Source organism: Manihot esculenta, chromosome 7, assembly GCF_001659605.2.
Source record: "Manihot esculenta cultivar AM560-2 chromosome 7, M.esculenta_v8, whole genome shotgun sequence".
Lineage (NCBI taxonomy): Eukaryota > Viridiplantae > Streptophyta > Magnoliopsida > Malpighiales > Euphorbiaceae > Manihot > Manihot esculenta.
In genome coordinates, this window is record NC_035167.2 from 2,970,391 (window position 1) to 3,042,479 (window position 72,089).

The 72,089-nt window shown below is 31.5% G+C and overlaps 3 protein-coding genes across 3 annotated transcripts; all 3 read left to right on the forward strand.

Annotated features, from left to right (window-relative positions):
• The first annotated feature begins 558 nt into the window (after positions 1 to 558).
• LOC122724051 (beta-glucosidase 12-like) lies at positions 559 to 3,572 on the forward strand. Its single transcript, XM_043958355.1, has 13 exons — positions 559 to 795; positions 866 to 935; positions 999 to 1,057; positions 1,157 to 1,232; positions 1,336 to 1,413; positions 1,538 to 1,625; positions 1,749 to 2,004; positions 2,082 to 2,197; positions 2,290 to 2,507; positions 2,648 to 2,682; positions 2,775 to 2,877; positions 2,968 to 3,076; positions 3,169 to 3,572. The coding sequence occupies exons 1-13, from the start codon at positions 613 to 615 to the stop codon at positions 3,410 to 3,412; spliced, it is 1,635 nt and encodes a 544-aa protein (XP_043814290.1). The 5' UTR covers positions 559 to 612; the 3' UTR covers positions 3,413 to 3,572.
• Positions 3,573 to 24,344: 20,772 nt separating this feature from the next.
• Positions 24,345 to 27,327, forward strand: LOC122724050 (beta-glucosidase 24-like). The gene is made up of 13 exons (XM_043958353.1): positions 24,345 to 24,544; positions 24,625 to 24,694; positions 24,758 to 24,816; positions 24,914 to 24,989; positions 25,093 to 25,170; positions 25,295 to 25,382; positions 25,506 to 25,761; positions 25,839 to 25,954; positions 26,047 to 26,264; positions 26,404 to 26,438; positions 26,531 to 26,633; positions 26,724 to 26,832; positions 26,925 to 27,327. The coding sequence occupies exons 1-13, from the start codon at positions 24,356 to 24,358 to the stop codon at positions 27,166 to 27,168; spliced, it is 1,641 nt and encodes a 546-aa protein (XP_043814288.1). The 5' UTR covers positions 24,345 to 24,355; the 3' UTR covers positions 27,169 to 27,327.
• A 23,127-nt stretch (positions 27,328 to 50,454) lies between these two features.
• Positions 50,455 to 53,499, forward strand: LOC110619850 (beta-glucosidase 12). The gene is made up of 13 exons (XM_043958354.1): positions 50,455 to 50,722; positions 50,793 to 50,862; positions 50,926 to 50,984; positions 51,084 to 51,159; positions 51,262 to 51,339; positions 51,464 to 51,551; positions 51,675 to 51,930; positions 52,008 to 52,123; positions 52,216 to 52,433; positions 52,574 to 52,608; positions 52,701 to 52,803; positions 52,895 to 53,003; positions 53,096 to 53,499. Exons 1-13 carry the CDS (start codon positions 50,540 to 50,542, stop codon positions 53,337 to 53,339), a joined length of 1,635 nt encoding a protein of 544 aa, XP_043814289.1. The 5' UTR covers positions 50,455 to 50,539; the 3' UTR covers positions 53,340 to 53,499.
• Positions 53,500 to 72,089: the final 18,590 nt, after the last annotated feature.

The window sequence follows — 72,089 nt, forward strand, 5'->3', positions numbered from 1 at the left end:
AATTATAAAAAATTTAAAAAGAGTAAATTTAAATTGGTTATTTTTAAAATATATGATAAAATTTAAAAAATTATAAATTACATGATCCTTTCATTTTTGAAGAAAGCATTATCAAAATTAGTAATTAAAGTTGTGAAAAATTAATTTTCAGAGAATTATAAACGGATATGGTAGAATATCTCTCCACAACACGTAAAAATGTTAAATAAAGGCATATATATTTATGTATATACAGAAATATATCTCTCCAAAATAATATATTCAAAAATATAATTTGATAATATATGTATAATTAATGTAAAAGTCATAATTAGTTTTAGAAAATCGTCTACGTTCAAATACATTATATCAAAAAGTGGATAGGATTATTGAAACCTTTATTGTATTATTGAAAAAAGTGGGGCTAAAATGTAAAATAGAAGGGAACTTACTTTTATTTTAATAATATTCTTTTTTATTAAAAAATAATAATATCAAAAAATATCAGCCATATAAACCATGCATGCAATTCACAAGTAGATGATTTAAGTTCTGCATGGACTCTATATAAAGGGGGCATTACCAAGAAGCGAAAACCACACACAAGCACTTGAAATTCTCGTGGCTATCGCTATGGCTACTAAACACTACAACTTTCTTCAGCTATCAGGGATGCTCGTCTTGTTCATAAGCTTGTTGGCTCTCACTAAGCCAGCAATGGGAACTGATGATGATGATGATGATATTCCTGGAGATTTTAACCGTAATTATTTTCCAGATGACTTCATTTTTGGAACGGCTACTTCTGCTTACCAGGTAAGTATACAAACATGTTTAATAAATGATAGTTTCATTTGAAAAATATATAATCATTTATGATATTCAGATCGAAGGTGAAGCAACCGCAAAGGGTAGAGCACCTAGTGTTTGGGACATATTTTCCAAGGAGACTCCAGGTATGTATGTGTATTTGTCCATCTTTATTGACTATATCTAATTATTTATGTCTAATCTTGCAGATAGAATATTAGATGGCAGCAATGGAGACGTTGCAGTTGATTTCTATAACCGCTACATAGTATAGCAGTCAAACTTTTTATTTTATATTTCCTTCCTCAAGCCCTATGTTGATTATCAATAATAAAATTAAATAAGCTTTGTGAAATTGATGTTGCAGCAAGATATAAAAAACGTCAAAAAGATGGGTTTTAATGCATTTAGAATGTCCATTTCATGGTCTAGAGTTATACCATGTAAGTATTTTATTAAATTTTTGCTTTTATATATAAATTAAATTTGTTATGCAAAGTATTTATAAATTTCTCTATCTTTGTTTTTGAAACATTAAATATTTAGCCGGAAGGAGACGTGAAGGAGTGAACGAGGAAGGAATTCAATTCTACAATGATGTTATCAATGAAATTATAAGCAATGGTAATCCTTATATATTTTCTTTAAGGAGATTGAAAATTAAATTAAAATTACAAAAGTATTCTAAACTTATTGAAGTTAATTAAATTACATCAAAATGTTTAATTTATTTTGTTATAAAATTCAGGACTAGAGCCTTTTGTTACTATTTTTCATTGGGATACTCCTCAAGCACTGCAGGACAAATATGGTGGCTTCTTAAGCCGTGATATTGTGTAAGTATATAATTTTATTGTGATTTTAAAATATTAAAAATTTAGAATTTCATATAAATTTTGTTCAAAAATATTCTCATCTAAGTATTAAAATATCTTATTGAATTATTACATGAAATACAGGTACGATTATCTCCAATATGCAGATCTTCTCTTTGAAAGATTCGGTGATCGAGTGAAACGCTGGATGACTTTTAATGAACCATCAGCATATGTTGGATTTGCCCATGATGATGGAGTTTTTGCCCCTGGTCGATGCTCATCTTGGGTGAATCGCCAATGCCTAGCTGGAGACTCAGCCACAGAACCTTATATAGTTGCCCATAATTTGCTTCTTTCTCATGCTGCAGCTGTTCACCAATATAGAAAATATTATCAGGTTTATATTATATATATATTTTTCTCCTAAAAAAATATATGCAATTACATAAAACCTTTGTATATTTGACTATGTAGGGAACTCAAAAGGGCAAGATTGGGATTACCCTCTTTACCTTCTGGTATGAACCTCTCTCCGACAGTAAAGTTGATGTGCAAGCAGCCAAAACAGCCTTAGATTTCATGTTTGGATTGTGAGTCTTTCTTCCAAATTGAGCTGGTAATTAAATGTTTAACATGTATATAAATCTTCAATTAAACTTTGTATTTTTATTCATAATTTCAGGTGGATGGATCCCATGACTTATGGACGATATCCAAGAACTATGGTAGATTTAGCCGGAGATAGATTGATTGGATTTACAGATGAAGAATCTCAATTACTTAGGGGATCATATGATTTTGTTGGATTACAATACTACACTGCATATTATGCAGAACCAATTCCTCCGGTTGATCCAAAATTTCGTAGATACAAAACTGATAGTGGTGTTAATTCGACTCGTAAGTTCACGTATAAAATTATACATCAAAGGTGGAAAAGAATATGTGTTTGTATCTTTTGCATATAGAAATAGGTTGATTAAGTTTATCTGTCTTAAAAAAGTTTAATTGACAATATGATTTTTTTTCCTTTACTGCAGCTTACAATCTTAATGGTAATCTTATTGGTCCACAGGTTAGTACAAAGAAAAATAAATTGATAAAATTCTAGCAAAGAGAAATATTTATGTGAATAATATTGTTGACATACAAATTAAAAATTTGCAGGCTTACTCGTCATGGTTTTACATTTTTCCAAAAGGTATTCGACACTTTTTGAACTATACCAAAGATACATATAATGATCCAGTCATTTACGTTACTGAGAATGGTAAGTTTTTTTTTTAATAAATATTTTGTTCATAGAAAAGTAAATCCAGATTATATTTTTGATCTAATTCTCAAGTTTACACTAATTTAGGGGTTGACAACTACAATAATGAATCTCAACCAATTGAGGAGGCACTTCAAGATGATTTCAGGATTTCGTACTATAAAAAGCATATGTGGAATGCACTAGGATCTCTCAAGTGAGTCCAAACTCTATGACCCATACTAATTATTATAGAGATTTGGGATAACTATTTTTAATTTATTTTCAAATGATTATTAATTTTTACAGGAACTACGGTGTTAAACTCAAAGGTTATTTTGCATGGTCATATTTAGACAATTTCGAATGGAATATTGGTTACACATCAAGATTTGGGTTGTACTATGTAGACTACAAAAATAACCTAACAAGATATCCCAAGAAATCGGCTCATTGGTTCACAAAATTCCTGAATATATCGGTTAATGCAAATAATATCTATGAGCTTACATCAAAGGATTCAAGGAAGGTTGGCAAATTCTATGTGATGTAGATTATGTCTGCATGTTTTGTGTGTATCTCATAATTAAATAATATCGTTGGGCAATTATGAAGCTCCAATGATCTAGCATATGTTGTAATAATATTTTTAAAATATTATATCGTTATCTTATATGTGGAATAAAAATTATTGTCTTTTTAATGTGTTTTAATTAATTTTTCAAATTAATATTGAAAATTTTTTTAGCAACAAAATTTTCAAAAGATAAAATTGTATCATATTAAATAATTAAATTGAATATTTATCTTTTTAATTAAGTATTTAAATAAATTAACAATACTATTATAATAATAGAGTTTTATGGAAAATAATACAGAAGATTAGCTAAAATAATTTTTAGTAATTCTTGCAAGATATAAGCCAAAATTTTTTTCTGAGGGTTTCCATTTATCTATTCATTATAATTTTTCAAATTCAATTGACATAAATAAATAGTAGCCCTTCAATTATGATTTAAAATTTTTAATTTAAAATATTTATTTAAAATAGTTTTAATATGATTATCACACACAAATTCAACAATATTACAAATAATTTTCAAACCTAAAAAAGAATAAAGTATCTCTATTTAATTCTCAAGAACATGTGAGTATTACAATATAATTGTTATCGTCGTTCTTAACTACTCAGAAGATTATTTATTTTTTTAAAAACTAACTTTTTTTTTCTTCTTCATCACCACCCAAGCAATTTATAGCTCACTAAAATTTTCACATAGATTTTTACTTCAATCAAAACTTTGGCTTAAAATTCAATTATTTCTTCTAAAAACATAATTAATTGGATGGTAAAATTTATCTTTTATTTTAAATTATTAAAATTTAATTTTTTTATTATATTAACAACGATTTTTGTGATTTAAAAATTTAAATGAAAATTAATATGCATTTTAAAATATGATCCAACACGTGACACTCTTGTTATTAATTATTATAAAATTAATACAACATTGTAGCTACTTATTTTTTTTAAACCTACTTTATTTGTAGGGATTTTTTTTTTAAAAAAAAAATGAGAGAATGATTTGACCTTAAATTAATAGTTTTAGATATATTTAATTTCGATGTAAAGTTGGACAGTATATTTAAACATCATCATAGTCAAATCCAATATAGGCTAATAGTTCATTAAAAGTTATTCATTATTTTACTCGAACACCGAATTTTTTAAAAAGAAGATCTATATATTGGCGATAATCTTCTCTGTATTTCATGTAATAATTCTATAAGATAAATGTTCTTGATTAATTGGTGGAGATTGATCGGCGGAGGTTGATCGGTTCTTCGAAGTTATGAATGTGGAAGAGGATCGAAAGGTTTCGATTGTGGCCTATAAATTAAATGGTGGTGTAACAGTCTAGTGGAATTCGGTTCAAAATGAATGCTATCGCAGGAGGCTGAAACCTATACAAAACTGGTTGTTGATGAAGCAGATGATTGAATAATGATTCTTGCCTAGTGATCACGCTCAGGTTTTGTATAACCGATATCATGACTATATCCAAGGAAGTCGAAAGGTGGATGAATATACCGAGAAGTTTTTGAAGTTGCAGGTGAGGTGTGAAAACTATGAGAATGAAGCCTAACAGGTCGCTCATTATCGAAGGGGCTTGAATTACGAAATTCGTTGTATGATAAGTGACGCGGAACCCTATGGCACAAGCCTCAAACTCACACGCACAAGTAGATACGGAATCCAAAGATCTGATAAACCCACCTCCTATGGCACCCCAAACTTAGAGAAGCTGAAACACCAATGATCGAAGGATTTAGATGAGAATCCGACAAACGCCACAACAAATAGTTGATAAGTTAGCCAAGATTCCTGGTGCAATTGATGAAAGCAAATCCTCACTCTCACTCAAAGCAATACACGCCAAAGGCATGAAAGAAATTCTGAAAAGTTTGATTAAAAGCTACCTCTTACAATTGTTTCTTATCCTTATATAGTAAGGAGAAAAAGAAATAAAACCCTAAGACACTCTTCTTGGGCCTGACTTAAACACATAAGACCCAAGTCCAATCACACACTAAAATAACATATAAGTATTAAAATATAAGCCCACAACATGGCCCAACACTCTTAAACTTAAAAGATAAAATATGACCAGAATACAAGCCCAAACAAAACTAAAATAAAACAAGTGTTTAAATAATAAAACTTGCAAGCCCATCATAACAAAGTTGAATCTTCACAAAAGCCTTACTTGATCTTCACTTTAGGCTTTCCTTTATGTAGTTTTAGCCCATAGGTTTGATTAGGCTCCCTCAGCCTATGATTGCAAATGTTGCACCAAATCTGTCCCATATGAGTTAAAGCACGCCCTAAATATATATGGATTATATGAATATGATTTTGAACTACTCTTGGATCCATTGGAATGATATAAGTTTGCTCCACACCATTGTTAGAAATTTGTCCTATTGGATCCGTATCATTCCCTCTTTCTTTAGAAAAGATTCGTCCTCGAATCTTGCTGATATTTATGTCAAGAAGGAAATCTTTAGGCACCCATGTATCTTCAAAGACCTCCTTTTGAATAGGTGGAAATAGTATAAAACTTTCATCATGGATGTTTTCATCAACAACCTGCACATCAAGAACAAATGAACTAGACATAAAAATATTAGTCATAGAAAGATCATGTGGATGTGACCCATTCTCCTCTACAACTTCCAAAACAGTCTTATTCACCTCCTCCACCTCATCAATCATGTGCTCCCCATGTCCACCATCATTCACAACCTCTTCTATAAGTTCATTAATGGAATTTTCAATTTCAATCTCTATGGAAGTTGACATTGGAACTTTAGCCTCTTCTTTCTCCTTTTCTTTCTCCATCTTCTCTCCTTGAAGTAGTCTTGATTCTTTTCCAGCCTCGTTACCCTCAAACTCACTCTTTTCTCTCATTTTTTCCACAGAACTCAAGCTCTCACTCTCCTTTGTAGCCAAGGCCGAAGCCTCCCTCTCCCTCTCCAGCATTTTTATGTGATCGGCATATACCTCTTGAGGTGATAAAGGAGCGAGTATAAGCTTCTGTCCTTCATGAGTGAAGGAGTACTTGTTATTGAGCCCATCATGTTGCACCTTTCTATCATATTGCCACGGCCTACCCAACAATATATGGCTTGCCCGCATAGGTACCACATCGCACAAGATCTCATCCTTATACCTACCAATAGAAAATGGTATAACCACCTGGCGTGTAACTCTGACCTCACCACAATCGTTTAACCATTGCAATCTGTATGGCTTAGGGTGTTTAATAGAAGCCAAGCCCAATTTCTCCACCATATACACACTAGCCACATTTGCACAACTACCTCCATCAATAATGACAGTACACACTTTTCCATTAACCAAACACCTAGTGTGAAATATGTTTTCCCGTTGTTCCAGGCTTTCTTCCTTAACCTGCATATTCAGAGCACGCCTAGCAACAAGCATCTCACAATGTGCAGCAAGCAACACATTATTAACAAACACATCCGAATCATCACAGTCATTATTGCAATTATGAGTTCTTTGAGGTATTCTTGTAGAAGTGGACGCTGGTGAGACATTCTGATCTTTACTCATCCTACCTTAAATCAACAAAGAACAAAGAGAACTAGCAAATATTGTGTTAGAAAAGAAAGAACTCAAGTGTTTGCACACTTACCACTCTTTTGCTGATTCTTCAATTGCACTTCAGAAACTAAGGTCAACCAACTAACCACAAGGTGCGTTTAATGAAACAAAAAAAAAAAAAGAAAACCTAAAGAAAGAACGAAGAGCGCAAAAACTAGAAAGAAGACACTGACAATTTGGAAAGTAACACACGAACTAGGTTTTGTGCTACTTGAAAATATCACCTAGAGTATAGACCCAAGCAAACAATACTCCAGCAATGTCAAGGAAGCAAAAGCAAGTTTAAATCAAAAAAGAAACTTTGAATTCAAATAAAAACGAACCTGGACAAAAGTTTGAAATTAATTCACTTCAAAGCAAATTAAATATGGATCTAATTAAATCTACCCAAAAAGGAAAGTATCAAAACACTGCAAATAGAATCAGAAAAAAAAAATGTAAATTTCTGTCAGATCAGAGACATGGACGAAAATTCTGGTGTTAAAAGAAGGGATTGACATCAAATCAATGTAGATGCAATTGCCTTAAATGTGCACTTTAGGCAATAGGCAGAATTTCTTTTATCTCATAATCTGGATTCAACCCAATTCAAAATTCAAAATTCAAAATTAATTCCTATAATTTACTGCAATCAATTGAAATAGGTAAGGCAATATTGACGAAAAAGGAAGTATATCACAATTTCGGCCAGATCAAGGTAAATAAGGCAAAGGCGATTTTTTTTTTTTTTTTTTTTTAGATTAATAATCAAGAAGGTGCAGCCATGGATACACAAGCTTTCACCGGATAGAACAAGGAAGAAAAGGAAAACTCAAAAACCCTAGATCCTAAGATAAATCAGAATTTACCTCACTTTGGCTCTGATACCAACTGACGCGGAACCCTATGGCACAAGCCTCAAACTCACACGCACAAGTAGATACGGAATCCAAAGATCTGATAAACCCACCTCCTATGGCACCCCAAACTTAGAGAAGCTGAAACACCAATGATCGAAGGATTTAGATGAGAATCCGACAAACGCCACAACAAATAGTTGATAAGTTAGCCAAGATTCCTGGTGCAATTGATGAAAGCAAATCCTCACTCTCACTCAAAGCAATACACGCCAAAGGCATGAAAGAAATTCTGAAAAGTTTGATTAAAAGCTACCTCTTACAATTGTTTCTTATCCTTATATAGTAAGGAGAAAAAGAAATAAAACCCTAAGACACTCTTCTTGGGCCTGACTTAAACACATAAGACCCAAGTCCAATCACACACTAAAATAACATATAAGTATTAAAATATAAGCCCACAACATGGCCCAACACTCTTAAACTTAAAAGATAAAATATGGCCAGAATACAAGCCCAAACAAAACTAAAATAAAACAAGTGTTTAAATAATAAAACTTGCAAGCCCATCATAACAAAGTTGAATCTTCACAAAAGCCTTACTTGATCTTCACTTTAGGCTTTCCTTTATGTAGTTTTAGCCCATAGGTTTGATTAGGCTCCCTCAGCCTATGATTGCAAACGTTGCACCAAATCTGTCCCATATGAGTTAAAGCACGCCCTAAATATATATGGATTATATGAATATGATTTTGAACTACTCTTGGATCCATTGGAATGATATAAGTTTGCTCCACACCATTGTTAGAAATTTGTCCTATTGGATCCGTATCATTATAAGAGTAGCGATTTTCACTTTGGCAGATGCCATTGAGATGGCAAAAAGGCAAAAGAACGTGTTGATTGGCAGCCTCGATATCAATATAACTAGAATTTTAATTACAGAAATCTTGGTTTGACAGGAACTCAGTAGTATAGAGGCAATTACAGCGGGCAGCCTTCTAAGGTTGTAAATTCTAGCAATCCTCATAATACTATGGAAGAAAGGAGAGACAGTAAGGAAAAAGCAGCTGCCACTACAGCAGACAAAGGAGGCAAAACTAATCCTTATAAAAAACCAATGGGAGACATATGTTACCGCTGCAAGCAACCTAGTCATCGATCGAATAATTATCTAGAACGCAGAAGAGTTAATAATGATCGCCGACAGGTTGATGTGGTTGAGCAGATGGTTGAATATGAGGAGGAAGTGAATGACGACGATGGATCTATTGCTGGTTCTGAAGATGGAGAGGTCACCTATGTGGTGATGAAAATCTTATGCTCGACGAAACAGGAGGATGAAACGCAAAGGAGGAAAGTTTTCCAGGCAAAGTGTTGAATGGGAGAAGTGATTTGCAGGCTAATTATAAATAGCTGCAGTTGTGAGAATCTGATAGCTAAGTAATTGGTGGAGAAATTGCAGTTGCCTATACAACCTTGCCCTTCGCCATATAAAGTTGGATGGATTAAGGAAGATCCAACAATTGAAGTCAACAGAATCTACAGCGTGCCCATCTCAATCGGTAAATCTTACATTGAACTTGTTAATTGTGATGTTGTGAATATGGATTGCTGTGGAATTTTGTTAGGTCGTTCTTGGCAGTTCAATGTTGATGCTTTGCATAAGGGGAAGGAGAATTCATACATGTTCACATGGAATCAAAATAAGATTATTATTTTGCCTTCCAATTCTATGAAACATTCTAAAGCGGAAGGGAAGAATGTTGTTGCTGTTTCCACGGGAGTGTAAAGGCTATCAGGCACAAGTGAGAAATCTGGAGGCACTGGCTTTATTGGTAAGAGCAACAGGTGCAGCGGAGGATGCACCATCTTTACCATTACCCGTTAAAGAACTGTTGAAGGAGTTTCTTAGGATAGTGGAGAAATCCTCTAAGCTTCCACCTTTACAAGATATTCAACATCAGATTGATCTTATTCCTAGATCAAATTATCGAATCTGTCTCATTACAAGATGAGTCTAAAAGAGAGTGAAATACTCCAAGAACAAGTAGAAGAGTTATTGAAGAAGGAGCATATTCGAGAGAGCATTAGCCCCTGCGGAGTCCCTGCCTTATTAGTCCCAAAGAAAGATGAAACTTGGAGAATGTGCGTGGATAGTAGAGCCATCAACAAAATTATAGTTCAATATCGATTTCCTATTCCGCGGCTGGATAACATATTGGATCAGCTATCAGGGTCCAAATTCTTCTCTAAGATCGACCTTAAAAGTGGCTATCACCAAATTAAGATTAAGGAGGGAGATGAATGGAAGACAGCCTTCAAGACTAAGGAAGGCTTGTACGAGTGGCTCGTTATACCATTCGGTATGATGAATGCACCCAACATGTTCATGCGACTTATAAACCAGGTTTTGCATCCTTTATTACGCAAATTTATGGTTGTTTATTTTGATGACATCTTGACTTTTAGTCATAGCGAAGAAGAACATTTATAGCACATTCGTCAAGTCATGACAGCCTTGTAAAAAAGTGAGCTGGTCATTAATTTAAAAAAATACATCTATATGACAGAGCACATTCTATTTTTAAGATTTGTTGTTAGCGCAGAAGAGATACATGTTGATGAGAAGAAGATAGAAGCAATACAGAATTGGCCCATCCCCAAAACTATTTTAGAAGTTTGCGGCTTCCATGGACTTGCTACTTTCTATCAGCGGTTTATCAGAAATTTCAGCAGCATCGCTGCCCCTATCACAGATTATTTGAAGAAAGAGAGAGTGCAGAAATTTGCTTGGACTGACACTGCCAACAAGAGTTTTGAAGAGATTAAAGATAAACTTACTTATGCCCCTATTCTTGCTCTACCATATTTTGATAAAATGTTTGAGGTTAAATGTAATGCTTGTGGAATTGGGATTGACGGAGTGTTGTCATAGTCTAATAGGTCTATTACCTTATTTAGTATGAAATTGAATGAAACTAGGAAAAAGTGGTTTATTTATGAGTATGAGTTATATGCAGTATTCCGGACTTTTGATGGGGCGATAGTTTATTATCTACACAGATTATCAATCTTTGATTCGCTTTAAAACTCAAAAATATGTGAATAAGATGCATGCTTGATGGGAAGCTTATTTTGGAGTCTTTCATTATGTCATAAAAAAAGGACTGGCCATAGTAATAAGGTAGCAGACATTTTGAGTAGGAGGGCTGCCCTGTTGATTACAGTTAATCAGGAGGTTGTGGGTTTTAAATTTCTAAAGGACTTGTATATTATAGATGATGATTTTACTGATATATGGGCTAAAGTCCAAGCTCACCAGCCTGCTGATGGGTTTTTAATACATGATGGCTTTCTTTTTAAAGAGAATAGGTTATGCATTCCTCAATCTACTCTACGGAAAAAACTTATTCGAGATGTCCATAGAAGAGGTTTGAGTGGTCATTTGAATCGTGATAAGACTATTGCTGGTTTGGAGGAGCGTTTTTACTGGCCACAATTGAAAAATGATAGAGGTTGGATGGTCCAGAAGTGCCAAGTTTGTCAAACTCAGAAGGGTCATTCACATAATACGGGCTTATACACTCCACTGCCTATTCCAGAATAACCTTGGGAGGACTTGTCTATGGATTTTATTCTTGGTCTTTCACGTACTCATATGGATCTGATTCCATTTTTGTTGTTGTTGACAGATTCTCCAAAATTGCACATTTTATTCATTGCAAGAAAACTAATGATGCTTTTTATGTTGCAAAAATGTTTTTCCAGAAGGTTGTTCGCTTACATGGCATTCCAAAGACCATTATTTCTGAAAGAGACGTGAAGATTCTAGCTCACTTTTTGGTGACTTTATGAAAATATTTTGGAACTGAGTTTCGATACAGCAGTGCTGCCTATCCCCAAACTGATGGTGAAACTAAAGTGGTGAACTGCACTCTTGGCAACCTTCTGTGCTGCATCTGCAATGATAAGAAAACTGCTTGAGATCTTACTCTTGCTCAAGTAGAATTTGCTTACAACAATTTTACCCACAGCTCTACAAAGATGTCGCCCTTTGCAGTTGTGTACAGGAAAATTTCAGCGCATATAATTGCTCTTATTGCCCTTTCTACAGGTTCTCCCAATAGTGTTGCACTTGGCAAAATAGCATGTGGACGTTTTCAAATAGGTACGACAATACCTTACAGAAGCCAATTACAAGTATAAAGTTACATCAAATAAATATAGGCGTTTCAAATCCTTCAATGTCGGCAATCAAGTTATAGTGTATTTACGCAAGAAACATGGTAGAGGACAGAAAAAGTTTGACCCAAAGAAGATTGGTCAATTCCGAATCATTCAGAAAATTAATAACAATGCCTATGTTCTTGATATCCCAAATAAGATGAAATTTTTAAGACGTTTAACGTGGCGGATCTATTTTAGTACTACCCTGCGGATGACAACTCGAGGTCGAGTTCTTTATAAATGGAAGGGAATGATACATAGCAATTAGTTTTGGACTTTATGGCAGACTTGGACCAGATCTAACTTTTGCTGCCGACGTCCAATGGAGACTCACGATAGCTTTTTGGAAAGAAAATTTCGAGATGCACGACTTTCAAAAGTGTGACAAGAGTCATAGGTCTGTCACAAAGTTTGAGGCGAAAATTTCACCATTTAGAGATCAATTTTCCATTTTGATTTTTTTTTTCAGATTTTATTTATAATTTTTCATATTAGAGTTTTTCTATTATAAGTAGTCTTTTCTTGACTATTTTAAGATACTTTTCAATTTTTTAAGAATCTCAATAAGAGTTTTCGCTTTCTAATCTCTTATTTTTATTGTTTCGTCTTAATTAAATATTACTGGTTAAGATTACTGACCGAATCTAATAAGTCCTATACGAAAAATAAAACTTAATTTACTTCTCAACCAATATTAAGTATGTTATAGAAGTGAATTAAGACAATTTTATGGAATGAAATTTAGGGAATTATTTTTTTTTATAAGTAAAAAATTATTAAAAAGATAAAGGATCCATGAAAAATACAGCATAGCCATAGAAAAACTGACCCAACCCATATACTCATATACCATGATTATACGGTTTTTTTAAATTAATAATTATTTTAAGATTCGAATATAATTAATAAAAATTTGAAATTACATAATTAAATTAATTATTTTATAATATAAGATAGACTCCTAAAAAATATTAAAAATATATTTTTTAAAAAAATTATTTTATATTATATTGCAATAATATGAAAATAACATGACATTTAATGAGTGAATTAATATTTTTTTAGCAATTAAATAAATTTATAAAAACTTAAAAATTTAAATTTAAATTATTTATTTTTTTACAATTATCTCAAAATAAAAATTGAAGTATTACTTTTTTTTAATGACGGTATCTGATATCGTAATTAATGAAGACTACAATTTTTTTTGTCAATAATTAATGAATTATACCTTTGGAGATTGAGAGACATACATGTTTAATGCTTGGTTTGTGAATGTGGAAATGTTTCCTTTTTATAAGAAAATGTGCAAAATGTTCCAACTTAATTTAGAAAGTTCGGTGAGAGATGGGCTGAAATTGTGTGATGTGAGCACTGCACACCGCTTTTGTCATTTTCACTACTGAACTTTTTATTAAAAGCTGCTAGTGCAATTAATCATCTAAACAGTATAATTTTTTTAAAAAAAAAGAAAGTTTATTTATAACTAATAAAATAAATATAAAATTACTATTTAATTTTTATAATAAATTCATTTTTCCATTAATTATTTTATTATTTAATTTTTATAATTTTAAAAAATTTATTAGTTAATTTTTTAAAATTTTAAAATATTTACTAATTAACCCTTCATATTAAAAGTATTTTAATTTTTTTATAATACTTAATGATTAAAATTAATAAAAAAATTAATTAATAAATTTTTTAAAATATAAAAAATGTTTTAATATATTTTTTAAAATTAAAAATTAACTAATGAATTTTTTTATATTATAAAAATTCAATAATAATTTTTTTAAAAATAAATATAAAAAATTAAACAAAAATCTCAAAATAACTATTTTTTTATTTTTAATTTTAATTATATTTCTTTTTTAAGACAATTTATTTTAATATTATCCATAAAAATTATATAATTTTTAGATTATCTACATTAGTATATATAATTTTTAAATTTTGTTTGAATTTGACATCGCTTATATATTTATATAATATATAGATATATAGTCGGTGTGCTCAAACTAATTATATGTAAAAATAAAAGGGTTAATCTTAAAACTCTAATTATATTTAAAATTTTGTTAGAATAATTCTTTATCAAGAGTTTAGAATTCTTGCTTTACTTAGGGATATTTTTTTTCTCTAAACACAATTTTTGCTAACAATGAAAAATTATGACGTTATTTTAGATTTTTTTTTTATCTTTACGTCCATTAAAACATTTTTTATCAATTTTTATTAGAAAAATAGATGAAATCGAATAATTTGATTAGTAAATAATAATATATTATTTTTAATAATATACAAATTAAATTATAATTTAAATTTAAATATTTTAATTTAATTTTATAATATTAAAAATAAAATGTAAAAAATAAAAATTCAACCGAATAAATTTAAATTAAATTAGACAGATTTGATTTAAATCGGTTTTATGTAAAATTAATTTGATTTGATTTTTACGATAAGCTCATTGCGAAAATAATTATTTGAAAATAAAAATTAAATTGAATTGAGAAAATAAAATTATGAATAAAACTTTTAAATTAATTTAATTCGATTGATTTTTTCGATTTAATTTGAATACCGCTCACCTTGATATATATAGTTAATTTTTTTTATTTTATTGAACTTAATACTTCTTTTTATTGAAAATTAAGTTATATAAAATATTTTTAAAAATTAAAATTTTATTATTATTTTATAGAGATGAATTTTAATTTCTATATAAAAAAGTCATTGATTTGAATTAAATAAAAATTCTGTTTATAAAATATTGAGGTAGATTGAATACTTGTTAAGTGAATTAGATTTAATAATTTAAAATTTAAGAGAACATAAATTACACATAAAAAATTAAAAAAAATTAAAGTTTAGCATCAAAATTTTAAGTTGCTAATAAATAAATAAAATTTATTTCCTATGATCCATATAAAAAGCAAAAAGAATTTGTGATTTCATATCATTAATTAATTGTTTAACCAAATTAAACCATTATATTAGTTTCTTATTTGGTTTACTCTTAGATTATAGTATATACTTTATTTTTATTTTAAATGTAATATACTATAATTCTTAATAATAGATAAAATTAAAGTTTTATTAGTTTTAATTATTTTAAATTTTAATCAACTCTAAAGGTAATATTTTTAGTTTTAAAAAATTAATATTTTTAGTTTATTTTTTTAAAAAAATAATGTTACATAACATATTAAAATCATTGTTCTAATTTTTGTTATATAAGGTGACAAAAAACATTTTTTTAATTTTTCAATCAATTATTATACAAATCAATTTAAAATTAGAAATTGTGTTTTCAGTTTATTTTTAAAAAATATTTAATATGATATCACATATCAAAATCATTATTTTCTTAAATATGGATGTAAAAAAAGTGAGTAAGATATTCAATTTTAATTTGTTAAAATTTTTTCAAGCTCGATCTCACTCCTATCGAATTCAAACTAAATATTAATAAATTCAGATTTGATTTATTTAGTAAATGAGTTAGCTAAGCCAAAATTTTATCGAGTCTAATTTTAAATTATTCACAAATAATTTAATTTATTAATGACTACAATAAATTTTAATTAAATAAATATGTATACAAATCAGCTTGTAAAATTATAAAAAATAAATTCATAAATTTTAATTAGTCGAATTTTTGCTAGCCCTAAAAGTGTAGTAAAACTAAGCAAAACTAGAAGGATAAAGCTTCACCATGAAAGTTTATGAAGACTTCAGTTTAAGCTCAATTCTTTTATCACATTGAGTTCAACCTATTTAATACATTTATTCACGAACCTATTAAACGAGTCAATTTGCGAGTCTGTTCATAAATTTAAAAATGAGTCGAGTTCATGAATTTTAAAAATACTACAAAATTTAAATTTAACTCATTTATTAAATGAGTTTAAAAATTAAGTTCAAGTTTGATTTATTTAAAGTTGAATTGAGCTAAATCAAATTTTTATTGAGTCGAATCAAGTTATTCCAATTATTTACACCTCTATTTTTAAACAATTTAATATTTTTACAAATAGATACTCCTAATTTACAATATATCAAGTTATTAGTCATATAAAGAGCACAACATTGCCCTTGTTATAAATATATATGATAGAGTTTACATAACATATGGTAAATTCATTTTATAATTAAATTTATCAATTAATAAAAAAATATATAAAAATTATATTAACATCAAAATTTTCTACCATTTTTAATCATATCACATAATTTAAAATTTAACATATTGAATTATAATATTTTAATTAATTAATATTATAAATCACTTAAATTTAATGCAAGAGATACCATTAAAAAATCATTCATGTACTTTAACATAATTTGTTTTTCAGCCTTAATAATCATTTTAAATTTATAAAAAAACGTATAATACTAACATAATTTCATTAATTCATATTAAAAAAAATAATGTCATCTGGTTTATTAGAATAATTTTTTAGTTTGATGAAATTAAAAGTCATTAATACATAATTAAAAGGAAAAATTTAAATCTCTATTATGATTTCATTTGCAAAAGAATTTTTATTTACTATGTACGATTTCATTATTGAACAAATAAGATAATATATAGGACAATATTCTCTTACAAATTAATTTATATTTTATTATACAATAAATAATGTTTATATTTTATAGTATAGAAGAAAGAAAAACTCGTATATATTTCTTGCCTTGTGTTAACTTATATATACAAAAGCGAAAACTATTAGAATGATCTAGAGCTTTTTCTCAACAGTATGCTAACTACTTTCATAACTAATTACTCATTTTCCTTTCGTAATCTATTGCATATGGAATGCATAAATTTTCAGTTCGGCATCAGTTCGGTGTTTTCCAATTCAACATCAGTTTGGTATTTTTCAGTTGGCATCGCCTTGGGAAAGAGATGATAGAGCTCGTCCCTGTGCATTTCCTTCTATGCACCATTTCATGAATCCATACCTGTTGCGCTATATTTTGTTTACTAGTCGTTATTCTTTCATCCCCCTTAAGCTGAGAATGGGATATTGAAACCATTCTAACTTGGAGATGAAGGTAGAGAACAGAGGAGATTTGAGGCACTTAGTGAAAATATTTGCCAGCTAAAGGCGAGAAGGTAAATGAAGTGGTTGAATGAAGCCTTTGCTGGTTTGATCATGAATAAGATGACAGTCTCCATTCATAAAAGATCGGGTTTACTACTATGTGTAGGGCTGCCTTATTGTCACAGTATAGTGGTATTGGTGTGCGAAGGTGGAGAGAAAAAGTGCGTAGGAAATAGCTGAGCCATTGTAACTCAAAGACAATGGAGGCCATACTTCTATATTCGGCTTCAACAGAGGAGTAGTGCTTTGTTTTTTTGTTTTCCATGAAATGAGAGCTTGCCCTCTGATTATACAAAAACTGAAAAATGGATCGGCGAGTATCAGTATAAGATGCCCAGTTAGCATCATAGTATGCATGAAGGTTAAGTGATGTCTGAGATGGATAAAACAGGCCTCACTGAGTGGTGCCTTTGAGATAGCGTAGCACATGTGTTGCAACATCCCAGTGTGTTTGACATGATTCATGTATAAATTGGCTTAATTATTTCACGGTAAAATTAATATTTGGTCTTGAAAGATTGAGGTATAAAAGTCATCCCACTAGTCTTCTATAACGCGCTGGGTTAGGGAGGAGAGCTCCGAAACAATTTGTGAGCTTGAGTCCTCGAGGCAGATGTACTTGTGCGGTTTTGGCATTTGAGAAATAATGTCAAGAATAATGTTTATGATATATTTCCTCTAATTAATGTACATTCCAGATGCGGAGCAGGCAATTTTCAAGCTAAGAAAAAATTTCATATGTCCTAGGTCCTTGATTGTGAATTGAGATACATTATCAACATAGACAATTAAGGTTTGGAAGGAAAAAGATGAAGATTTTGTGAAGAAACCGTGATCATCTGGACATTGAGTAAAGCCATATTGTTTGAGTTTAAGGATGAATTCGTTGTTCCACTGGCGACCAGCCTGGTTGAGTCCATATAGTGATTTTCTTAGTTTGCACACTTGATTTGATTGTGCCTTAAAGTAACCTTGTAGGGGAAGCATATACCATTTTGGCTACGAGAGAGAAGCTCTCAGTGTATTCAATTCCTTCAAGTTGGTTGAATCCCTTGGCCACTAATTTGGCTTTATAACTGTCAATTGAGCCATCAGCTTTTCTTTTGATTTTGTACACCCACGTAAAAGTGATAGGCTTTTTGTGTACAGGGAATGGGACAAGTTTTCAAGTAGAATTTTTCTTGAGAGCTTCCAATTCAATACCCATGGCTCTAACCCAATTTTCATCTGTCTTTGCTTGATCGTAAGAATATGGTTCATGTGTCAAAGTTATTAATGCTACAAACTCTTTATGTTCAGGTGTAAAACAAAGGCGATTTGAAGAAATTTGGGTTAATGATGTACCTGAAGGTGGACTAAGACTGTCAGAGCAATTGTGTGGGACACAAGTTGCATCTTGAGTTATTTCCACAAATTCCTTTAACCAACTTGATTTCCGATGAGTCCTTGAACTCCTTCGAATCTATGTATTTGTAGTGACTTCTATTGTAGGTTTGAAGGTGAGGTCGAATGGTATTGTAGGTCTGAAGGTAAGGTCGGATGGTGTTATAGGTCTAAAGGTAAGGTCAAATAATATTGTAGGTCTGAAGGTGAAGTTGGATGGTGTTATAGGTCTGAAGGTGAGGACAGATGGGGTATAAGGTTGCTATCATAAGTCTGTGGTAATTTTATTTCAGATTCTTCTTAAACTGATAGAGGGTGAGAGTGATTAAATTCTGTTTGGTTATGTGTTTGGTAGGAAAAGATAGATTCACAAAAGAGGATGTCTCTGGATATATATATATATATATATATAGATCCTTGCAACTAAGATCATACAGTTTGTATGCCTTATGGCCTATGGCAAACCCCATAAAAATGCATTTAGTTGTTTTGGGTTCAAACTTGATTTTGTGAGGTCTTACATTAGTTGCATAGCACAAACATCCAAAGGATCGCAATATTCTATAATATGGCACTCTATTGTTGAGAAGTTCATAGGGAGTCTTCTAGTTAATGACTGAACTTGGGGTTCGATTTATCAGATAAGTGGCATGTAAGACTGCATCATCCCAAAAATTCTTTAGCAAGCCGAAATGGAACATCAAAGCTCTAGCTATTTGAAAAGGGCTTTATGCTTTCTTTCTATAACCCCATTCTGTTGGGGTATATAGGTTGTCATTTTTTATGAATAATGCCATACTGTTGAAAAAATTTCGTTATCTCAGAGCTCAAGAATTTTGCCCCATTATCTGTCTTTATGTGTTTCACAGTAGCTTGGTATTATATTTGAATCATTTTGAGAAATGTGAGAGGAGTGAATGGATTTGAAACTTATCTTGCATAAGGTATGTCCATATTGATCTGTTGTGGTCGTCCACTATAGTTAAGAAATATGAGGTACCAATAAAAGTAGGTTGGTGATAAGGTTCCCAGATGTCTATGTGTAAGAGGTGAAAAATAACGGGACTAAAGCTTGAGCCTTTTTAAAATGGCAGTCTTGACTGTTTGGCAAGAAGGCATATGTGACATGGTGATATTGATACATATATGAGCAAGCCTTGATATGGAAGCATGGCCAAATCTAATGTGCCATAGAGAAGTATCTTTTTTATTCATTTTGAAACCAGTTACATCATCACAGACATTAGCCTTTTCTTATACATGTCTTATTACAGAGAATTAACTTGCTACTGATCTTATATAATCCTTCGTGGAGGTTTTCCACAACAACAAGCTCTTTAGTCCAAAGGTCTTATAACTCACAATGATTTGGATAAAAAATAACAAAAACATTAGAATCTTTTAAAAGTTGTTGAATAGATAAGAGGTTATGTTGAAACCTGGTGTGTGAAGTACATTTTGCAATATCAGGTTAGTTTAAAATCTGATCTCACCAATCCTTCTAACCTCTTTAGTCGATCCATCAGGTGGTGATACAATTATGGATTCAGTTACAGGCTTAGTGTTTTGTAACAGTGTGAAGAAAAAACACATATGAGATTTAGCATCACTATCTATGATTCAATTACCAGTATTAATAGCACAAACAAAAGCAAAAAAATTTTGAGTGCCTTTACCTGTAAATCCAATAAATTCAGCACAATTGGCCTCCTGGACCCCTTTGCCTTTTATCATCTTGCTCAGTTTTTGCTGAATCATATGGGTGATGGTGGCAGTTAGTTCTTTGTTTCGGGCTTTGTTTGACTCAATCTCAAGTGTGGTATCGTAGTTATCTTCTATAGCATTTGCGAACTGCTTCACTTTCTTTTGTTTGAACCATTCAGGATATTCGATTAGCTTGAAACAAGAGTCCTTGGTATGTCCTGTATTTTTGTAGTAGTCATAAAATCTTTTGTCTTTCTTTCCAGTTTCCCTTCTCTTGAATGATGTTTTATAACCCGTGTTCTCCCTATTATTGCCCTGTGTCTTAGCCATCATGGCTATGGAACCATCTGCCATATTTGGTGTGAAGGTGTTAACCTCTCTTTATTTTTCAACCCTCAATACCATGGCATATGCACGACTTACTGGGGGAAACGGATCAATGAGGAGGATATGGTTTTTAACGTGATCATATGATGAATTTAGTCCCATGAGAAACTAGATCAATTTGTCACTTTCACATATTTCACTCATCTCTATTGCAGTACCACATGTACATACAGGAAATGGTCTGAGGCTAACTCATCCCAAACTTAAGTAAACCATTCAATTCATATTACCTTATTGGAATGAGTTGATTTCTCTCACGATCTGGTAGATCTGAGACCCATTGCTGCCTCTAAAGCATTGAGCCAACTCTTCCCACAGTTCATGAGAAATCGTGGTATATAGGAATGCCTCTATGATTTCTTTGGAAATAGAGTTAAGAATCGAAGAAATCATCATGATGTCCACTTTCTGCCATTGCTTAAAATCTTGAGAGTCTTCCTCAGGTTTCTTGTGTTTTCTCGTAACAAAGCCAACCTAATCCTTAGCTAGCAGTGCAAGCATCGATCTGCTCAAGTCAGGTTGTTTTCTCCGATAAGTGGTACGCTCGCCAACACTACTTGTGGAGAATCAAAATTATGCAGAGTGAGGTGACCCTTCTGGTTCATAGTTGGAATCACGTTGCTAGTACTAAAGAAATACTAACTATTTTCATAACTAATTACTCTTTTCCGCTTAAATTCCATTTCGTAATCTGCTGCATGTGGAAGGCGTGACTTTTCAATCAATACCATCTCAGTGTTTTCCGGTTCGGTGTTTTTCGATTTGGCACCAATTCGGTATTTTGCAGTTCAGCATCGCCTTTAAGGAAGAGACATTGGAGCTCATCTCTATGCATTTTCTTGAACGCATCGTTTCATTAATCCATACTTGTTTGTTACGCTGCATTTTATTTACTAGTCTTTATTCTTTCAAGTATTTAAATAAAAGTTTATTTTTAAATTTACAATTTAATTATAATAATTAAATAAAATTTAAAAATTTAAAAATTTATTTTTATTTTTTTCATTTTAAGAATATATTTTTATATATATATTTTTTAATCTTACCCTCTTGTCTAAGAAAATAATGATTTTGATATGTGATGTAACATTAATTCTTTTTTTTCAACATAAACTAAAAAAACAATTTTTTCCTTTTAAATGGATTTGTATAAAAATTGATTAAAAAGTTAAAAAAAAATTGGATTTTGTCACCTTATACAACAAAAATTAAAATAATGATTATAATATGTGATTAACATTGGTTTTTTTTTATAAAAATAAAAATAAAAAAATTCTAAAAATTGATTTAAAAAAATTAAAACTAATAAAATTTTAACTCTATTTAATTTATTAAGAATTATAATATATTACATTTAAAATAAAAAAAAGTATATTCTATAATCTATCTATAATTTTATAAAATGTAATTTATAAATCTATTATTCATAAAATTTAGTATTGTAATAAATTTTTATTACAATTAAAGCAGAAAAGTAATAACTATATCTAGCATATAAGCTAACAAAAAAAAAATTAATACTTAATAAATTTTTTAACTCATGGAAAAGATTAAACCAAATAAGAAACTAACATTTGCATGAATTGGTTAAACAATTAATTCATGATATAAATCTTAATAAATTTTGCTTTTTCATATGAATTAAAAGGAAATGTTAACAAATTTTATTTATTTTATTAGCAACTTGAAGTTTTGATACTAATTTTTAATTTTTTTTTTATTTTCTACATAGTTATATGTGTAATTTTATGTTGTATTAATTTATTAAACCTAATTCATATTCAGTCCCCCTTAATATTTTATAAAAATTATCATTACTAAATTAAAAATGATTTTTTTTATATAAAAATAATTTAATATATATTTATCCCAAGGTAAAGCAAGAATTTCAAATTGTTGATGAAGAATTATTCTAATAAAATTTTAAAAATTATATTAATAACAATAAAAATAATTAAAATTTTGAGAATAAAAATATTGTTGAGGCCTAAACCCTCTAATATAGCAAGTAGCTCAAAATATATATTAATAGATTTTTACGAATAGTTTTAAAATAAATTCTTTTGAGAAAAATAAGAAGTATAAGTAGAATTAAAAATATAAAAAAACAGTTTTATGTCGATAAATTTTTTTAAAAAAATTATATTTATTTTATTAATCTTAAATAAAATTGCTTTTTGATTTTTGAGAAAAAAATATATTGTTTATAAATTTTTCATTTTTGTAATAAAATAAATTATATAGTATTATATTATTAATAAATAACAATAATTTTTAAATGCAGTAAAAAATATAAATATGAAAATTGTATTATAAAATATTAATTTAATATAAATTAAATTATATATTTTGAAATAGAAATGAATAAAATTATAAATTATTTTTTATATTTAAAATTAATAATTATATTTTATTTATTATATCAATATTTTTTTATAATATTAAAAAATTATTGCTATTTATTAATGATATAATATTATATCTATCATTTTTAATAAAAATTAAATTATATATTTTAAAATGAAAATAGTTAAATTATGTTATATTTTTTAGATTGTTAAAAATTTTCTTAATTTTTTTTACTTAGTTGTATTAGCAACCTGTAAGCACATTAATAAAAAGCTTAGTGTTAAAAATGACAAAAGCGGTGTCGGTGCTGACATCACGCAATTGAACGTCATGTCTCACCAAAGTTTCTAAATTAAGTTAGAACATACTGAATAGTTTCTAAATTAAATTATGTTATATTTAATAAAAATTTAAATTAAATATTTTTAAAGTAGAGAGTAAAATTATAAAAAATTAAAAAAATATATAAATTTTATGTAAATTATTTTTATTATATTATGTTATAATAATTTTATCATAATATAGTAATAATATGACAATATCGAATTAAAGTTGACGATAGAATTCTAAATAATTGTAAAATATATAATTTTAAAATTATTTTTTACTTTATAAAGAAAGTATTATTAGAATTAGTAGTTAAAATTTGAGAAATTAATTTTCAATTATATAAATGTATATGAAAGAATATCTGTAGAAATGTTAAATAAAAAGTATATATATTTATGTATATTCAGACAATGTGTATTCAAAAATATTTTTCTTTCTACATCAAAATCGTTTAATTTAAATAGTTCATGATATTTTTTAGATTTTATTTAAAAATAGAAATCGAGTTTTTCAAACTCTCTTTTTTCGTTGATTACCTTTGTAAAAACTTTTAAATATCGTAAATATGGTAAAAAAAATTTACCCTCCACAATGATATATTCAAAAATATAATTTGGTAATATGTATAAAAAAAATTAGTGGAAAAATTAAAATTAGTTCTAGAAAATTGTCTACCGTTCAAATACATTATATCTAAAAATGGATATGATTATGTAGAGTAAGAAAGTTGCCTAATACGAAGAAACCTTTATTGCATTATTGAAAAAAGTAGGGCAAAAACGTAAGACAGAAGGGAACTTACTTTTATTTTAATAATATTCTTTTTTATGAAAAAAATTATAATATCAAGAAATATCAGCCACGTAAACCATGCATGCAATTCACAAGTATATGATTTAAGTTCTGCGTGGACTCTATATAAAGGGGCATTACCAAGAAGCGAAAACCACACACAAGCACTTGAAATTAGCATGGTTATAGCTATGGCTACTAAACACTACAACTTTCTTCAGCTATTGGGGATGCTCGTCTTGTTCATAACCTTGTTGGCTCTCACTAGGCCAGCAATGGGAACTGATGATGATGATATTCCTGACGATTTTAGCCGTAAATATTTTCCGGATGACTTCATTTTTGGAACGGCTACTTCTGCTTACCAGGTAAATATATAAACATGTATCAATAAATGATAGTTTTATTTAGAATTATATATACAAATATAATCATTTATGATATTCAGATCGAAGGTGAAGCAACTGCAAGGGGTAGATCACCTAGTGTTTGGGACATATTTTCCAAGGAGACTCCAGGTATGTATGTGTATTTGTCCATCTTTATTGATTATATCTAATTATTTATGTCTAATCTTGCAGATAGAATATTAGATGGCAGCAATGGAGACGTTGCAGTTGATTTCTATAACCGCTACATAGTATAGCAGTCAAACTTTTTATTTTATATTTCCTTCCTCAAACCCTGTAGATTATCAACAACAAAACTAAATAAGATTTGTGAAACTGATGTTGCAGGAAGATATAAAAAACGTCAAAAAGATGGGTTTTAATGCGTTTAGAATGTCCATTTCATGGTCTAGAGTTATACCATGTAAGTATTTTATTAAATTTTTGCTTTTATATATAAATTAAATTTATTATGCAAAATATTTATAAATTTCTCTATTTTTGTTTTTGAAACATTAAATGTTTAGCCGGAAGGAGACATGAAGGAGTGAACGAGGAAGGAATTCAATTCTACAATGATGTTATCAATGAAATTATAAGCAATGGTAATTCTTATATATTTTCTTTAAGAAGATTGAAAATTAAATTAAAATTACAAAAGTATTTCAAACTTATTGAAGTTAACTAAATTACATCAAAATATTTAATTTATTTTTTTATAAAATTCAGGACTAGAGCCTTTTGTTACTATCTTTCATTGGGATACTCCTCAAGCATTGCAGGACAAATATGATGGCTTCTTAAGCCGTGATATTGTGTACGTATAGAATTTTATTGTGATTTCAAAATATTAGAAATTCAGAATTTCATATAAATTTTATTCAAAAATATTTTCACCTAAGTATTAAAATATCTTATCTAATTATTACATGAAATACAGGGAAGATTATCGCCAATATGCAGATCTTCTCTTTGAAAGATTCGGTGATCGAGTGAAACGCTGGATGACTTTTAATGAACCATCAGCATATGTTGGATTTGCGCATGATGATGGAGTTTTTGCCCCTGGTCGATGCTCATCTTGGGTGAATCGCCAATGCCTAGCTGGAGACTCAGCTACAGAACCTTACATAGTTGCCCATAATTTGCTTCTTTCTCATGCTGCAGCTGTTCACCAATATAGAAAATATTATCAGGTTTCTATTATATATATATTTTTTTTCCTAAAAAAAATATGCAATTACATAAAACCTTTGTATATTTGACTATGTAGGGAACTCAAAAGGGCAAGATTGGGATTACCCTCTTTACCTTCTGGTATGAACCTCTCTCCGACAGTAAAGTTGATGTGCAAGCAGCCAAAACAGCCTTAGATTTCATGTTTGGATTGTGAGTCTTTCTTCCAAATTGAGCTGGTAATTAAATGTTTAACATGTATATAAATCTTCAATTAAACTTTGTATTTTTGTTCATAATTTCAGGTGGATGGATCCCATGACTTATGGACGATATCCAAGAACTATGGTAGATTTAGCCGGAGATAGATTGATTGGGTTTACAGATGAAGAATCTCAATTACTTAGGGGATCATATGATTTTGTTGGATTACAATACTACACTGCATATTATGCAAAACCAAATATTACAGTTGATCCAAATTTTCGTAGATACAAAACTGATAGTGGTGTTATCGAGACTCGTAAGTTCACGCATAAAATTATACATCAAAGGTGGAAAAGAGTGTGTGTTTGTATCTTTTACATATAGATATAGGTTGATAAGTTTTTCTGTCTTAAAAAAGTTTAATTGACAATATGATTTTTTTTTCTTTGCTGCAGCTTACGATAATAATGGTAATCTTATTGGTCCAAGGGTTAGTATACAGAAAAATAAATTGATAAAATTCTAGCAGAGAGAAATATTTATGTGAATAATATTGTTGACATATAAATTAAAAATTTGCAGGCTTACTCGTCATGGTTTTACATTTTTCCAAAAGGTATTCGACACTTTTTGAACTATACCAAAGATACATATAATGATCCGGTCATTTACGTTACTGAGAATGGTAAGTTTTTTTTTAAATAAATGTTTTGTTCATAGAAAAGTAAATCGAGATTATATTTTTGATCTAATTCTCAAGTTCACACTAATTTAGGGGTTGACAACTACAATAATGAATCTCAACCAATTGAGGAGGCACTTCAAGATGATTTCAGGATTTCGTACTATAAAAAGCATATGTGGAATGCATTAGGATCTCTCAAGTGAGTCCAAACTCTATGACCCATACTAATTATTATAGAGATTTGGGATAACTATTTTTAATTTATTTTCAAATGATTATTGATTTTTACAGGAACTACAGTGTTAATCTCAAAGGTTATTTTGCATGGTCATATTTAGACAATTTCGAATGGAATATTGGTTATACATCAAGATTTGGGTTGTACTATGTAGACTACAAAAATAACCTAACAAGATACCCCAAGGAATCGGCTCTTTGGTTCACAAAATTCCTGAATATATCGGTTAATGCAAATAATATCTATGAGTTTCCATCAAAGGATTCAAGGAAGGTTGGCAAATTCTACGTAATGTAGATAATGTCTTTACTTTTTGTGTGTCCCTTGTAATTAAATAATATCATTGGGCTACTGTATACCACCAATGATCTGTCTTATGTTGTGATAAAGTTTTTGATATGTTGTATTGTTATCTTATGTTTGAAATAAATATTATCCTTTTCTGTTTTGTTTTAATTAATTTTTCATCTATCGATTCAGAATATGAGTAATGTGTCCCTTATAAAAGTTTTAGCCACTCCTTTTTAGGCCTGATCCAAATTTAATATGGTATCAGATTCTCCCCATTGATGTTGGGTCTCTCATAAATATGTCACGCTCGAGTGTAATCCTGAATGTGAGAGTATATGTTGAATCTCACATCGGCTTAGAATAGGGGTAATGTGTTCTTTATAAGAGACTTAGGCACTCCTTTTCTTGAGCTAAAATTTTGAGACGAGTTAGAGATAATTCAAATTTAACGGTTTTAATTAAATTTTTAAATTAATATTGAAGATATTAATTATTTTTTCAAAAGATTAAATTATATCATTTTAAATAATTAAATTGAATTTTTTTTCTTTAAGTCTTTACATAAATTAACAATATTATTATATTAATGGCATTGTTAATTTCAGAAAATAACCTTACAAAAACTTCATTTTTTTAAATTTGATTATAATACAGAACATTGCCTAAAATAATATTTTTATAATTCTTGCAAGATATAAGGAAAAATTTTCAATTATCTCATAGTAATTGAGCGTGAAATATGTAAATCATTTCTCTTCCTAATTCCAAGATAATTGTAATAGTCGTTTCTTGCCATGTCGTCTATATGGAAAAAAAAAAATTGAGCAGTTTAACTTTTCAGAAGATTAAGTTTCGAAATAAAATATTAATTTTTTTATAGAAAAATGTAAATTTTGGTTTTAAATATTAGTAAATTAATCAAACACATAATATTTACATTATTTTTAAAAATTTAATAAATAGTTAACTTATTAAAATCATAATAATAATATATAAATATATTATATATAAATTCAGGAGTAGAGCTTTTTATTACTATTTTTCATTGGGATACTCCTCAAGCACTACAAGACAAATATGGTGACTTTTTAAGCCGTGTGATATTGTGTAAGTATAGAATTTTATTGTGATTTCAAAATATTAAAAATTTAGAATTTCATATAAATTTTGTTCAAAAATATTCTCACCTAAGTATTAAAATATTTTATTGAATTATTACATGAAATACATGGAAGATTATCGCCAATATACAGATCTTCTCTTTGAAAGATTCGATGATCGAGTCAAACACTGGATGACTTTTAATGAACCATCAGCATATGTTGGATTTGCCCATGATGATGGAGTTTTTGCTCTTGGTCGATGCTCATCTTGGGTAAATCGCCAATACCTAGCCAGAAACTCAGCCACAGAACCTTACATAGTATATTATTTATATGACATTATTTTTCTCCTAAAAAAGATATGCACTTAAAGAAAACCTTTGTGTACTTAACTATGTAGGGAACTCAAAAGGGCAAGATTGGAATTACTCTCTTTACCTTTTGGTATGAACCTCTCTCCAACAGTGCAGTTGATATACAAGCAGCCAAAACCGCTATAGATTTCATGTTTGGATTGTGAGTCTTTCTTCCAAATTGAGCTATTAATTAAATATTTAACATATACACAAGTCTTTAATTAAACACAACATTCTTTTCATAATTCCATATGGATGGATCCTATGACTTATGGGCGATATCCAAGAACTATGAGAAATTTAGTTGGAGATAGATTGATTGAGTTTACAGATGAAGAATCTCAATTACTTAGAGAATCATATGATTTTATTGGATTACAATAATACACTGCATATTATGCAAAACCAAATATTACAGTTGATCCAAATTATCATAGATACAAAACTAATAGTGGCGTTATTGAGACTCGTAAGTTTACATATAAAATAATTCATCAAAGGTGGAATAGATTGTGTATATATATATATTTTTCTTTCTTAATAAAGTTTAACTGATAATATAATATATTTTTTCTTTGCTACAGCTTACGATAATAATGGTAATCTTATTGGTCCAAAGGTTAGTATACAAGAAAATAATTTGATAAAAATCTAACAAACTATGTGAATAATATCATTGACATACAAATTAAAAATTTGCAAACTTACTCACCTTGGTTCTATATTTTTTCAAAAGGTATTCAGCACTTTTTGATCTATACCAAAGATACGTACAATGATCTAGTAATTTACATTACTGAGAATGGTAAATTTTTTCAAAAAATTAAAAATGTTTTGTTCATAGAAAAGTAAATCGAGATTATATTTTTTATCTAATTCTGAAGTTTTTTATACACTAATTTAGGGGTTGACAACTTCAATAATAAAACTCAACCGATTGAAGAGGCACTTCAAGATAATTTCAGGATAGACCACTATCGCAAGCATTTGTGAAATGTATTAGGATCTCTCAAGTGAGTCCAAACTCTATGACCCATACTAATTATTATAGAGATTTGCGATAACTATTTTTAATTTATTATCAAATGATTATTGATTTTTATAGGGAATACAATGTTAATATCAAAAGTTATTTTGAATGGCCATATTTAGACAACTTCGAGTGGAATATTGGTTATACATCAGGATTTGATTTATATTATGTAGACTACAAAGTTAACCTAAAAAGATACCCAAGAAATCGGCTCTTTGGTTCACAAAATTCCTCAATATATCAATTAATGCAAAAAATATCTATGAGGTTACATTCTACGTAATGTAAATTATGTCCGGATGTTTTGTGTGTTTCTTACAATTAAATAATATCTTTGGGCAATTATGAAGCTCCAATGATCTAGCTTATGTTGTAATAATATTTTCGAGATATTGTATCGTTATCTTATATATGGAAAAAAAATTGTTGTCCATTTGATTTGTGTTTTAATTAATTTCTTTTTTAGTTTATAATAATATATAAATGAACTATTATAATCTATTTAATTTTATATTATTTTCAAGAAATATTTTAAAACTTCTCTTATTATTTAATAAATTTAAGATAAATACAATTAAAAAAAATAATAAAAAATTATATTTTTAGATATATATGAAAAAAATAGTAAATAAAAATTATGGACGAAAGGAATATATTATAAATAAAAAGTATTTATTTGAAAAACTTTTAAATTGTTTAAGAAAATAATGATTTTGATATATGATGTAACATTAAGTATTTTTTTAAACATAAACTAAAAAAACATTTTTTTCCTTTTTAGTTTTATTTATATATATATATATATATAATAATTGATTAAAAAAGTAAAAAAATTGCATTTTGTTAAAATAATAATTTTAATATGTGATGTAACATTTATTTTTTCAAAAAATTGATGTACCAATTCATTTCATTAGATATTTCTCAAACACTACAAGACAAATATAGTGCTTTCTTAAGTTGTAATATTGTGAAAGTATTAAATTTTATTATGTTTCAAAATATTAAAAACTTAGACTTTCATATATATTTATTAAAAAATATCCTCATCTAAGTATTGAAATATAATATAATATTGGAAAGATTATTATGAATATTCGGATCTTATCTTCGAAAGATTCGGTGATCAAATGAAAAACTAAATAACTTTCAATGAACCACCCGCATGCATTGAATTTACTTATGATGATGGAGTTTTTACTCTGATTTGTGCACATCTTAAGTAAATCATCATTGCCACGCTAGAATCTAACCCTTAAACCTTACATAATATTTGCTTCTTTCATATACCACGGTTGTTCAACGATATAAAAATTATTATTAGGTGTAAATATTATACATAAAACATCATTTTTCTCCTTAAGGAAATGTATGCATGACAAGATTGAGATTACTCTCTTTATCTTTCGGTATAAACTTCTTTCCAACAATACATACAAGTAGTCATAAATTTTATGTTTGGATTCTAAGTCTTTCTTTTAAATTATTGAGTAAAAGTAGTTAAAAATTTATTATATACGCAAGCCTTTAGTTAAACATCGTATTTTTTTCATAATTAATTTCAGGTGAATAGATCCTATGACTTATAAATGGTGTCACAAAACTATGAAAGATTTAATTGGAGATAGATTGATCAAGTTTATATATGAAGAATCTCAATTACTTAGGAGATCATACGATTTTCTTGGATTACAATACTACATTGCATATTATGAATATTACATTTGATTCAAAAATATTAGATGCAAAACTGATAGCGACATTATTGAGACTCATAAGTTTACATATAATAAAATATCAGTAGCAATTACAATAATCCTATTTTGAAAAATTGATCCTTTTACGCCACATCATAACTAAGTTTAAAAAACTTTGCAGAAAAAAAACATTCATTAAATAAATAAAATCTTAAAACTACAAGGCATGAACAATAAGCAAAAATACATCTTTTCTTGTTGGTTTTAGAGAAGCCCCCTACCTCACCGAGCAAGGTGGCTCCCTCCACCTCACCCGACAGTGGATCCTCTTCATCCCCTTTTGGGTGAGACTGTAAATATTCTTTTGGTGTGTTCTTTTCGTTGTTGGTAGGAGCTTCATAGTAAGGGAGTCTTTTCTTCTGCTCTGCCCATGTGTTGTTGTTTTTTTTTTCTTCTTCTCTTTTTCGTTTGGTTGTCTTTGGTTTCCGGTAACATCTATATTTCTCATTTTCAAGTAGTGAGTGACTCGCGGTTGTCGAAGCCGGTCAAAAATAACATTTCTGGTTATCAACAATTTTACAACTGTAGATAGTGGTGAAAGGATCGAATCCACAGGAAATATAGAATTTACCTATTTTTCTTATCAAGACCAAGAGAATTAACTGAAATAAAAATAAACTGAAAGAGAAATAAACTGAAACGAGAACTAACTGAAAGCAAAATAAACTGAAAGCGAAATAAACTGAAAGAGAAATAAACGGAAAGCAAAAGAAAATGAAAGCGAAATAAACTGAAAGCAAAATAAACTGAAAGCAAAATAAACTGAAAGCAAAACAAACTGAAACGAGATAAAACTGAAAACGAGATAAACTGAAAGCAGAATAAAAATAAATTGCAGTAAAAGTAAAATGGGGAGTTTGAGATTAATTTGATTAACAAACTACTGAAAGCAATTAAAATAAGCGAATAATAAAATAAAAGAGAAATAAATAATAAGAAAGCTGTAGTTGAAGAGTTGGATCCACTTCAGTTGTTGGGATTGATCATTGACACTTAGTTTCTTTTGATTAATTCAATAGATTAGTTATGGAGATGGAAGATGCTTCTCACCACCATGTCTCTCCTTATGATTAAATCAATTAGGGAACGTCCTCTAATTAATTACTAATTAACAAATTGCCAAGGAACGTCCTTAGGCCTTAGGCATCAAACAATTGTTAATTGCATTAAGAAAGAGAGAGATCCAATCCTAACTACTCAAACGCATGAGATGTTGCTAGATCATACAATTTCCTTGGTTTTTACACCAAGTATTCTTATGTTTGAATAATTCCAGCAATTAAGGACTAAAAATTATCCAAACTAACATATTATTACCTTGCAATTAAGAATCAATTGGCCATATTGATCAAAACAACAAAGCAACAATGGAATTAAGCATGAGATTGTATGAATATTGAATAACAAAAGATAAACAATGTTTGATCAAGTCTCCCAATCCATAAAACAACTAAAGCATCACCTAATCTTCAACTAGAATAAAAGGTTTCAGCCTCTCATGGCTGAAACAAAAATAAAAAAAAAAAATAAAAGAAAAGAAGAAATATAGAAGAAGAGATGTGAATCCCATAGGTGTCTCCAAGGTGGTGTGTAAAATTTGTGTGGAGGCTCCTTATGTGTCTTTTTATAGTTGAAAGTGCTGCCCTAGGTCATACTTGCTGCCCAAGTAGTTGAGAGGCTGGCCAAGGTGCTAAAAGGAAAGAATCGCGTTCCAAAATTATTCAGAAGGAAAGAGGCGTGTGCTTGCTCTTCAAAGGTAAAGTGGCGCGCGGTCATTGAATGCAGAAGGGAAAGTGAATCTGTCCAGTCTTTTCCTTTTTAGGTGAAGCCTTTGTTTGAATTTTGAATGCTGAATGTGGAAGAGGCAAGTGCATCTCCTTGAAATCTTGCTGCCTATATAGGAAGATTTGACCGCTGCAATGTGTGTATATTTTTTAACAAGGAAAGAAAGATCTGCGATTTGAATTTCAAATAATCTTCTGACTGAGCTTTCCTTATTTGCTTTTGCTTCTGCACTTTCCTTATTTGAGGATTTTCCTTATTTGAGGATTTTCCTTTTCTGAAAACTTTCCTTATTTGAAAACTTTCCTTTTTTGTCACTTTCCATATTTGACACTTTTTGACAGTTTTAAGAACATTTTCTCCAGAATGTCTCTTTACACCTAATATCTGCACAACATAATTAAAACCACAAAATTAAGCAGAAAATATGTAAATAAACATTAAGAACATAATGATAATATGAACTAAAATATACTCTATCAGTGAGCGAGGTGGAGAGTCTTATATGGCCATTTTTCGATCGGCTATGTGGTCTTTTTCCTCCTCAATGACTTTATATTTTCTAAAAGTTACTTCCTTTGGCCCTAGAGGAGGAAACTGGAAGCTTTCTTCCCTTTCTAGTTGGCCTCTGGTTTCCCTTTCGTTGGTTTCTAATTTGGAATGCATATTGTCTTTGGTGGCGATCTTCGTTCTCCTTTTTTTCCTAGCTCCTCTACCATTTGCTTTTGACCGTTGTTTATATACTACTTGCTCTTCAGTATACTAGAACGGCTTTTAACCATTATTGTGGGTTTGTTATTGTAGGTCGCCAACGACCGTTGGTTGGAGCTTCTAGAGATGAAGAAGGGCGCTTCTATATTTTTTGACGCCTTTATATTTTGTCTTTTTGAGTAAGAATTGAGTTTATCCGGATTTGAATCTTTAGAGTTTTTCTTCAATAAGTTTTTATTTATTTGAGCCTTAAAGATACACGTTGCTTTGTTATGTTCTCCTTTAGTTCTTAAGCCTTAAGCTTAATTGATGTATTGTAATGCTTTTATTCATTTAATGAAATATTATCTTTAATTAAAAAAACACTTTATCAAGGAAACTTTTATTTCTCTCTCTAAAAATGCCAAAAATAAGAATAGAAAGTGTTTAATGTTCGCCGAGTACATATTGAAATATTTCCTTTTTATGGGAAAGGTTGTCACTTAATTTAGAAAATTAGGTGAGAGATGACATTCGATTATGTGATATGAGCACTGCACACCACTTTTATGACTTTTTATACTAAGCCTTTTATTTTTTTTTTAAAAAAAAAAACAATCTTTAACTATCTAATAATAGAACTAAAAAGCAACTTTATTCATGATTAATAAAATAAATATAAAAAATTAAAAATATTCTCGAACTAACGACTATATATATGTTTTTTTATTAACAATTTTACTTATGTTTTTTAAAATAAATAATTTATTAATTTTTCACATGATCGATGTATTTATATTTAATTATTATGAATTTAGTAAGTTAACTATTGATTAAAATTTAAAAAATAATATTAGATATTATGTGTTTGATAATTTTACTAATATTTGAAGCCAAAATATTTACATTATTTTGAAAAAAAAATTAATATTTCATTTCGAAAAGTAAATACTTAATATTTTGAATAGTTAAACTGCTTTTTTTAATTTTATTTTTTCATGGACGGTAACATGTTTATGAATAAGTAGTATTCGATTCAAATCGAAAAAATAGATCAAACTAAATTAATTTAAAAATTCAATTTGATTTTTTTATTTATTTCAGTTCGGTTCGATTTTTAATTTTAAAAATTTTTGTTATTTCAATTCGGTTTGATTTTGATCAGAAAAAAATCAAAAAAGCCAAATCAAACCAATTAGTGATAATAATATATTATGTTTAATAATATAGAGAAATTAGAACATATTAAAATTAAAATATTTTAATTAAATTTTAAAATATTAAAAATAAAGTGTAAAAAATAAAAAAATTTATTAGATATTGAAGGTCTATCTTGATCTTATAACCTTCCTGGCAATTCTGTTGGAGATTTGCAAGTACAGGATTGGCGATTGGCGATTGGCTGGGGGTGTGCGGCGGTGGGTTGGTGGATTCCCTACTGCAGGGTTAGTTGTCCGATCATCTCCCTGAATTCTGTCAAAGATGCCTCAATCGCAGCAAGTCACGCCTCTTAGTTATCTGCCATGATCGAACTTTACTCTGATACCAATCTGATAAAGGACTAATTAGACTCCGTCAAGAGTTTTAACCAATATCGTTTGACTAAGACGATATAAGAGAAAAGATAGGCTGAAAGACGAACAATCTTATTGAAAATTTTCAAAAATTGAAAAGTGATTTTCTAATAACCAAGAAATGCTACTTCTAATAGAAAAAAAAACCCTAATACACAAAATTATAAAAATATCCAAAAAAAAATAATTAAAATGCAAAATTGACCCTTAAATGAATGAATTTCCATATCGAATTTTGTGACAAGCCTATGGCGCTCGTCACACTTTTGAAAATCGTGCGTCCCAAAATTTTTTTTTTTAAAAGTTATCGTGGGTCTCTATCGGACGTCGGCAGTAAAAATTAAGATCGGTTCAAATATGCTATAAAGTCTAAAATTAGTTGTTCCGTGTCATGGAGTTTTTCCTCAATAGGTTTTTATTTATTTGACCCTTAAAGATACACGTTGCTTTGTTATGTTCTCCTTTATTGCTTTAAGCCTTAAGCTTAGTTGATGTATTGTAATGCTTTTATTCATTTAATGAAATATTATCTTTAATTAAAAAAACACTTTATCAAGGAAACTTTTATTTCTCTCTCTAAAAATGCCAAAAATAAGAATAGAAAGTGTTTAATGTTCGCCGAGTACATATTGAAATATTTCCTTTTTATGGGAAATGTTGTCACTTAATTTAGAAAATTAGGTGAGAGATGACATTCGATTATGTGATATGAGCACTGCACACCACTTTTATCACTTTTAATACTAAGCCTTTTATGAAAAAAAAAATCTTTAACTATTTAATAATAGAACTAAAAAGCAGCTTTATTCACGACTAATAAAATAAATATAAAAAATTAAAAATATTCTCGAACTAACGACTATATATATTTTTTTATTAACAATTTTACTTCAGTTTTTTAAAATAAATAATTTATTAATTTTTCACATGATCGATGTATTTATATTTAATTATTATGAATTTAGTAAGTTAACTATTGATTAAAATTTAAAAAATAATATTAGATATTATTTGTTTGATAATTTTACTAATATTTGGAGCCAAAATTTTTACATTATTTTGAAAAAAAAAATTAATATTTCATTTCGAAAAGTAAATACTTAAATTCTGAATAGTTAAACTGCTTTTTCTAATTTATTTTTTCATGGACAGTAACATAGTTATGGTTAAGTAGTATTCGGTTCAAATCGAAAAAATCGATCGAATTGAATTAATTTAAATTTTTAATTTGGTTTTTTTATTAATTTCAGTTTGTTTCGGTTTTTAATTTTAAAAATTTTTATTATTTCAGTTCGGTTCGATTTTGATCAAAAAAATTAAAAAAGCCAAACTGAATCGATTAGTGATAATAACATATTATTTTTAATAATATAAAAAAATTAGAACATATTAAAATTAAAATATTTTAATTAAATTTTAAAATATTAAAAATAAAGTGTAAAAAATAAAAAAAATTATTAGATATTGAAACCGATCAAAACAAATCGAATTAACTAAATCAGATCGGTTCAGTTCAATTTAATTTCTGATAAAAATCAATTCGATTCTATTTTTATAAATACTAAAATTTCAATTTTCAGTTCGATTTTAAATCGAACCGAGCGAATGCTCGCCTCTAAAGACAAGCAACGACTATCACAGTTACCTTGGAATTAGGAAGAGAAATGATTTACATATTCTACGCTCAATTACTATGAGATAATTTTTTTTTTTAGATGTGGAAATTATTTGAAATATAGTCGAATTTCTTGATACTCATATTAAAACTATTTTAAATTAAAAATTTTAAATTGATAATTTAAGGCCCACAATTTATTTAAGTTATTTGAATTTGAAAAGTTATAATAAATAGATAAATGGATACCCTCAAACAATTTTTTTCCTTGTATCTCAAAAGAATTATAAAAAATTATTTTGGGTAATGTTCTGTATTATAATTAAATTAAAAAAAATGAAATTTTTGTAAGATTATTTTCTATAAAAATGCCATTAATATAATATTATTGTTAATTTATTTAAAAACTTAATAAAAAAAAAATACTCAATTTAATGATTTAAAATGATACAATTTAATCTGTTGAAATATTTATCACTTACGGAGCATACCTGTAAATTTTATAGGAATTTTTTTTTTTTACATTTTTTCGGCTTTAAAATATTTAAAAAAATTAATTAATAAAAATATTTTTTAAATAAAAAATTAAATTATTTTTAAAATACAATAAGGTTTAAAATATTTATAAAAAAAGAATATTATTAAAATTAAAGTAAGTTCCTTCTGTCTCACATTGTAGTCCTACTTTTTTCAATAATACAATAAGGTTTGTTCGTATTAGACAACTTTCTTACTTTACACAATCATATCTATTTTTAGATTTTTTAAACTTTTAGACAATTTTTTAGAATTAATTTTGACTTTCATAATAATTATATATATATATATATTATCAAAATATATTTTTAAATATAGAATTGTGGGGAGATATTTTTGAATATATCATTTCAATACTGTGCCCTTTATTTTTTCTTTTTAAATGAGGATTGAGAATCGAAGAGTATAATATAAGATTTTTCCGATTTATTCAGATACACTTATCATCAAATTAAATTTACGAGTGATACCATTTCGTTAGCATCTCTTTGTATTGTAGAGTGATATTCTTTCATACTGAAAATTAATTTCTCTTAATTTTTAACTACTGATAAATATTTTCCTCTTCCTGGTCCATGATAGATCTGGTTTTCTTCTGGGTCCCTTCTTGCTGGGCTCCCTGGTGGATCTCTCCATGTTCTTCTTGGTGAAGGACCTGTAAATAAGAAAGAATGGTCAGGGGCCTATCGGGTGTGCCCCGGCAGAGGCCCTCCGACGCTCAAGTCAGATTTTATGGCTCAGAGTAGTATATTTAGGCAAGGGTTACAGTAATAAAAATGGTGTCCAGGAAGGATAAGGAAGAAGAAGAGAGTCTCCTCTGCGTGGCCTCTATCGTGATATATATATCTGTCTCTCTGCCACAATGCTAGCTGTCTTCTGTCGCCTAGCTCCGTATGTACGGATGTGTCAGGCGCCTGCTCCATGCGTAACGGCCATTAATTCTCCTCTGATACGTATGATTCTCCTCTGATACGCATGCGGAAGGACCTACCAGCGGGGCATCTTGGTCATTTTCCCCTTTCCGGGCTGGGTTGAATGGTAGGGCTGAAGTTGAGCCTGGTGAGGGCCTGATTACTGGGCCGAGAGGTTTGGGCCGGTTTGATTGAGGAGTCTAGGCGTAGTCCGGCCCTGTGACTGAGCGGGCTGGACCTGGCTCTTGAGGGGAATATTGAAGCCTTCGGATCATGGACTGTTTTCATGGGCCTGGCCTTTATACCGGGGTGAAGAAATCCAGCGATCATCAATTGCCCCTTTATCTCCTCAGCAGTTATTCCATGACTGGTGAGGGGATAAATCTTTAAACTCTATTCATGACCGTGTGGTCTGAGAACTGCTCCTGTCGAAAGTATCCCTTTCTTGCCTTTTTATTATTTTTGCCTGAGAGTTGGACTCTTGTGTATGTTTTTTGCCCCTGAGTATTTATGGGCTGTCTTCTTTCGAGCGTTTTGCGGGCTCTTTGTTGCTTGGACCTTTCTCTAGGTCAGCCGAGTTGGTTTAGTGTGAGCGGTCAATTCTCGAGGTCGTTGCCTCTCATGATTACCCCTGATTCTCTGTTTGGTTTTGTATTTTGGTATGCAGTTTGCTTAGGAATCGCCTTGCCTTAATTCGGTCTGTCTTATCGGGTTTACCAGTACTGCGCTCGTTTTCTTGAGATCGGCATGATGCTTTGGTGCTTTTGGCTGTTGTGTGAGATTAAAGTCTCTCTACCTGATGACTTGAGCTCCTTTGGGAGGTCGGAGTTTAGCTTTTTCATTTATGGTCCCGTGCCCCAATCTTTTATGTGAGATCAGAACTATGTTCTTTATGAGTTGTTTTTGCTTGTTGCACCGGATGATCTTGGGGATTCTGGCTATTTTTGCTCCGGGAGATTTTTGAGATCTTTGCCGGTCTTCTGCCTCATTGAGGTCTTCTGCCTCAGTGAGGTTTTCTGCCTCTTTGAGGTCTTCTGCCTTATTGAGGTCTTCTGCCTCTTTGAGGTCTTCTGCCTCTTTGAGGTCTTCTGCCTCATTGAGGTCTTCTGCCTCATTGAGGTCTTCTGCCTTTTTGAGGTCTTCTGCCTCATTGAGGTCTTCTGCCTCTTTGAGGTCTTCTGCCTCATTGAGGTCTTCTGCCTCTTTGAGGTCTTCTGCCTCTTTGAGGTCTTCTGCCTCATTGAGGTCTTCTGCCTCTTTGAGGTCTTCTGCCTCTTTGAGGTCTTCTGCCTCTTTTGAGGTCTTCTGCCTCATTGAGGTCTTCTGCCTCATTGAGGTCTTCCTTTGCTGGGACCTCAGTGAGGTCTTCTTTTGTCAAGACCTTATTGAGGTCTTCTTTTGCTAGGACCTCAGTGAGGTCTTCTTTTGTCAAGACCTCATTGAGGTCTTCCTTGTCAATACCTTATTGGGGTCTTCCTTTGCTAGGACCTCAGTGAGGTCTTCTTTTGTCAAGACCTTATTGAGGTCTTCTCTTGTCAAGACCTTATTGAGGTCTTCCTTGTCAAGACCTTATTGAGGTCTCCTTTTGCTAGGACCTCAGTGAGGTCTTCTTTTGTCAAGACCTTATTGAGGTCTTCCTTGTCAAGACCTTATTGAGGTCTTCTTTTGCTAGGACCTCAGTGAGGTCTTCTTTTGTCAAGACCTTATTGAGGTCTTCCTTGTCAAGACCTTATTGAGGTCTTCTTTTGCTAGGACCTCAGTGAGGTCTTCTTTTGTCAAGACCTTATTGAGGTCTTCTCTTGTCAAGACCTTATTGAGGTCTTCCTTGTCAAGACCTTATTGAGGTCTTCCTTTGCTAGGACCTCAGTGAGGTCTTCTTTTGTCAAGACCTCATTGAGGTCTTCTTTTGCCAGGAGATCTTGGGGACCCTGGTCTTCATGCTCCGGGAGGTCTTTTAAGATCCTCACCTTCTGTTTTTATTTTGTTTTTCCGGGAGTTCTAGGGGATCCCGGTCTTCTTTGTTTTCCCGGGAGTTCTAGGGGATCCCAGTCTTCATGCTCCGGGAGGTCTTTTAAGATCCTCACCGGCCGTTCCGGGGTGACCTCGGGGCCCGCCGGCAGTTTTTTGTTTTGTTTTCCCGGAAGTTCTAGGGGATCCCGGTCTTCATGCTCCGAGAGGCATCTTTAAGATCCTCGCCGGCCGTTCCGGGGTGACCTCGGGGCCCGCCGGCAGTTTTTTGTTTTGTTTTCCCGGGAGTTCTAGGGGATCCCGGTCTTTATGCTCCGGGAGGCATCTTTAAGATCCTCGCCGGCCGTTCCGGGGTGACCTCGGGGCCCCGCCGGCAGTTTTTTGTTTTGTTTTCCCGGGAGTTCTAGGGGATCCCGGTCTTCATGCTCCAGGAGGCATCTTTAAGATCCTCGCCGGCCGTTCCGGGGTGACCTCGGGGCCCCGCCGGCAGTTTTTTGTTTTGTTTTCCCGGGAGTTCTAGGGGATCCCGGTCTTCATGCTCCGGGAGGCATCTTTAAGATCCTCGCCGGCCGTTCCGGGGTGACCTCGGGGCCCCGCCGGCAGTTTTTTGTGCCTTCTTGAGGTTTTTGCACAAGATTCAGGCTTATTGGCCTTACTGTCGCTTCATCATCTCAGCTGGTTTTGTGCCTAACTGAGGTCTTGTTTATTTTTCTGAATTTTTCTGCAAAATAAGAGCTTGCACAGAGCGTATATAATGAGAATGCTTGTTGTTAATTCAATAATATCCGTCAATAAATAATATGTCACACATGTCACTCGGTTTCACCTTTCAGATGCATGCAAGTATTAACTCATGCAATTTTAGGGATGCAATGAACAATATTTTTGCATGTGTTTCTTCAGGACTTTTCGATCTATAAAATGCAAGCTATTATCAGGATATCTAAACTCATAGAGGTTTATTTTAAACTTAGTCTTACTATTTACATGCGAAACATGCCTTTTAATCAATTTATAAAATCATCTGTAAAAAATAATTACCAATAACCAAAGGCAATCTTGAAATTTAAATTCTATCTTACCTATTTGGGACTTCGAATACTAATTGTAAAAAGAATCGGTTAATTTATAAAAAAGAGTCTTCTTCTTCTTTTTTTTTTTTTTTTTTTTTTACATGCATGTCTATATGTTATATTATCATGCACATGACATGGCATGAGATGAATGCATATGTAGACACATGCCTACATAGAACTACGAGAAGAGGAGATAGGAACCTGAATGGGAAAAGCATCCATGTCAGCTCTGATGGCAACAAACGGAGGCCCACCAGTGCCGATCTAAGCCCGAATACCCATTTTCTTCTGCTTTTTCTTTTCTCTTTTCATCCTTGCTGTCCTTTAATTCATTTGCAAAACTCTCTCGACCTTTCTTCTGGTTCTCCTCATTCAGATCTTTCACATAAGCTACACCAGAATGATTATCTTTTTTAAATAAATTGTCCTTCAATCCATTTCTGCACTTCTCTTCATTGGCACAGGATGATCCCGTCCCCTTGGTTTTCTTTGAATGGGTCATGAAGTCTTCATCGTCACTCAAATTTTCCTTATAAGAGACCTGTTGCTTACGCCGATCAGATCTCCTTGGGCGCTTTCCATAGCTACTCGAATTCACTTCTGCCTTAAACTCACCATCTTCATCAACTAGCATATCTTCTTCAGCAGGTGCGATTTTTCTTGCATTGATATAAATGTATATGTATTATTGGCATACAAAAAAGCCAATAGAGAGGACACTTGTCCTGCTGTTATAGGCTCTAGCCCATTCACGCATTCACCTTCCTCATCTCCTTTTCCTTCTCTGTTTGGTTCCCGAAAGCATTAAACTGCCTCCCAAATATTTGCTGGTGTTGTTTCTTGTAGTGGTGTTACTCACTACTCACTCTCTTACCCAATACAAGCCACCAATTAACAAGCCTCCTCCTGCAGAGAGATACGCCCCATTTGACCCAACAGACAAACACCACGGACTCCCAAAGAAGTGGCCACCCAGTTCGATTGATGGATCGATAGGAGCTGGTGATCATCAAGAGAAGGCATTCCCTGACAAAGACAAGCCATGAAAACGCAAGGGAGTGACGTCACCACACAAGCCTGGAAATCTGAGGTGAAACAGAGCCACACAGATTCGATTCTGTCAATTCCAATGAAACAATACGCCCTTGGGAGCAACGGACTCCAACCCATGAACAAATTGATCTTGGATTTGAGGAATTCCACGTTGTCGACTTGGCTGACCTGCTCAGTCAGGCCATCGTACTCCGCTAAATTCAAGTTTGAAAATTGCATGTCTTCAAGCTGGCCAACATCAACAACATCATTCCCTCCGATCTGAATCGCGAGTCCGAGCTCAAGCATGCTCCGACCTCGAACACAAATCTAACTCCGAGCTCAGGTCCGACCTCGACTTATAATACTGTAATTGCTGGATTTCTTGAGTTCCTTTCAGTCCTGCTCTTGAGCTTGGACTCAAAGATAACTCCGAGCTCGGGTCCGACCTCCACTTATCTTGAGGACAGTCTGGCCATCCGACTCAAAATGCGAGACCGACTTCTTCTTCCGACCTGTTGAGTTTGATCTGCTGGAGCCTTCCCACTCAAAAGTTGATCATCTGGTGGTGGTGTCTGCTTTAATTCTTGAAGGTTGTGGTTTCTTCCTTTGCATACGTGGTGTCAGCTCCATCATGCCTTCATATCTGGTCCAGTTCGGTGTCGCGACGACCTCACTTGTTGGAGCTTGACCAGACCAGCGACTTCTTCATCAGGTCGGCGCGCCTTTAGCACCATCATGTCTGTCTATCTGGTCCATTTCCACGTCGCTCCGGCCTCATTTGTCGGGTCTTGACCAGACCAGCAACTTCCTCCTCAGGTCGGTGCTGTCTGGTGAATATTTCTCTGGATCCTGGGCTAGGCCGAGAGTTGGGCCGGACGCTAAGCCTGAGTGGAGAGGGCCTGCTTCGTGTGGGCCGGGCCGGTCGGATGAAGAAGATGGGTCGAGCCCGGCATTGAGGGTTGGATGAGCCAGGCTTGTTATGTATGTCAGGTGTGTGGGCCTCTACGTCATGGGCCTTGGGCTGTGGTCAAGCCCCTGGCCCGGGGTGAAGGAATCCAGCGGTCATCAGTATGAAATTTCAAAAAAGAAATTGAATTTTATATAAATCATAAGAAAATGTTAATAGAAATTCTTATAATTGCTAATTTAGTTATAATATTTCTTAACTTAAATTTAAGAGACGGAAACAAATTTTTTTTTTTATTATATAACATGAAAATTTTAATTTTTAAAAAATAGGTTTTCTACTTTTATTTTATTTAGAAAAACTGTTCAACTATCTATAAAAATAATTAGATAAAATAACTTCAATTCTGTCAATTCATAATAATAAAAAAATAAATCTGGATAAAGACTAATTTCTATTAATTTAACAATTTTAAAGTTTACTATTTTCAAAATACTTTTAATATGTTAAAATTTTCTTATAATAATTAAAATAAAATATAAAAATGAAAACGTATTATAATTTTATAATAAGGGTAATGTTTTATAAAAAATACTCTTTCATTATATTAAAATAAAATAATTGTTAATAAAAAACTATATACGCATAAAAAAAAATTAATTATATCTTTTAAATGATAAATGATTAAACATAATTTATTATCGAAAATTAATAATTTTAAGTCGAAAAATATTTTTATATTTTTAAATATAAATTCATTTAAATTTTATATTTTTACTTAAAGATCAAATAAGTTCAATTAAATAATGTACTATTACTAAATCGCCAAATAAGTTATCATCTAATATAATATTATTCTTTTAATAATATAATATTATTTTTTAATAATAAAAATATTTTTTATATAATAAAATTTATTTTTATAATATTAAAAATTATTTATTATGTTTATATATTTTAAAATTTTTATGATAATTAAAATATTAAATTTTTTATGTTTAAATTATAAAAATAATATTTTTTATATAATAAAATTTATTTTTATAATATTAAAAATTATTTATTATGTCTATATATTTTAAAATTTTTATGATAATTAAAATATTAAATTTTTTATGTTTAAATTATAAAAAATAATATTTTATTATTAAAAAAAATAATATTATATTAAATTAAAACCTATTTAATCCTTAAGAATATAGAGACTTAATTAATTTAAAATTTAAAATTGATTTTATTTAGCAGTGGAAGGAAAATGTATGAGTTTAGTTAATTTTTTTTTTGAAATAGGGGACTGAAAATTAGAAGAGTAGAACTTGAAACTTTCCAGATTACTTTAGATGCATTTTACTACTGGATTAAGTGGTGAGGGCTTTAGTTGACTTATTTTTTAAAATTAATTTTTTATTTTTAAAATTTAATAATTTAATCTTTATATTTTAACACTATTAAATTAAAATTCCTTTCCTCCAAACAATAATTTTTTTTTTTCAGTTTGATAAAGTTAAATTACAGCGACGACTTTTATTTTTAAGAAGTCTAAATACATAGGTGCTAATTTTAATATAATCCAATGGTTAAATAATACTAAATATTTAAAGATTTTAGTTATTTCAAAGTAATTAATGAAAAATTAGATGGATAGATTTTCAGTGAAATTATATATATACTAAACTATTAAATTTTACAAATAGATAGATATATGTGTAAAATTTGACATTCTTTAAGGATGAAAAAATAATTATTCAATATAAAATTATTAGTATTAATTTTATTGCTTTATATTAAAATTAGGCAATAAATTACTTTTGAAATTTAAAAAAAAAATTCATGTGCTACAGCCATATTTATAATTATAAAAATTGTTAAAATTAATATATTTACTTAATTTTATTTCATAATTTTTTTTAACAAACCATGAAGTGTGGTTACAATAATTTGGTATTCTATAAATATGGTATTATGATGTAATAAACCAAATTTAATTGTCTATTTAAGGTTAGTATCATAAAATTATTAGAATATAAATTATTATAATAAATAAATAAATATATATATAATTAATGTATAAAACACATTTAAAAAATTATTAAAGTGAAAATAAAGAGAGATAATGGAATTATCTCAATTATTCTTGATTCTTTATATAATTATTTAAAGTGATTTTATTGTTATAAAATAAATTTTGATGTTAATATAATTTTTTTATTTTTCTATTAATTTTATTCTTAACATGTCTATAATTTTTTATATAATTGATAATTTAATTATAAAAATGATTAATTTGTAGTGTAGTTTGGAGTTGCATGTTAAAAATATCCAATAACAATATATGTGAAAAATAATAAATTTCTCAAGAAAATGATAATTTTGATTTGTGATATAACATTAAATATTTTTTTAAACATAAACTGAAAAAACATTTATTTCCTTTTAAATTGATTTATATAACAATTGATTAAAGAATTGAAAAAAAATGTTTTTTGTCGACTTATAAGACAAAAATTAAAATAATGATTTTAATATGTGATGTAACATTATTTTTAGGAAAATAAACAAAAAAAATTCCTTAAAATTAATTTAAAAAAATTAAAACTAATAAAATTTTAACTATCTTTAATTCATTAAGAATTATAATATATTACACTTAAAATAAAATTAAGTAAAGTATATTTTATAATCTATCTATAATTTTATAATATGTAATTTATGTATAAATATATATTTCATAAAATTCAGTATTATAGTAAATTTTTTAATACAATTAAAGCAGAAAAATAATTACTATATGTACCATAAGCTAATAAAAAAATAGAAAATTTACTATTTAATTTCTAGATATTACCATTATTAATAAATCAGTCCCTACATTTTAGAAATCTATTAAAACGTTCTTATCTTTTCTTTCCGTCAACGAAATAGTTCTTCCGTCATCTTTTCTGTTAAAAATAGATAAAGAATGAGAGAGAAAATTTTTAAAATCTAATTTTGCCTTCAAATAAAACCTTATTTAGTCATTGGATATTACCATTATTAATAAATCAGTTCCTATATTTTCAGAAATTTATTAAAACGTCCTTATCTTTTCTCATATCTATTAAAATATTTTTATCATTTCTTTCCATCAAAAAAATAGTCCCTCCTTCTCCTCAAAAAAGAAGAAGAAGATGATGATGAAGGAGAATAAGAAGAAAAAGAAGAAAAAAGAAGAAGAAAAAAAAAAAGGAGAAGGAGAAGAAGAAGAAGATGATGAAGAAGAAAAATAAGAAAAAGAAGAAGAAGAAGAATCGCCTCTTTCTCTTCCTTCTCCTTAAAGAAAAAAAATAAAAAGAAAAATCGAAAAGAATCAAAAAAGAAGAAGAAGAAAAAGAAAAAGCAAAGAAGAAGAAGATGAGGAAGAATCAATGAAGGAGGAGGAAAAGAAATGGGTAATTTGATCTTTTGCTGTATTTTAATAGCAGAAATAGATGGAAGGACTATTTTATTGATGGAGAAAAAAGATAAGAACGTTTTAATAGATTTTTAAAAATATGGAGACTGACTTATTAATAATGACAATATCTAGAAACTAAATTGTAAATCTCCCTAAAAAAATTAATACTTAATAAATTTTTCTTCTCATGAAAAATATTAAACTAAATAAGAGACTAATATGATGACTTAATTTGGTTAAACAAGTAATTAATTGTATGAAATTTCAAAAAAGAAAATTGCTTTTTATATAAATCGTAAGAAAATGTTAATAAAAGTTCTTTATTTATTAGCAACTTATAATTTTGATACTAAATTTTATTTTATTTTTAATTTTCTGCATAGTTATATGTTTATTTTATGTTCTCTTAATTCTTTTATTTATTAAAGCCAGCTAATTCACTTAACAGTTAGTCAATCTATCCCAATATCTTATAAAAATAGTTTATTTCATTAAAATAAATGACTTTTTTAAATAAAAATTTAATATTCATCTCAATAAAATAATAATGAAATTTATTTTAAAGAGATTTTTTATAAATAAAGTTTCAATGAAAAGAAGTTCAATAAAAATAAAAAATCAACTTATACATAGGGCAATCATTCGGTCGGTTCGGTTTAAAATCAAACCGAATTGAATAAATCAAAAACTAAAATTTTTGTATTTATAAAAATCGGACTGAATTGATTTTGATTAGAAATCGAATCAAACCGAATCAGTTTGATTCAATTTGATTCAATTCAGTTCAGTTTGATAGGTTTAAATTTTTAATAATTTTTTTATATTTTATATTTTATTTTTAAAATTTTAAAATTTAATTAAAATATTTTAACCTTAATATAATCTATACTCTCAATATAATTGAAAATAATATACTATTATTACTAATCAGTTCAGTTTAATTTTTTTAATTTTTTCTGATTAAAATCAAACCGAACCAAAATAATCAAAATTTTTAAAACTAAAAATTGAACCGAACTAAATTGAATAAAATATCGAACTGAATTTTCAAATTAATCAGTTCGATCGATTTTTTCAGTTCGAACCGAATACTACTTACTTACTCGTATGTATATGTATTATGTTAATAATAATATAAAATGATAGTTTAAATAATAGAATTTAAGAGAAGGGTTTAAAAAAATAATTTCATAAAAATATTTGAAAAATAGTTAAAAAAAAATACAGGCTAAGAATGAGACTTTTTTCCTTAATAACAAATTAATTTTCATGGAAGTGGAAATAAATAGAAATCTAAAAATAATGTGATAATTTCTTATAGTTAGAAGAAATTATGTTAAGAGGAAAGAAAAACTCAAATGAGAATTTCAATCTTTTGATGAAAAATTGTTCTAACAAAATTTTAAGGATTATTATTAATAGTAATAAGAACAATTATAATTTTGAGAATCAAAATATTGCTCAAATCTAAATCCTGTGATGAGAAAGCAGTGCAGGTTACATGTAATAAATTCTTACAAATAATTTTAAAATAATTTTTTTAAAAATAAAATATATAAGTAAAATTAAAAATAAATAATAGTTTTTTATAATTTTTGTTAAAATTTATTTATTTATTTTTCCTAGATAAATTTGCTTTTTAATTGTATTGTTTAGATAAGTTAGAAATTTTCTTTATTTTTTAAATTAATTTTACTTGCAATGTGTAAGCACGTTTAATTAAAAGCTTAGTAATAAAAATGACAAAAGCACAATTTCATGCTATCTCTCACCTAACTTTATAAATTAAGTTATAACATTTTGCACATTTTCTTATAAAAAGGAAACGTTTCCATGTTTGTATTTTAAAATAATTAATGTACTTAAAAAAATTATATTATCATAGTATAATATAAAATAATTTATTAAAAAATTATATTTTATAATTTTTTTACAATTCTACTATATAATTTAATGCTAAAATAATAGTTAATTCACTTATATGTGATAAATCGAAACACTACATAATCATTTTAATTAGAAAGATAGTTCATTTTATTATCTATTGTTTGGTTATAGTTTTCAAACACGCGAATCCCACCGGTTCTTTTTTATGAAAAAAAATATTTAGTCTCTAAAGCTATAAAAAAAATTGCAAAGAAATAAAGAAAATATAAGAAGAATAAGGTGGCTAGAAGGGGGCCTGAATATGAGAAAGAAAGATAAGAGAAAAATATGATATGCTTAGATTAATTTTAAGGCAAACTTTATATAGCATTTCCCCAATAAAAAAATAAATATTCACAATTTAAAAGAAATTTTACTATTATCAATCTTAATTTGATTGTATTTGATTCAATGTGAAACTGATCTGAATTCTATATAGCTGAAAAAATGGGAATTACAGTCGGCAAATTTGAATTCTGGAGTCTGTCTGTCGACTTGGACTACAGTTTTGGGCAAAGTTGTACTCTCCGATCAGAAAAACTTCTAATTCAACATCTTTTTATTCATTTTCTCAATTTCTGCTCATAAATCTATTCAAAATTAAATTCCAAGTAAAAAATCATTTGTTTTTATCAAAATCATAACAAAATAATGAGTTTTAATATGAACAAAGTGATGAATTTTACGATCCATCACATCTCGTATTATATTATATTTAATATAGTAATGATATGTTAATGTATCAATGATGTGGCATTTTCGTCTTCCAATAAAAGACATGATATCTCCATTTTTCAAAAAAATATATATATCTACATTTATGAATTAACAAAAAAAGAAAAAAATGACATCTTCAGTGGATTAATGATTTTTTTTAACGATTTGGTATATCTAATGAAAATTTGAAAGTAATACAGACTTACTTTTAAAGTATAGGATAGAATTGTAAAATAATGAAAAAGTATATAAATTTTTTTTATCAATTATCTCCATAGAGATAATGTGAAAATGATGCGGCATCTATCATAGTGGATTAATGGATTTTTTTAACAGTTGGATATAATTATAAAAAATTTAAAAAGAGTAAATTTAAATTGGTTATTTTTAAAATATATGATAAAATTTAAAAAATTATAAATTACATGATCCTTTCATTTTTGAAGAAAGCATTATCAAAATTAGTAATTAAAGTTGTGAAAAATTAATTTTCAGAGAATTATAAACGGATAGGGTAGAATATCTCTCCACAACACGTAAAAATGTTAAATAAAGGCATATATATTTATGTATATACAGAAATATATCTCTCCGAAATAATATATTCAAAAATATAATTTGATAATATATATGTATAATTAATGTAAAAGTCATAATAGTTTTAGAAAATCGTCTACGTTCAAATACATTATATCAAAAAGTGGATAGGATTATTGAAACCTTTATTGTATTATTGAAAAAAGTGGGGCTAAAATGTAAAATAGAAGGGAACTTACTTTTATTTTAATAATATTCTTTTTTATTAAAAAATAATAATATCAAAAAATATCAGCCATATAAACCATGCATGCAATTCACAAGTAGATGATTTAAGTTCTGCATGGACTCTATATAAAGGGGGCATTACCAAGAAGCGAAAACCACACACAAGCACTTGAAATTCTCGTGGCTATCGCTATGGCTACTAAACACTACAACTTTCTTCAGCTATCAGGGATGCTCGTCTTGTTCATAAGCTTGTTGGCTCTCACTAGGCCAGCAATGGGAACTGATGATGATGATGATAATATTCCTGACGATTTTAGCCGTAAATATTTTCCAGATGACTTCATTTTTGGAACGGCTACTTCTGCTTATCAGGTAAGTATACAAACATGTTTAATAAATGATAGTTTCATTTGAAAAATATATAATCATTTATGATATTCAGATCGAAGGTGAAGCAACCGCAAAGGGTAGAGCACCTAGTGTTTGGGACATATTTTCCAAGGAGACTCCAGGTATGTATGTGTATTTGTCCATCTTTATTGACTATATCTAATTATTTATGTCTAATTTTGCAGATAGAATATTAGATGGCAGCAATGGAGACGTTGCAGTTGATTTCTATAACCGCTACATAGTATAGCAGTCAAACTTTTTATTTTATATTTCCTTCCTCAAGCCCTATGTTGATTATCAACAACAAAATTAAATAAGCTTTGTGAAATTGATGTTGCAGCAAGATATAAAAAACGTCAAAAAGATGGGTTTTAATGCATTTAGAATGTCCATTTCATGGTCTAGAGTTATACCATGTAAGTATTTTATTAAATTTTTGTTTTTATTTATAAATTAAAGTTGTTATGCAAAATATTTATAAATTTCTCTATTTTTATTTTTGAAACATTAAATTTTAGCCGGAAGGAGACGTGAAGGAGTGAACGAGGAAGGAATTCAATTCTACAATGATGTTATCAATGAAATTATAAGCAATGGTAAACCTTATATATTTTCTTTAAGGAGATTGAAAATTAAATTAAAATTACAAAAGTATTCCAAACTTATCAAAGTTAATTAAATTACATCAAAATGTTTAATTTATTTTGTTATAAAATTCAGGACTAGAGCCTTTTGTTACTATTTTTCATTGGGATACTCCTCAAGCACTGCAGGACAAATATGGTGGCTTCTTAAGCCGTGATATTGTGTAAGTATATAATTTTATTGTGATTTTAAAATATTAAAAATTTAGAATTTCATATAAATTTTGTTCAAAAATATTCTCATCTAAGTATTAAAATATCTTATTGAATTATTACATGAAATACAGGTACGATTATCTCCAATATGCAGATCTTCTCTTTGAAAGATTCGGTGATCGAGTGAAACGCTGGATGACTTTTAATGAACCATCAGCATATGTTGGATTTGCCCATGATGATGGAGTTTTTGCCCCTGGTCGATGCTCATCTTGGGTGAATCGCCAATGCCTAGCTGGAGACTCAGCCACAGAACCTTATATAGTTGCCCATAATTTGCTTCTTTCTCATGCTGCAGCTGTTCACCAATATAGAAAATATTATCAGGTTTATATTATATATATATTTTTCTCCTAAAAAAATATATGCAATTACATAAAACCTTTGTATATTTGACTATGTAGGGAACTCAAAAGGGCAAGATTGGGATTACCCTCTTTACCTTCTGGTATGAACCTCTCTCCGACAGTAAAGTTGATGTGCAAGCAGCCAAAACAGCCTTAGATTTCATGTTTGGATTGTGAGTCTTTCTTCCAAATTGAGCTGGTAATTAAATGTTTAACATGTATATAAATCTTCAATTAAACTTTGTATTTTTGTTCATAATTTCAGGTGGATGGATCCCATGACTTATGGACGATATCCAAGAACTATGGTAGATTTAGCCGGAGATAAATTGATTGGATTTACAGATGAAGAATCTCAATTACTTAGGGGATCATATGATTTTGTTGGATTACAATACTACACTGCATATTATGCAGAACCAATTCCTCCAGTTGATCCAAAATTTCGTAGATACAAAACTGATAGTGGTGTTAATGCGACTCGTAAGTTCACGTATAAAATTATACATCAAAGGTCGAAAAGAATATGTGTTTGTATCTTTTACATATAGAAATAGGTTGATTAAGTTTATCTGTCTTAAAAAAGTTTAATTGACAATATGATTTTTTTTCCTTTACTGCAGCTTACGATCTTAATGGTAATCTTATTGGTCCACAGGTTAGTACAAAGAAAAATAAATTGATAAAATTCTAGCAAAGAGAAATATTTATGTGAATAATATTGTTGACATACAAATTAAAAATTTGCAGGCTTACTCGTCATGGTTTTACATTTTTCCAAAAGGTATTCGACACTTTTTGAACTATACCAAAGATACATATAATGATCCAGTCATTTACGTTACTGAGAATGGTAAGTTTTTTTTTTTAATAAATATTTTGTTCATAGAAAAGTAAATCGAGATTATATTTTTGATCTAATTCTCAAGTTCACACTAATTTAGGGGTTGACAACTACAATAATGAATCTCAACCAATTGAAGAGGCACTTCAAGATGATTTCAGGATTTCGTACTATAAAAAGCATATGTGGAATGCACTAGGATCTCTCAAGTGAGTCCAAACTCTATGACCCATACTAATTATTATAGAGATTTGGGATAACTATTTTTAATTTATTTTCAAATGATTATTAATTTTTACAGGAACTACGGTGTTAAACTCAAAGGTTATTTTGCATGGTCATATTTAGACAACTTCGAATGGAATATTGGTTATACATCAAGATTTGGGTTGTACTATGTAGACTACAAAAATAACCTAACAAGGTATCCCAAGAAATCGGCTCATTGGTTCACAAAATTCCTGAATATATCGGTTAATGCAAATAATATCTATGAGCTTACATCAAAGGATTCAAGGAAGGTTGGCAAATTCTATGTGATGTAGATTATGTCTGGATGTTTTGTGTGTATCTCATAATTAAATAATATCGTTGGGCAATTATGAAGCTCCAATGATCTAGCATATGTTGTAATAATATTTTTAAAATATTATATCGTTATCTTATATGTGGAATAAAAATTATTGTCTTTTTAATGTGTTTTAATTAATTTTTCAAATTAATATTGAAAATTTTTAAGCAACAAATTTTCAAAAGATTAAATTGTATCATATTAAATAATTAAATTGAATATTTATCTTTTTAATTAAGTATTTAAATAAATTAACAATACTATTATAATAATAGAGTTTTATGGAAAATAATACAGAAGATTAGCTAAAATAATTTTTAGTAATTCTTGCAAGATATAAGCCAAAATTTTTTTTTTGAGGGTTTCCATTTATCTATTCATTATAATTTTTCAAATTCAATTGACATAAATAAATAGTAGCCCTTCAATTATGATTTAAAATTTTTAATTTAAAATATTTATTTAAAATAGTTTTAATATGATTATCACACACAAATTCAACAATATTACAAATAATTTTCAAACCTAAAAAAGAATAAAGTATCTCTATTTAATTCTCAAGAACATGTGAGTATTACAATATAATTGTTATCGTCGTTCTTAACTACTCAGAAGATTATTTATTTTTTAAAAAACTAACTTTTTTTTCTTCTTCATCACCAGCCAAGCAATTTATAGCTCACTAAAATTTTCACATAGATTTTTACTTCAATCAAAACTTTGGCTTAAAATTCAATTATTTCTTCTAAAAACATAATTAATTGGATGGTAAAATTTATCTTTTATTTTAAATTATTAAAATTTAATTTTTTTTATTATATTAACAACGATTTTTGTGATTTAAAAATTTAAATGAAAATTAATATGCATTTTAAAATATGATCCAACACGTGACACTTTTGTTATTAATTATTATAAAATTAATACAACATTGTAGCTACTTTTTTTTTTAAACCTACTTTATTTGTAGGGATTTTCTTTTTAAAAAAAAATGAGAGAATGATTTGACCTTAAATTAATAGTTATAGATATATTTAATTTCGATGTAAAGTTGGAGAGTATATTTAAATTTTTTTGCCATTAATTTTGTTTGAAAATTAGTTAATTCGCTAAAAAGCTTAATATTTACATCATCATAGTCAAATCCAATATAGGCTGATAGTTCATTAAAAATTATTCAGTATTTCACTCGATCACCGAATTTTTAAAAAAGAAGATCTATATATTGGCGATAATCTTCTCCATATTTTATGTAATAATTCTATAAGATATATGTTCTTGAATGAATGGCGGAGGTTGATCGGTTCTTCGAAGTTATGAATGTGAAAGAGGATCGAAAGGTTTCGATTGTGGCCTATAAATTAAAGGGTGGTGCAGTAGCCTGGTGGAATTTGATTCAAAATGAATGCTATCATAGGAGGCTGAAACCTATACGAAACTGGTTGTTGATGAAGCAGATGATTGAATAATGATTCTTGCCTAGTGATCACGCTCAGGTTTTGTATAACCGGTATCATGACTGTATCCAAAGAAGTCGAAAGGCGGATGAATATACCGAGGAGTTTTTGAGGTTGCAGGTGAGGTATAAAAACTGTGAGAACGAAGCCCAACAGGTTGCTCATTATCGGAGGGGCCTGAATCACGAAATTTGTTGTATGATGAGAGTAGCGATTTTCACTTTGGCATATGCCATTGAGATGGCAAAAAGGCAAAAGAACGTGTTGATTGGCAGCCTCGATATCAATATAGCTGCAGTTGTGAGAATCTGATAGCTAAGTAATTGGTGGAGAAATTGCAGTTGCCTATACAACCTTGCCCTTTGCCATACAAAGTTGGATAGATTAAGGAAGGTCCAATAATTGAAGTCAATAGAATCTACAGCGTGCCCATCTCAATCGGTAAATCTTACATTGAACTTGTTAATTGTGATGTTGTGAATATGGATTGCTGTGGAATTTTGTTAGGCCGTTCTTGGCAGTTCAATATTGATGCTTTGCATAAGTGGAAGGAGAATTCATACATGTTCACATGGAATCAAAATAAGATTATTATTTTGCCTTCCGATTCTGCGAACCATTCTAAAGCGGAAGGGAAGAATGTTGTTGCTGTTTCCACGGGAGTGCAAAGGCTACCAGGCGCAAGTGAGAAATCTGGAGGCACACTGGCTTTATTGGTGAGAGCAACAGGTGCAGCGGAGGATGCACCATCTTTACCACCACCCGTTAAAGAACTGTTAAAGGAGTTTCCTAGGATAGTGAAGGAATCCTCCAAGCTTCCACCTTTACGGGATATTCAACATCAGATTGATCTCATTCCTAGATCAAATTACCGAATCTGCCTCATTACAAGATGAGTCTAAAAGAGAGTGAAATCCTCCAAGAATAGGTTGAAGAGTTATTGAAGAAGAAACATATTCGGGATAGCATTAGCCCCTGCAGAGTTCCTGTCGTATTTGTCCCAAAGAAAGATGAAACTTGGAGAATGTGCATGGATAGTAGAGTCATCAACAAAATTACAGTTCATTATCGATTTCCTATTCTGCAGCTGGATGACATATTGGATCAGCTATCAGAGTCCAAAGTCTTCTTTAAGATCGACCTTAAAAGTGGCTATCACCAAATTCAGATTAAGGAGGGAGATGAATGGAAGACAGCCTTCAAGACTAAGAAAGGCTTGTACGAGTGGCTGGTTATACCATTTGATTTGATGAATGCACCCAGCACGTTTATGCGACTTATAAATCAAGTTTTGCATCCTTTCTTACGCAAATTTGCGATTGTTTATTTTGATGACATCTTGACTTTTAATCACAGTGAAGAAGGACATTTATAGCACCTTTGTCAAGTCATGACAGTCTTGTAAAAAAGTGAGCTGGTTATTAATTTAAAAAAATGCATCTATATGACGGAGCACATTCTATTTTTTAGGTTTGTTGTTAGCGCAGACGAGATACATATTGATGAGAAGAAGATAGAAGTAATACGGAACTAGTCCATCCCCAAAACTATTTTAGAAGTTCGCGGCTTCCATGGACTTGCTACTTTCTATCGGCGGTTTATCAGAAATTTCAACTGCATTGTAATACCCGGTTAGACTCCGGTATCGAAATTCCTACCGTCCGGTGGAATCTCGGATGTCGGAAGCCTCTAGTAGGGTAGAAACATGTTTTCATAAAATGTTTTAATGTTTTTCATGGTTTTAAGTAAAAAGGAAATGAGTTTTTGCATGAAAACAACCTTGGAGGAAAACCCAGGTTCGGCAGCCGAATCTCAAGTTCGGCCGCCGAACATGCATGCATTTCGGGTGTGCCTTAGGCCCCCGAAGGCATGAGTGAGGGAAGTCCAGGTTCGGCCGTTGAACTTCAAGTTCGGCCGCCGAACATGGCATGCATGCGGAGGCACGTTCGGCCCCCGAACGTGGCCTGGCCAGCCACTATAAAAGGGTCCCTTAGCCGAAAACGGGCGAGCTTTTCTCCCCATTGTCGGCCAAGGTGAGTTCTCCGCCGTCCCTCACCAATCTTGAGTCTTTTCCTTCAGATCTTTCAAGATTTTCACAAGTTTTTGCTTTCTTTTGAAGATTTTCAAGTTTTGAGCAAGTTTTGAACTTGGAGACCCAAGGAGCTAAATCTCTCCCAACTCCAAGTTAGATCGCCTATACTCTCGATCTTCAAGAGGTAAGAGTCGATCTCTAGCTTACATTATGTTTTAAACAAGTTTTATGCAAGTTCATGGGGTAAAAAATGTATGAGTAAGCTTATGTTGAGTTTATGGGTTTTTTATGAGTTTTTGAGCAATGTGGCTTGTAAATGTATGTTTGATGTGTTGTAGTTGGGGTTTAAGGTAGTTTGAGACCCCTAGGAGCTTGTATGCATGTTTTGGTTGAGCTAAATGCATGATGGTATGAGTTTGGAGGCATTTGTGCATGTTTGAACCTAGTTTCTGCCCTTTGGGAGAAACCAGGTTCGGCAGCCGAAAGGACTTTCGGCCACCGAACCCTCTTGTGGAAGCAGCCTTCGGCTGCCGAAGCTTGCCCCCGAAAGGAGACTTTCTTCTCTGTCTGGGAGTTTCGACCGCCGAAAGTGCCGCCGAACATGCATGAGTTTTGCCTCTGTCTGGGAGTTTCGGCCGCCGAAGGTGCCGCCGAACCTGCCTGACTTTCGGCTCTGGAGGGACTTTCAGCCGCCGAAAGTGCCCTGTCCAGCCTTCCTTTGCATGTTTTTGCATGGATGTTTTAAGGAGTTTTAGAGGGTTTTTGGGGGATGTTTTTAGAGTTATGTTCTAGTTGTTTGGTCCCTCATTTGAGTCCACCTGTGTAGGTTCGGACCCGAGGAACCGAGGACCTCAGCAGTGAGTCAGCTGCTTCAGTCAGTGTCAGAGCTAGCCAGAGGTGAGTGGAATAACTCTTATGCTTTTAAATAAATAAATCAATTTTGAGCATGTTCATGCATCACGGATGCCATGTGATATTTTAGGTTGTTTGCATTAGAAATCACGAATATGTTGCATTGCATAATATGTTGTTGATGTGGATGAATGTTGAGTGATCCATTAGCCCTCATATGTTATGACATGATGATATGATATGGAAGTCCAGGTGTGGCCTGCACTACGCCCCTGGCACTATGTAAGAGAAAGACCGGGTGTGGCCTGCACTACGCCCCCGGCACCATTGGTTATGTATGTTATGTTATGTATAAGAGAAAGACCAGGTGTGGCCTGCACTACGCCCCTGGCATGATTGGAATATGTAGAGGGCTAGATGGTGACAAGTTCATCCTTGATATGATTAGTTGTGATGTGATGCATTCCATGATAGCATGTGTTTTAAATGCTTTATGATTCTGCTCACTGGGCTCTAGTAGCTCACCCCTCTCCCAAATTCCCCAGGTTTGCAGGTACAGGGTAGACCAGGAGGTCAGCAAGAGTATTGAAGTCAATTGTATGTAATAGATAGAATGTGGACATGATAAAATGTAAAGTTATGAATAGTTATGTAATGTAATGATATTGAGGATTAGAGGTTGTGCTTGACCTATGTGTAAGGTATCCCTTTCAATGCATGATCCTAGATCTTTTATGATGTTTATGTAAACCAACTCAGCATATGTTGTAATTGCCCATTGGGGCATTGATGAGATCCCACAGAGGGGTCGATGTTTATGATTATGTCTATGCACAGGTTGAGTTGGTGTTTGAATGAAAGAAAAGTTTTAATTTTTATGTTTTTTGTTGATCATGTATGGGATTAAACAGGTTCACAGGATGTATGTTAGGCTTGCTACGGGGCCCGGCGGCCTTAAGCCGACCTGGATCCTAGCGCCGGTAGCGGTCCGATTTTCGGGTCGTTACAGAATGGTATCAAAGCCCTAGGTTCATATGGTCGGACCTAGAGTGTCGGGCTCATAGATGTTATAGAAGGTCAAGCACAATAGGAAAGGTCATGTCCACTAGGATAGGATGTGGAGTCCTGTCTTGTATGATGATGTGAAATGCCATGATTATATGCATGTGCATTAATGATATGTGATGTATGTGATGAGGGTTCATGTGTGCCCACATGTACCATATGATGCTAATGTTTATATGTTTTGTGCTGTTTTCCAGAAAAAACAGGATGAGAGGTACTCGTCGATCTGCACGATTGACTGGAGTGCCACCTGAGGATGAAGGCATGAGCGCCCGTCCTCCTACATTGCCTAGGGCAATGTCTAGTAGGTCTAACAGAGAAAGAGCAGTAAGAGACCCTAGAAGGTCTCTGGATCTGGGTAGGAGCAGATCAGTGAGGGGAACAGTTCAGGGAGGAATGTCAGAGGACATGGGGGATGATATGGATGTAGAGCAGAGGAGGGATGGCAGTCCGGGAGTTAGCATGTCAGAAGAGGGAATGGGAGAGTCCCAAGGAGGCACTCAAGCCTCGGGATTTGTTCAGCCACCCCACTACCCACACTTCTCACAAAATCCCGGGTATTCGATGGGAGGTACATCGGATTACCCTAGCTTTACCCCTTATCCCACACAGATGCCATACCCACCCTACTACCCACCATATTCACAATACCCAATGTATCCACCCCCACCTTACTATCCAAATCCAGCAAACCCTACCTCAGAAAATGTTGCACCTCCTCCACCATCAGCAGAACCCACAGTTCTAGCAACCCATATGCCTAAGCCTAGCTCATCTGGTGGGAGCAAGGTCAAGATGACCGACTACATGAAGCTGGGTGCTCCCCAGTTTGAAACCGGTGATGACCCGTTTGTGTACCTTGAGAGGGTCAAAACCATTACAGATGAGATAGGGGCGGATGACAGTAGAGCCATTCAGATGGCTGGGTTCACATTAAAATGCAAAAAGGCCCGTGAGTGGTTTAAGAACTATGTGAGCTCGAGGTTGGATAGCCTATCGTGGGAGGAGTTTGCAAATGAATTTGCAGGATGGGCTTTTCCTGACAGTTCAAGAGAATTAAAGATGATTGAGTTTGAACAGTTAAGGCAGACAGAGGAAATGAGTGTAGAGGAGTACACCGACAGATTCTTGGAGCTGTTGCCGTTTGCAGGGCAAACTCTTGACACAGACCAGAAGAAGTCAAGGAGGTATATCATGAAACTTCACTCCAGGTATTCCTCCTTGATTCAGTCCGCAGATAGGGAGAGCTTCCATGCCATAGTGGATATGGCTAGGAGGATGGAGGCTAGTGCTATCATCGAGGGGAAAGTCAAGCAGTCAGTGGCACAGCCTTCTGGTTCTAAGACCCCAGGCTCTTCTTCTATGAGTGCAGCAGCTTCAGGTAGTAAAAAGTGGGACAGAGGCTCTAGGAAGTCCAAGAAGAACAAGTTCTGGAACAAGGTTAAGTCCAGTCTGGGTTTTGGAGGTGGCTCAAGCTCTGGTGCGGATAATGCAGTTTGTGCAAGGTGTGGTAAGCCACATAGGGGAGTATGTCGGTTTAGGACGACAGCCTGTTACAGATGTGGTCAGGAAGGGCATATGTCTCGAGAGTGTCCAAGAGCAGCCCCGATGGCACAGTCCCAGCAGACAGCTTCAGGTAGTGTAGCGCAGCCAGCAGCTCCAGCCACGACTCAGGCCAGTGGCAGAGGTAGAGGGAGAGGGCAGCCTCTTCTTCAGCGGGTTTCAGAGGTGAAGGTCCATCAGCTCCAGCACGGATCTTCACAATGACACAGCAGGAGGCAGATGCATCTAACACCGTGGTGGCAGGTAACTTAGTCGTTGGTTGTTCAGATGTGTATGCCTTGATGGACCCTGGTGCATCTCATTCTTTTATTGCACCGAGAGCCGTCCAGAGGTTAGGGTTGATGATCTCTGAGTTAGAGTGTCCTCTCTGGGTCAATGGACCCAAGTGTGATCCATCAGTGGCAGAGTCAGTCTGCCAGTGCAATCCAGTCTTTGTTGAGGGAAGATGCCTTTCCGCCGACCTTGTGGTTCTAGACTTGATAGATTTTGACGTCATTCTAGGGATGGACTAGTTATCTACCCATGGTGCTACCTTGGACTGCAGGGACAAGGTAGTCAGGTTCAGAGGTCAGGATGGGTCAGAGGTAGTCTTCAAAGGAGACAGGAGGGGTACACCTAGAGGTCTGATATCAGCTCTTCAGGCTCGTAGGTTGCTTAGGAGGGGATGTCAGGGGTATTTGGCTCATGTGAGAGAGCTTAGCAGTCAGGTTAGAGAGCCCGCCTCGGTGCCAGTGGTCAGAGAGTTCTTAGATGTGTTCCCAGACGAGTTGCCAGGTTTACCATCTGCTAGGGAGATAGAGTTCGAGATAGAATTGATGCCTGGAACTCGACTGATCTCTATCCCAACCTACAGGATGGCACCAGCAGAGTTGAAAGAATTGAAAGAACAGTTGCAAGAGCTGGTAGAAAAGGGCTTCATCCGACCGAGTACCTCACCCTGGGGTGCTCCAGTCTTGTTTGTCAGAAAGAAGGATAGATCCCTTAGACTTTGTATCGACTACAGGCAGTTGAACAAAGTCACTACCAAGAACAAGTACCCTTTGCCAAGGATCGACGATCTATTCGACCAGCTAGCAGGAGCGGGTTGTTTCTCCAAAATAGATCTGAGATCTGGGTACCATCAGCTGAGGATCAGAGATGAGGATGTGCCAAAGACGGCTTTTAGGACCAGATATGGGCATTTTGAGTTCCTTGTAATGCCGTTCGGGTTAACCAACGCCCCTGCAGCATTCATGGATCTCATGAACAGAGTGTTTAGCCAGTACCTGGATCACTTCGTTATTGTCTTCATAGATGATATCTTGGTGTATTCCAGGAATGCAGAGGAGCATGCCCATCATCTGAGGTTGGTTCTGCAGACCTTGAGGGAACATGGCTTGTATGCCAAGTTCTCTAAGTGTGAGTTCTGGCTGAGGAGCATTTCCTTTTTGGGGCATGTTGTATCGGGAAATGGAATAAAGGTGGACCCCAAGAAGGTAGAAGCTGTGGCTAACTGGCCTAGACCCACTTCAGTGACAGAAATCAGGAGTTTCTTGGGTTTGGCGGGTTACTACAGGAGGTTTGTCCAGGACTTCTCAAAAGTTGCAGCTCCTTTGACCAGACTAACCAGGAAGAATCAAAAGTTTGTGTGGACCGACCAGTGCGAAGAGAGTTTTGAAGAGCTTAAGAAGAGGTTGACTTCAGCACCAGTGTTAGCCCTGCCATCTAGTGATGAGGACTTTACAGTCTTCTGTGATGCGTCCCGTGTGGGACTAGGTTGTGTGTTAATGCAGAATGAGAGGGTGATTGCTTATGCTTCTAGGCAGCTGAAGAAGCATGAGTTGAATTACCCCACACATGACCTTGAGATGGCAGCAGTAATCTTTGCACTCAAGATGTGGAGGCACTACCTCTATGGGGTAAAATGTGAGATCTTTACAGATCATAAAAGCCTGCAGTACATCCTGAGTCAAAGAGATTTGAATTTGAGACAGAGGAGATGGGTAGAGCTGCTGAGTGACTATGATTGCAAGATTCAGTATCATCCGGGTAAGGCGAATGTTGTGGCAGACGCCCTAAGCCGGAAATCACTAGGCAGTCTATCCCACATCACGGCAAAAAGGAGGCCAGTGGTGAAGGAGTTTTACAAGCTCATTGAGGAAGATCTATAGTTGGAGTTGTCTGGTACAGGTGCTTTAGTGGCCCAGATGAGAGTGACACCTGTGTTTCTGGAGCAAGTGGCTCAGAAACAGCATGAGGACCCGGAGTTAGTGAAGATTGCCAGGACTGTTCAATCAGGCAAAGATAGTGAGTTCAGATTTGACAACAAGGGGATCCTCCGCTATGGGAGTCGATTGTGTGTACCAGATGACATAGGGCTAAAAGGAGACATTATGAGGGAGGCTCATAATGCAAGATACAGCGTTCACACCAGAGCCACCAAGATGTATCAAGATCTGAAGAAGGTTTATTGGTGGCCAGCGATGAAGAAAGAAGTGGCACAGTTTGTGTCAGCCTGCGAAGTGTGTCAGAGGGTGAAGCTGGAACATCAGAAGCCGGCTGGAATGCTTAACCCGCTACCTATTCCAGAGTGGAAATGGGAGAATATAGCTATAGACTTCGTAGTGGGGTTACCGGCGGCGTCCAACAGATTGGACTCCATATGGGTGATTGTGGACAGACTCACCAAATCTGCTCACTTCATCCCTGTCAGGAGTGGCTATTCTGTGGACAAGTTGGCGCAGGTGTATGTTGATGAGATCGTCAGACTGCATGGGGTTCCTATTTCGATAGTGTCCGATAGAGGGCCCCAGTTAACCTCCAGATTTTGGCGGAGTCTGCAGAACGCCATGGGTACCAGGTTGGATTTTACCACTGCTTTCCATCCACAGACGGACGGACAATCAGAAAGGACCATCCATACCATAGAGGATATGCTTAGAATGTGTGTGCTGGACTTTGGCGGTTCTTGGAGGCAGCATCTACCCTTGGTGGAGTTTGCCTACAATAACAGCCATCATGCTAGCATCGGGATGGCTCCATATGAAGCTTTGTATGGGAGGAAGTGCAGATCACCTGTTTGCTGGGAAGAAGTTGGAGAAAAGGCCTTGGCAGGGCCTGAGCTAGTAGAGATTACCAGCAGGGTAGTACCCATAATCAGAGAAAGAATCAAAACTGCTGCAAGTAGACAGAAGAGTTATGCAGACATCCGCAAAAGACAGGTAGAGTTTCAGGAGGGGGATCTGGTATTGCTCAAGGTGTCCCCTATGAAAGGAGTGGTTCGCTTCGGGAAGAAAGGTAAACTAGCCCCACGATACATCGGACCCTTTGAAATCTTGTAGAAGATTGGGAATGTGTCGTACAAGCTAGATTTGCCTGCTTCAATGGAAAGAATCCATCCAGTTTTCCATGTTTCAATGTTGAGAAAGTTCGTGTCAGATCCGAGCAAGGTTCTTAGTGAGCCTGATGTGGAGATCCAAAAAGATCTCACCTATGTTGAACAGCCAGTACGGATCCTTGACACCCAGATCAGAAAGCTAAGAAACAAGGAAATCCCGATGGTGAAAGTCCTGTGGAACCACCACAATTTGGAAGAATGCACTTGGGAGACACGGGAGTCCATGCTCCAGCAATACCCTTATCTTTTCTAAGGTTAGTTTCTTATATGTTTCATGTGTTTTATGTGTACGATATGTTGTATGCCTTGCATGTGCTAGTTGAGGAACATTCGGGGATGAATGTTCTTAAGGGGGGGAGAATGTAATACCCGGCTAGACTCCGGTATCGGAATTCCTACCGTCCGGTGGAATCTCGGATGTCGGAAGCCTCTAGTAGGGTAGAAACATATTTTCATAAAATGTTTTAATGTTTTTCATGGTTTTAAGTAAAAAGGAAATGAGTTTTTGCATGAAAACAACCTTGGAGGAAAACCCAGGTTCGGCCGCCGAATCTCAAGTTCGGCCGCCGAATCTCAAGTTCGGCCGCCGAATCTCAAGTTCGGCCGCCGAATCTCAAGTTCGGCCGCCGAACATGCATGCATTTCGGGTGTGCCTTAGGCCCCCGAAGGCATAAGTGAGGGAAGTCCAGGTTCGGCCGCCGAACATGGCATGCATGCGGAGGCACGTTCGGCCCCCGAACGTGGCCTGGCCAGCCACTATAAAAGGGTCCCTTAGCCGAAAACGGGCGAGCTTTTCTCCCCATTGTCAGCCAAGGTGAGTTCTCCGCCGTCCCTCACCAATCTTGAGTCTTTTCCTTCAGATCTTTCAAGATTTTCACAAGTTTTTGCTTTCTTTTGAAGATTTTCAAGTTTTGAGCAAGTTTTGAACTTGGAGACCCAAGGAGCTAAATCTCTCCCAACTCCAAGTTAGATCGCCTATACTCTCGATCTTCAAGAGGTAAGAGTCGATCTCTAGCTTATATTATGTTTTAAACAAGTTTTATGCAAGTTCATGGGGTAAAAAATGTATGAGTAAGCTTATGTTGAGTTTATGGGTTTTTGATGAGTTTTTTAGCAATGTGGCTTGTAAATGTATGTTTGATGTGTTGTAGTTGGGGTTTAAGGTAGTTTGAGACCCCTAGGAGCTTGTATGCATGTTTTGGTTGAGCTAAATGCATGATGGTATGAGTTTGGAGGCATTTGTGCATGTTTGAACCTAGTTTCTGCCCTTTGGGAGAAACCAGGTTCGGCAGCCGAAAGGACTTTCGGCCGCCGAACCCTCTTGTGGAAGCAGCCTTCGGCTGCCGAAGCTTGCCCCCGAAAGGAGACTTTCTTCTCTGTCTGGGAGTTTCGGCAGCCGAAAGTGCCGCCGAACATGCATGAGTTTCGCCTCTGTCTGGGAGTTTCGGCCGCCGAAGGTGCCGCCGAACCTGCCTGACTTTCGGCTCTGGAGGGACTTTCGGCCGCCGAACCTGCCGCCGAAAGTGCCTTGTCCAGCCTTCCTTTGCATGTTTTTGCATGGATGTTTTGAGGAGTTTTAGAGGGTTTTTGGGGGATATTTTTAGAGTTATGTTCTAGTTGTTTGGTCCCTCATTTGAGTCCACCTGTGTAGGTTCGGACCCGAGGAACCGAGGACCTCAGCAGTGAGTCAGCTGCTTTAGTCAGTGTCAGAGCTAGCCAGAGGTGAGTGGAATAACTCTTATGCTTTTAAATAAATAAATCAGTTTTGAGCATGTTCATGCATCACGGATGCCATGTGATATTTTAGGTTGTTTGCATTAGAAATCACGAATATGTTGCATTGCATAATATGTTGTTGATGTGGATGAATGTTGAGTGATCCATTAGCCCTCATATGTTATGACATGATGATATGATATGGAAGTCCAGGTGTGGCCTGCACTACGCCCCTGGCACTATGTAAGAGAAAGACCGGGTGTGGCCTGCACTACGCCCCCGGCACCATTGGTTATGTATGTTATGTTATGTATAAGAGAAAGACCAGGTGTGGCCTGCACTACGCCCCTGGCATGATTGGAATATGTAGAGGGCTAGATGGTGACAAGTTCATCCTTGATATGATTAGTTGTGATGTGATGCATTCCATGATAGCATGTGTTTTAAATGCTTTATGATTCTGCTCACTGGGCTCTAGTAGCTCACTCCTCTCCCAAATTCCCCAGGTTTGCAGGTACAAGGTAGACCAGGAGGTCAGCAAGAGTATTGAAGTCAATTGTATGTAATAGATAGAATGTGGACATGATAAAATGTAAAGTTATGAATAGTTATGTAATGTAATGATATTGAGGATTAGAGGTTGTGCTTGACCTATGTGTAAGGTATCCCTTTTAATGCATGATCCTAGATCTTTTATGATGTTTATGTAAACCAACTCAGCATATGTTATAATTGCCCATTGGGGTATTGATGAGATCCCACAGAGGGGTCGATGTTTATGATTATGTCTATGCACAGGTTGAGTTGGTGTTTGAATGAAAGAAAAGTTTTAATTTTTATGTTTTTTGTTGATCATGTATGGGATTAAACAGGTTCACAGGATGTATGTTAGGCTTGCTACGGGTCCCGGCGGCCTTAAGCCGACCTGGATCCTAGCGCCGGTAGCGGTCCGATTTGCGGGTCGTTACAAGCATCGTTGCCCCTATCACAGATTATTTGAAGAAAGAGAGAGTGCAGAAATTTACTTGGACTGACACCGCCAACAAGAGCTTTGAAGAGATTAAAGATAAACTTACTTATGCTCCTATTCTTGCTCTACCAGATTTTGATAAAATGTTTGAGGTTAAATGTGATGCTTGTGGAATTGGGATTGACGGAGTGTTGTCATAGTCTAATAGGTCTATTGCCTTCTTTAGTATGAAATTGAATAAAACTAGGAAGAAGTGGTCTACTTATGAGTATGAGTTATATGCAGTATTTCGAACTTTTAAAACTTGGGAACAGTATCTGATGGGGCGAGAATTTATTATCTACACAGATCATCAATCTTTGATTCACTTTAAAACTCAAAAATATGTGAATAAGATGCATACTTGATGGGAAGCTTATCTTAGAGCCTTTCATTATGTCACAAAATATAAGACTGGCCATAGTAATAAGGTAGCAGACGTTTTGAGTAAGAGGGCTGCCCTGTTGATTACAGTTAATCAAGAGGTTGTGGGTTTTAAATTTCTGAAGGACTTGTATGTTACAGATGATGATTTTGCTGATATGTGGGCTAAAGTCCAAGCTCACCAGCCTGCTGATGGGTTTTTAATACATGATGGCTTTCTTTTTAAGGAGAATAGGTTATGCATTTCTCAATCTACTCCACGGAAAAAACTTATTCGAGAGGTCCATAGAAGAGGTTTGAGTGGTCATTTGAATCGTGATAAGACTATTGCTGGTTTGAAGGAGCGTTTTTACTGGCCACAATTGAAAAATGATAGAGGTTGGATGGTCCAGAAGTGCCAAGTTTGTCAAACTCAGAAGGGTCATTCACATAATATGGGCTTATACACTCCACTGTCTATTCCAGAATAACCTTGGGAGGACTTGTCTATGGATTTTATTCTTGCTATTTCACTTACTCATGTGGATCTGATTCCATTTTTGTTGTTGTTGACAGATTCTCCAAAATGACGCATTTCATTCCTTGCAAGAAAACTAATGGTGCTTCTTATGTTGCAAAACTATTTTTCCAGGAGGTTGTTCACTTACATGGCATTCCAAAGACCATTATTTCTGATAGAGACGTGAAGTTTCTAGCTCACTTTTGGGTGACTTTATGAAAATATTTTGGAACTGAGCTTCGATACAGCATTGTTGTCTATCCTCAAACTGATGGTGAAACTAAAGTGGTGAACCGCACTCTTGGCAACCTTCTGTGATGCATCTGCAATGATAAGAAAACTGCTTGAAATCTTGCTCTTGCTCAAGTAGAATTTGCTTACAACAATTCTATCCACAGCTCTACAAAGATGTCGCCCTTTGCAGTTGTGTACAGGAAAATTCCAACGCATATAATTGATCTTATTGTCCTTCATACAGGTTCTCCCAATAGTATTGCAGCAAATAACTTGGCAAAGCAGCATGTGGACGTTTTCAAATAGGTACGAAAATACCTTACAGAAGCCAATGACAAGTATAAAGTTACAGCAAATAAACATAGGCGTTTCAAATCCTTCAATGTCGACAACCAAGTTATGGTGTATTTACGCAAGGAATGTGGTAGAGGATAGAAAAAGTTTGACCCAAAAAAGATTGGTCCATTCCGGATTATTCAAAAGATTAGTGATAATGCCTATGTTTTTGATCTCCCAAATAAGATGAAATTTTCAAGACGTTTAACATGATGGATCTATTTCAGCACTACCCTACTGATGACAACTCGAGGTCGAGTTCTTTACAAGTGGAAGGGAATGATACGGAGCAATTAGTCTTGGACTTTATGGCAGACTTGGACCGGACTTAATTTTTATTGCCGACATCCGATGGAGACTCACGATAGCTTTTTGGAAAGAGAATTTCGAGACGCACGACTTTCAAAAGTGTGACAAGGGTCATAGGTCTGTCACAAAGTTTCAGGTGAAAATTTCACCATTTAGAGGTCAATTTTCCATTTTAATTTTTGTTTGAATTTTATTTATAATTTTTCATATTAGAGTTTTTCTATTATAAGTAGTCTTTTCTTGACTATTTTAAGATACTTTTCAATTTTTCAAGAATCTCAATAAGAGTTTTCGCCTTCTAATTTCTCATTTTTATTGTTTCGTCTTAGTTAAACATTACTAGTTAAGATTCCTAAATGAATCTAATAAGTCCTATACAAAAAATAAACCTTAATTTACTTCTCAACCAATATTAAGTATGTTATAGAAGTGAATTAAGACAATTTTATGGAATGAAATTTAGGGAATTATTTTTTTTTATAAGTAAAAAATTATTAAAAAGATAAAGGATCCATGAAAAATACAGCATAGCCATAGAAAAACTGACCCAACCCATATACTCATATACCATGATTATACGGTTTTTTTAAATTAATAATTATTTTAAGATTCGAATATAATTAATAAAAATTTGAAATTACATAATTAAATTAATTATTTTATAATATAAGATAGACTCCTAAAAAATATTAAAAATATATTTTTTAAAAAAATTATTTTATATTATATTGCAATAATATGAAAATAACATGACATTTAATGAGTGAATTAATATTTTTTTAGCAATTAAATAAATTTATAAAAACTTAAAAATTTAAATTTAAATTATTTATTTTTTTACAATTATCTCAAAATAAAAATTGAAGTATTACTTTTTTTTAATGACGGTATCTGATATCGTAATTAATGAAGACTACAATTTTTTTTGTCAATAATTAATGAATTATACCTTTGGAGATTGAGAGACATACATGTTTAATGCTTGGTTTGTGAATATGGAAATGTTTCCTTTTTATAAGAAAATGTGCAAAATGTTCCAACTTAATTTAGAAAGTTCGGTGAGAGATGGGCTGAAATTGTGTGATGTGAGCACTGCACACCGCTTTTGTCATTTTCACTACTGAACTTTTTATTAAAAGCTGCTAGTGCAATTAATCATCTAAACAGTATAATTTAAAAAAAAAAAAGAAAGTTTATTTATAACTAATAAAATAAATATAAAATTACTATTTAATTTTTATAATAAATTCATTTTTCCATTAATTATTTTATTATTTAATTTTTATAATTTTAAAAAATTTATTAGTTAATTTTTTAAAATTTTAAAATATTTACTAATTAACCCTTCATATTAAAAGTATTTTAATTTTTTTATAATACTTAATGATTAAAATTAATAAAAAAATTAATTAATAAATTTTTTAAAATATAAAAAATGTTTTAATATATTTTTTAAAATTAAAAATTAACTAATGAATTTTTTTATATTATAAAAATTCAATAATAATTTTTTTAAAAATAAATATAAAAAATTAAACAAAAATCTCAAAATAACTATTTTTTTATTTTTAATTTTAATTATATTTCTTTTTTAAGACAATTTATTTTAATATTATCCATAAAAATTATATAATTTTTAGATTATCTACATTAGTATATATAATTTTTAGATTTTGTTTGAATTTGACATCGCTTATATATTTATATAATTATATGTAAAAATTTTGTTATATTTAAAATTTTAGATGAAATCGGTGTGCTCAAACTAATTATATGTAAAAATAAAAGGGTTAATCTTAAAACTCTAATTATATTTAAAATTTTGTTAGAATAATTCTTTATCAAGAGTTTAGAATTCTTGCTTTACTTAGGGATATTTTTTTTCTCTAAACACAATTTTTGCTAACAATGAAAAATTATGACGTTATTTTAGATTTTTTTTTTTATCTTTACGTCCATTAAAACATTTTTTATCAATTTTTATTAGAAAAATAGATGAAATCAAATAATTTGATTAGTAAATAATAATATATTATTTTTAATAATATACAAATTAAATTATAATTTAAATTTAAATATTTTAATTTAATTTTATAATATTAAAAATAAAATGTAAAAAATAAAAATTCAACTGAACAAATTTAAATTAAATTAGACAGATTTGATTTAAATTGGTTTTATGTAAAATTAATTTGATTTAATTTTTACGATAAGCTCATTGTGAAAATAATTATTTGAAAATAAAAATTAAATTGAATTGAGAAAATAAAATTATGAATAAAACTTTTAAATTAATTTAATTCGATTGATTTTTTCGGTTTAATTTGAATACCGCTCACCTTGATATATATAGTTAATTTTTTTTATTTTATTGAACTTAATACTTCTTTTTATTGAAAATTAAGTTATATAAAATATTTTTAAAAATTAAAATTTTATTATTATTTTATAGAGATGAATTTTAATTTCTATATAAAAAAGTCATTGATTTGAATTAAATAAAAATTCTGTTTATAAAATATTGAGGTAGATTGAATACTTGTTAAGTGAATTAGATTTAATAATTTAAAATTTAAGAGAACATAAATTACACATAAAAAATTAAAAAATTAAAGTTTAGCATCAAAATTTTAAGTTGCTAATAAATAAATAAAATTTATTTCCTATGATCCATATAAAAAGCAAAAAGAATTTGTGATTTCATATCATTAATTAATTGTTTAACCAAATTAAACCATTATATTAGTTTCTTATTTGGTTTACTCTTAGATTATAGTATATACTTTATTTTTATTTTAAATGGAATGTACTATAATTCTTAATAATAGATAAAATTAAAGTTTTATTAGTTTTAATTATTTTAAATTTTAATCAACTCTAAAGGTAATATTTTTAGTTTTAAAAAAGTAATATTTTTAGTTTATTTTTTAAAAAAAATAATGTTACATAACATATTAAAATCATTGTTCTAATTTTTGTTATATAAGGTGACAAAAAACATTTTTTTAATTTTTCAATCAATTATTATACAAATCAATTTAAAATTAGAAATTGTGTTTTCAGTTTATTTTTAAAAAATATTTAATATGATATCACATATCAAAATCATTATTTTCTTAAATATGGATGTAAAAAAAAGTGAGTCAGATATTCAATTTTAATTTGTTAAAATTTTTTCAAGCTCGATCTCACTCCTATCGAATTCAAACTAAATATTAATAAATTCAGATTTGGTTTATTTAGTAAATGAGTTAGCTAAGCCAAAATTTTATCCGAGTCTAATTTTAAGTTATTCACAAATAATTTAATTTATTAATGACTATAATAAATTTTAATTAAATAAATATGTATACAAATCAGCTTGTAAAATTATAAAAAATAAATTCATAAATTTTAATTAGTCGAATTTTTGCCAGCCCTAAAAGTGTAGTAAAACTAAGCAAAACTAGAAGGATAAAGCTTCACCATGAAAGTTTATGAAGACTTCAGTTTAAGCTCAATTCTTTTATCACATTGAGTTCAACCTATTTAATACATTTATTCACGAATCTATTAAACGAGTCAATTTGCGAGTCTGTTTATAAATTTGAAAATGAGTCGAGTTCATGAATTTTAAAAATACTACAAAATTTAAATTTAACTCATTTATTAAATGAGTTTAAAAATTAAGTTCGAGTTTGATTTATTTAAAAGTTGAATTGAGCTAAATCAAATTTTTATTGAGTCGAATCAAGTTATTCCAATTATTTACACCTCTATTTTTAAACAATTTAATATTTTTACAAATAGATACTCCTAATTTACAATATATCAAGTTATTAGTCATATAAAGAGCACAACATTGCCCTTGTTATAAATATATATGATAGAGTTTACATAACTTATGGTAAAT

Coding starts and splice junctions, on each gene's coding strand:
- LOC110619850 (XM_043958354.1), top strand. CDS start 50,540: ATGGCTACTAAACACTACAACTTTCTTCAGCTATCAGGGATGCTCGTC. Junction 51,160..51,261: donor ATGGTCTAGAGTTATACCAT/GTAAGTATTTTA, acceptor ATTAAATTTTAG/CCGGAAGGAGACGTGAAGGA. Junction 51,552..51,674: donor TTCTTAAGCCGTGATATTGT/GTAAGTATATAA, acceptor CATGAAATACAG/GTACGATTATCTCCAATATG.
- LOC122724050 (XM_043958353.1), top strand. CDS start 24,356: ATGGTTATAGCTATGGCTACTAAACACTACAACTTTCTTCAGCTATTG. Junction 25,171..25,294: donor CAATGAAATTATAAGCAATG/GTAATTCTTATA, acceptor TATAAAATTCAG/GACTAGAGCCTTTTGTTACT. Junction 25,955..26,046: donor TTAGATTTCATGTTTGGATT/GTGAGTCTTTCT, acceptor TCATAATTTCAG/GTGGATGGATCCCATGACTT.
- LOC122724051 (XM_043958355.1), top strand. CDS start 613: ATGGCTACTAAACACTACAACTTTCTTCAGCTATCAGGGATGCTCGTC. Junction 1,058..1,156: donor ATTTCTATAACCGCTACATA/GTATAGCAGTCA, acceptor TTGATGTTGCAG/CAAGATATAAAAAACGTCAA. Junction 1,233..1,335: donor ATGGTCTAGAGTTATACCAT/GTAAGTATTTTA, acceptor TTAAATATTTAG/CCGGAAGGAGACGTGAAGGA.